Consider the following 61,544-nt stretch of genomic DNA (forward strand, 5'->3'; position numbering starts at 1 on the left):
TAAGTCCTCAATGAAATTTGATAAATTCAGGAACAACTGGTATTTACTGGAACTACTGATATATTTTTCTCATAAGAAAAGTGAATTCTTTAAAAAAAAAACTTTATCGCAGATAACAAATAGTCTACCATAGTAATTATCTTATTCATTAGCTAATAAAAATCCATATTATAGCCGTGGCTTTCCACTATGTCAATAACTGTATATAGTTCTCAGGGTTGGACTGGCTTGAAAAAACGGCCCGGGAAATTTGGTCACGGCGGCCCACTTTATTGTATGTTGCATATATTTAATATATATATATATACATATATAAATACAAAGCAATTGGTTTATAATATATATAAATATATATATATATATATATATATATATATATATAGGGGCGCTGAGAGCCTTCACGCCGCCCATACCAGCGACTATGATTAATGCCCTTATTTTTCTAAATTTACCTATATTATATTTGTAAAGGACTTTTTATTTTTAGGCGCGTTATTGTTTATTATTATTTAAAAAAATTAAAAAAAAAATTTAAACTTCCAAGCCTAAATATTGATAAAAACAAATATTTCTAAAACACTGCTGTAAGTTGGAGTCTAAAAATAGTAGACATAATTGCTACTCAATATTGACTAGTATAGTAACTTTTTCATTGTTTGACTAGTCGATGCCAAGACATCAATTATTACATCGTTATTAATTCTTGGAAGAAGGTCTTTTTTACAAGACATCAGCATGAATGACTTTAAACTTGACTGGCTCATCAAATTTTTTAATCTGTTCAAAATATATTTCAATTTCGAAAATGACCTTTCACAAGCAACTTGTGACGAGGATAATTTCAGCACAAATTTGTAAGCCAGAAACAAATTTGAATACGCAAGACTATGCAAGTTAAACTTCTGGAGGACAAAGTAACAACAAACAATATATTTTTTGCAAGTTTTGCATTTATTTCTGTGGCTGTCACTGTTTTCCACTTCTGGGATTGTAAAGACATTTTCAGATTCTTCGGATTTATATTGTTGCATGTTGTCCGAGACAGAGTCAGATACTTCCGTGTTAAATATCAAATTATATTCGTCTTCAAGAGTTATTTCGAAATTTTCCCATTTCCTTGCAAAGTCCGATAATTCCGTTTGAAGCTGATCTTTCGTTACACTAGCATCAAACTTTCTGAGAAACCCACTCAGATGCTGCAATGCGCCACTAGCCATTTTTTTCAAACTTTCTACAAAACTTCTTGGATCTAAACAAGATTAATCAGCATATAGACTGCTATGCTCTGAGAATCTCTGTTTTAAACTACTGATTACTTGATCCATTACCATGTTGTGAACACTGATACGAAATTTATCTTTTGCACTTTCAAGTAGTTGATTTGCTCTAGTTCTTTAAATTTAAAACTCAAACTTTTGTTTGACACACTTGAGTGGAGTCGAAGCTCTCTGCATTTTTACTCACAGATAAACGGTTATATGTCTTCCTAATATCTGGAATTTCTAAAGCTTCTTTTAATCTATAAATATCTACTTTTTGGAATCAAAACTCTGACTACGCTTCAGCATTATCTAGCTCATCTAATTCAAAATGTTTGTAATTTCAATAAGGGTTATAATTTTTAGATCTATTATTATCGTATAATAAATCAAATTCTACTTTATCGATAATATTTCCATAGCACACTTGCTAACGCTTGTACTAACATCGCCTAAAGATAACGCGCGCATGCTTAAACTCATTATTAATATAATACTACTTTCGATCAGCTCAAGATGGCCGCCGAAATTTATATAATTAGCCGGAAGATGGCCTTTAATTAGATGTAATTAGAGGCCAGAAAATAAGTTATTATTTTTTTAGTTAAATTTTAATTTACATTTTATTTGGAAAATAAAATGTAGCCTAACTTAAAATATAATATATTTTTTTATGCCAACCGGCCCACCGGGAATCTCCCGGTATCCCGGCGGCCCAGTCCAAGCCTGATAGTTCTGCGTGAGGGCTTAGAAATCGGAAGAGCTGATTCGGAAGGAAAGAAACATGATCGCCTACAACCCATTGAGGTCAATAAGGAAGATAGCCTAGGAACTCAATTTTTCTAAAGACACTATCAGAAAAGTTTTCAAAATTGACCTGAAGGCTATGTCAAGAGCTAGAAAAAGAAGTCAACTCTTGACAGAAAGGTTGAAGATCCTCAGACACGACAGATGCAAGAATATCGTGAGTTTTCTGAAAAAATCCAGGTCAGTTCTACTTTTATCTGATGTGAAATACTTCACAGTTAACAAGACTTTTAATCGAAGAAATGACCATTACATCTCAACTAAACCTGCTTAGGATGTCTCAGAACATATCAGCAGTGTAAGGCATTCAGAACATCCAAGTCAGATAATGGTTTCTGGACTGGTAGCACTCTGGATTTAAGCTTAACACTGTGGGATATCCTAATATATAAAAACAATTTGTACTTCCATAGGTTAAAGGCAGCTATCAAGACGCATCAGACAGTTTTTGTCCAAAATTGTGCACCTTGTCTTTCCTCAAAACGAACTCAAAACTGGCTCAGTAAGAACCTCAACTTCTGGCTCAAGGAAATGTTGCCTCCTAGCAATCAAGATTTAAATCCTATGAATTATTCACTCAGGTTTACTCATGCAACGCTTATGATAATCTGGCAAATGTTTATAAATTCAAGCTAACATGGTGCAGTAATTGCAATAACAAAATAACAAATATTAGTTTAAGTTTAGTAATGCCTTCTTTTTGGTTTGCGTATTCAGCAGGAGCATGTTTATTTATTGGTCAATTTATCTATTTTTATGTCTAAACAATCCATCTCCTTTTAAGTACTTTACTTAATTGTTGATGCACTTAATGTCAAGATTATTGCAGACTATTGCAGACATCACTTGAGGCCAAGAGTTTAAAGACTTCCAGAGCGAATGTAACTTCTTATCTTCTTCTATCTAAACAGTTATTTGTACACTACCAATACTTTGTTTTTATTTATGAAACTTTCTCAGTTTTTACAAATCGCGAAATCCATCCTGTTACTATGTATAATCGTTCAAAACTACTAAAACGTTCAATACCAATAAACTCAAGATTAATATCAATTGAGTTAGTGGCAATTTATATACACAAGTTACTGTTATTAACTTTAGATTCAATTAATTTGTTAGGTTTATATTGTTCAATCAATGAAGGCAGATAGTGGAATCTAACAGAAAATATCAATGTTCAAGTTTTTAAGTTTTTTTTCTCACTGTAGACATAATAAACTATTTTGAGGATAGTAAACTATTGTTACTAACTCAATAATAAAAAGAGGATAATAAACTAGATAAAGAGAGGATAATAAACTATTGTTGTTAACTCCAGTCTAGGAATAGTTGATTTACGGGAACCACTCCAGATTTAGAAGCAACGAGCGAGACAAAACAGTGTGATTCATTAACAATACATCTTCAGCTGTTTAACTGTTACTCTTTATACTCTTTAGCCGTTTTAAAATTTTTCGACCAGCGTATCTTGAAAGCTAGACAGACTTTCAGCTACATCTTTAAAAGAATCATAAGTGTTAATGCAGGCTTTCTAAAAAACTTTTTTTACAGAATTAATATTAGTCATGCAAACTAATGTTAGTCATGCAAAATAGACCTTCATTAGCAAGAGATTTTACACAAAAATATTCAAGTTTATACTCGATGAAATGCAATAAAGATGTTTAGATTTTAACGTGACAAAGTCACTAATAACACACGTTCAAAACTCAACAATCAAGTTCGAAAATCTCTGCGTTGGCCCCATTATAGGATTTTGAAAGTGATCCCTTTAGCTTAAAATGTTATAAATATCAAATTAACACAATACTTATCAGCTTTCAAAGTTCTTACTTTTAATAATTACAAGTTCTTGAATATATTTACACACAACACCATAAAACCGTAAATTCGGGCCTTGCTAAATACCGAATAAATTAGTTCCAGGAAGATCAAACATAAACTGAGATTAATCACTACCACATGCTAAGGAACTTAGACAAATCTTAACATCGATTAGTACATGCCACCATTACGTTAAATTACGAGAGAAGAATTACCACAAGATAAAGAATTACCACAAGATAAAGAAGGAGTAGACATGGAAAAAAGTTTCGCCAGTAAATTTATGGAAGACACTTTGGATTGTCGACTGAGAATAAAATTCCTGGTCCCTATGTGATAGGGAACCACAATCAAAACAGTTTCTTTTTTTAGACATTAAAAGTTTTAAAATCCAGGAAAAAAGTTGGGAGACCTCATAGGCCTTGAATTATTTTGCTTCAATCCTTCATCAAAAAGTTCACTCAAATGGTAAAAAACTAAACGCTGTCAATCTTTTTGCAACATTTCACGAATCATTATCTTTTCTTTTAACTTGCATAAATTAAAAACCTTACCAAAAACTCTAAAAGTGTTCAAATAGCCTTAGCTTCGTTAAAAGAATGTTTAGGCATATATAAGAGATCGTATAAGAGATCGACGTGGAACTTATTGTTTTACATCAAAGAGGCCGCAGAAATCAGCGATCCTATGGACCTGTAAGAGATGGACTTGCACGTTGCGTATTGTTACAAATCTTTTGTTTTAAACAACAAAAATTAAGTTATATTAAAGTCTGTCGGATTCGTCGAAAATTTTTGGAATCGTCTAACCAGTCATATCAACTTTTTTTTATTTATTCAAGATAACTGCAATAGAATCAGGTTTTAAGTTTAACTTTATATAGCTAGATATTCTTAATATTTTAAGAAATAAAGCTGATGATAATATAAAAATTGAGATCATTTACCTAACTACTTTAGTACATGTATAGCTAGAGATATAATAAATAATAGAAAATATCAACTAGTTTTGTAGCTACCTAGAGCATATTGGTTTCATGCCCAGGGAACTACTCCATCTACTATATTGCTGTAGACTTCTTGTTTATGAATATTATAGAATTTTTTATTTTTTTGTTTAACAACAGAAATATATACAGTTAAGGATAAATTACTTATACATAAAATGAACGTAGATATAATTAGGAAAAACATTATTTGTCACAGTTTTAAAGAATTTAGCAAAGTCAATTTATGGCAAACCGCAAGAAAAACTAAGTATTTTATTTTAACATAATTGATTTACCAGCTATATATAAACTAATTTTTATTTGACAAAAACAAACGGGTTATTATGTGCCTTTTATGACAAATTAAATAATATATGAAATATGAAAAACGAAAACAAGAAATATCTGGCCCCATTTTGCAAGATAACTATAAATTTAAATAACTTTTTAAAAGGTTTGGCTTTATTAAATGAGTTATAAAAAGCCTATTAGATAATACACCTTTAAAAAAATAATGCATAGTGGAATATATGTTATGAAGCTTATAGAGTAGTCGAGGCAAAAAATGGCGACATCGGAAAAAATACTAAAAAAATGCACAAAGTTATGCCTGGTGAATGAAGGACCAAGGAGTTGAATGAAACCAGACTTTGACAAAAAATTTTATTTAACCTTTCTTGTATATCGCTTTACTTTTTTTTAGTCATTTTAAAATTATCCTTACAGGTCTATTTTATTATTGACGGAACTTTGTTTACACGAAAAAAGTTCCCAAATTTACAAATGTTTATCTTGGAAAAATGATGAAAATCTGTTCGTGCCGACAACTAAATCCTGAACAGTCTTATCAAACAAATGCTATAAATGTTTAAACTTATAGTTTTTTTTTTAAAAGAAAATTTAGAATTTGTCGGAAACTCGCATGGCTCGCTGATTTCTGCAGCCACTTTGATATAAAACAATAGGTTGCACGTCCATCTCTTATAAGTCCATGGTTGACTTCAGGCAACATTGCGCATTAACGGAAAGTCTATTATATTAAATTAATCTAATAAACGACATCATTGTTGGTACTATTTTTTATTTACTTGGATGGATACTTATAAATTTTATGGTCAAAAACTAAAATCAGTTCTTCCTAGACCAATTTTGAATCCTGCAGTATCAGAGGAAAGTGGTTTATCTTCCGAGAGTGATGAATCAGTTGTTCTATTTGATAATAAATTAGATTGTTAACTTACTGATTCGGAACTAGAAATAAAGTTAGATGCTGATTTGGAACTAGAAACAGAGTTGGATGATTCATTTTTGGACCAACTTTTTCCAATAGCAGACACTGCTCCAATCCAAAAAACGAGTGCCATTGAAACCAAATTAAAGCCAAAAAAGTCTAAACCATTGGAATGGAAAATAAAAGAGCCGTGTAATATTTCTGTCAAAAAAATTCTTTTCACTGGGATTCCACCTCTTAGAATATTGCCTGTGCGGCAGTCAATAGAATATTTTTGAGATATTGTAAGCTACGATCTCATTACACGCATCGTAGAAGAATGTAGCATATACGCAGTCCAATTCGACACCAGTAAACCTCTTAATCTTTCATCAGAAGAGTTGGAAGTATTTATTGATATACCTTTTTAATGTCAATAGTAAAAATGCCTGGTACACGAGATTATTGGGACATATTTCTTCGATATGAGCGTATAGCAAATGTTATGAACATTTGACGATTCGAGCGTATCAAGAGGTTTTTGCACTGCAATAATAGTTTGAATATGTCAGAAAACTGTCCAGACAAACTTTTTAAAATTCGTCCTTTAATAGATGCTTAAAAGAATGTTTTAAATTATTTGTTCCAACTGAAATATTATGCATTAACGAACAAGTTGTACCTTTTAAAGGGAGATCTAGATTAAAGCAGTATAATCCTAAAAAGCCTAAAAAGTGGGGCTACAAGCTTTATATTCTGACAAATCCAGAAGGCCTTATTTATGCCTTTGAAATCCATACAGCCTCCATTTCTGCATAAACAGTTCAATCTGATCTTAAGGCCTTAGGAAATATTGTTATACAATTGCTACAAAATATTCCAAGACACAATGGACATAAATTGTTTATAGATAACTGGTGCACAGGTGTTGAATTAGCAACTGCATTATTCAACCAAGGAATTGCTTTAGTTGGGACTGTTCGCCCTAATAGGATCACTGACTGCAAAATGTCAACTGACAAAGATTTGAAAAATAAAGGAAGAGGTTCAGTTGGAATAAAAACATGCCAAAATAACGGGGTTGAGCTTCGTGCAATTAAAAGGTTTGATAATAGATCAGTTAATATACTTACTACTTATAAATCAGTAGTTACAACAACTCAAGTAAAAAGATGGGATAAAAAAGAAAAAAAAGAGGTTTTGGTTGATTGTCCCTCTGCAATCGTTACCTATAACAAATGCATGGGAAACGTCGATCTTTTAGATGGACTATTGAGCTACTATCGTATTCCTGTTCGTTCAAAAAAGTGGTATCATCAGCTAATCTGGCATTTTCTTGATGTTTCAGTAGTCCAAGCATGGATTTTGTATAGAAAAGCTTCAGCAAACGATAAAAAGAATGTCATTAAAATATTTCAAAATGTTAATTGCCGAATCATCGATTATGCAAGGGAAAAAGTCAATCAGAAAAGGACGACCTTCAACATCCGTTGATCTGAACTATAATGTGAAGAAAAAAAGAGGTCCTACAGCGCCAATTCCAAACAAACTCATTCGAAATGATGATTACGAACATTGGCCAGAGTTTATAAATAAGAAAGGAGATGTAGATATCCTGGTTGTAATGGTTTCCCTAAGATAAAGTTCTTCAAGTGTGATGTACGTCTCTGTTTTACGCCAACATTCAACTGTTTTAAAGCTTTTCATGAATCTTAAATTTTTAATGCATTTCTCTAAATAAAATGTAAAATCAGAAAGATAAAAGAAATCAGGGTTTTTCATGTAAAACACTATTATATCAGATTAAAAAAAAAAATTATTTTAGTACTTTATGCGTCCGTTGTAGCCTAAAAGCAGCAAACTCTAAATTCACCAAAAAAAAGTAAAACAGATGTTTTTTTAATTTCATCATTATACTAGGATCATAAGTAAATTAAAAAGTAAAAAAAGTATATTTTTTACACAACAAAAAATTAAAGTGGGCTAAATTTAGGAGGTTAAAATGAAAAAAAGTAGAAGGCCAGTTTGAAAATCGTATATACTGTCGGATGGACAAACTTTCTTAACATTTTTTAATTATTGCGCTATAAATTTAAGTAGTAAATCCGGCACAGGATAAATACTTTTGAGTTTTCTAAATCTTAATCTCTACTAAACCTCATATACTTGATTGTAGCTTCTTTTTATTAATAGATAGTAATTATGGTTAATAAATGCTGTGTTGTTGGTTGTGCCTCCAATTATTTAGGTGGTGAAGTAGTTTCAGTTTTTGGTTTTCCAAAAGATGATGATTTGAGAAAATTGTAAATAGAAATTTTTGGACTGTAAATAGAAATTTGTCACAAAATCATCTGTGATCTGTTTAAAACTATTTGAGAAAAAATTAATACATAAGGAGCATCAGCAAAACGATTTCGCTTGCTGTGTAACCTGAAGCTTTTTCCAACAATATACCCGGCTAGCATAGCAACTGCTTCTTTTCCAGTAATATCTGGACTAAGAAAATCACCAACTAAAAGAATATTTCAAGAAGATGAATATCAGAAATTTTTATCAAATGATATTATTGAAGATCATAATTTCCTTTCAGCAGCTGATTCACCAGCAGGATATTTATTTCCCAAATTTGATGATTGTGTCGTGTTCCATAAAATTCATCAAAATGAACTACACATACCTAAAGTTGCTGAATCTATTCGCATCAACAAATATTTACATGTCCAAACTTTTTTATAAAAATCTTCCAGTGTCCATACCACCTTGGTTCAGAGTAACCCACGAATGTATGTTAAAAAGAAGGAGTATGCTGGAAAACCTCAATTCAAATAAATTTTCTTCTATTCTTGAAGAACTCTAAAGTCACCAAATAAAAAAAAAATTAAATTTTTTCATCAAATATTCTTCAATTTGCCTTGATGTTGCAGTACAACATCACTGCAAACTTACTATTTACTGCTGAAGCAATTCCCACTGCCGTCTATATCACTTCTAGCCTTAAATCAGGTGAAATAGATTCTATGAAAGTTTTGAAGTTGTTAAATGAAAATGGGACCTAAAGATCTTATATTTTTTGATAAAACGTATTTACAAAAATGTGCTGAATATTCTGGTGGCAATGTCATTGTGATTAGTGAGGAAAATTATTCTGGTGGCAATGTTATTGTGATTAGTGAGGAAAATGAATGTTTTAAAAGCATTGTTTCTTTCATGATAGTTGGTTTGAAAGAAAATATCTCCTGTTCTGTCATAGCAATTCCAATTGTAAAATTGAACAGTGACTGGCTTAAGTCTGGAATTCTTAACCTGATTCAACTTTTAATAAAAAATTGTTTTAATGTTCGAGATGTTTGTGACAATCATGCTTCAAATGTTTCTTCTTTTACAAAATTACTTGATACAGAAGGTGAAAAAAAAGATGATAATACCGTCAAATGAGCGGTGGCAGATTCCTTGTCAGTTTGAAAGATGTTATCTACAGTGAGAGTATAATCCAAATAAAAAGTTTAATAAGAGAAGGAATTGACATTTTTGAAAATGATATCATTACTGATGAAGATATACAACATGTTAGATCCTTGATGGAGCAGATCAAAGAGATTTTGATAGTGTAACTTTATCGGATGATTCTCGTGAAGTTGCCATGGTATTGCTGGTTTTATTGCCAAAAAATTGATTAAAAAGTTTGGAGTATGCTGCAAATTGCTTTGTACTAAACATTTTCAACAGGAGCCCAGACAACTCCATCAGTACTGCTTTTAGAACATGTCTGTGACAGTTTTGCTATGCTAGATCATATTTTAGATGTTATTTATTAGTTTCAAATGCAACACCGTAAAGCAGCAAAGTTAGTTCTTAGCAGTAGAGAAAGGTATCAAATATTTTTATGTTCAAATCATCAAAATTATGGAAAAAAAATTATGCACACTGTTGTTTTAAATATTTAAAAAAAAAACAGAAAGAGAGTCAGGTATTCTATTATTGCAGATAACATTGTTGCATTTAAAAAAAGGTAGAGAAAAATGAAAATATTTTGTTTCATTTTTAATTAGTTTGTGTTGGAGTTTTTTTTATACTTTTGAAGCTTACTTTTGAGAATTTGTGTATTTTTATTTCATGCACAGTACTTGACAACTCCAAACTTTCTATTGCCAAATCTAGCCCATATCTTTCTTAAATCATTGCATTTTGGAAAACAAAAAACTGGGATTACTTCACAACAAATATAATTAGAGGTGCAACCATAGTTAAAAGCATTTAAAAACCATAATTACTGTTTTAATTTAAAAAGAAGTACAATTAAGTTGTTTAGTGAAGTTTAGCAGAGTTTAGATTTAGCAAGCCAACACAAAAACTTTTATCCTGTGCCAGATTTACTTACTTAAAATTTAAAGCGCGATAATTAAAATTATTTTCAGAAAGTTTGTCCATCCGACAGAATATACGATTTTCAAACTGACCTTTTTTTTTTTTCGATTTAAGCAGGAATAAAGGCAGTGTATTTAAATAAGCCATGTCCACTTTAACATTTTTATTTAAAAAATATATCTTAAATAATCTAAAATAATCAAAATTTCTTTGCTTTTTAAAGTTTCAGGAATGACACGACCCTTTACCAGCGTTGTTAGCCCAGCTGTATTTTAACCGATTTCTCTGAATACACATAAATCTAGGAGACAACTTAACCACCAAAGCTCCATATGCTGACATGTCAAATAAATAACATTTACAAAAGGCTTGAAAACTGTCTGGCCAGAATCTGAAGGCCATCATGTGAATTATTCACCAGAAAAGCAGCAAATTTCATCCGCGTTATTTTCAAAATAAAAGCAGTATTGATAATTCTGAAAAAACATTCCTTGGATCTCTTAGATCTGTTATTAGTAACTTTCTATATTTTCAATAACTTTCCATTTATTAAATATTCATGAAGCAATTTATGTTTTAAAAAGGATATTAGTGTCGCACCAGATAATTTCGAAGGTTCGCAATAAAACTTTACATAACATTATTGTTGTTTTCTTGATTGTTTTCTGAATGAAGATTGGAAAACAAATTGGTCTGGATGGGTTCATTTTTCTTGTGAGTGCTTGAAACGCACTGAAAAAAAAGATTTAAGTTTGAATAAATAACCTTTAAAAACGTTCAATCCTCGGCAAACGAGCCAGCCCGCTTTCCATATAAACAGGCCCTAAGTTACACTTTTCTGAAAATGTTACTAATCAGTGCGTTACTCTATTTCTTTACATGTTTATATTTAATTTACACATGAAGGAACACCGTCATTCGTGTGTAAATTAAATATAAACATATGAAGAAATACTGAAGCAAGTATATAATCAATCCTATTTTAAAAAGCGTTCAGATTTTCTTCTTTAAAGTATTGTTAAACTAGTCAATTTCGAAATGCAAAATGTCATCGAAATCTTTATTTTTAGCAAATATTTTTGCACCAAATTTTTGTGCAAAATGCTACAACTTAAGCATACAATAATGATAAAATGGTTGATAGATTTCTGAAGTTATATGTATGGTGTATTGGTTTGTTATAGCTACCGTGCACTTTGTGACGCCATTAAAAACAGCGATCGCACTTTCGCGTTTTAAAACATGATCAATTGGAAACTTTTTAAATAACGAACAAGAAACCTGTAAACAGTTGTTTTATGTCACCATTAACCATAAAAGCAAACAAAGCAAGTGAATAAATGATAACAAGAAACGAAAAAACAAATAATTATATGAAAATTGTATATTATATTGAAAAAATAAATGATAACTATTCTCATTTATGTAAATTAAAAGTTTTTATCTTTATTTGTGTGTAATTAAGCATATGACTTGGATTTGGATTGAAATATAAGGCCGGGTGAATAAAAATGAGCAATTGCTTTTACTCAGTAATTGGTCAGCTTTACGTGAATAAAAACTTCAACAACTTTTCTTAAGTTTTTATTCACGTAAAATTGAGCAATTACTGAGTAAATTGCTTACCTTTACGCGAATAAAAATATGAGAAAAACTGCTGAAGTTTTTATTCACGTAAAGCTGACCAATTACTGAGTAAAAGCAATTGCTCATTTTTATTCACCCGGCCTATATACTATAATTAAAGTTTACTTTATTTAAATGCCTGATTTTATAACATAATTGAGGTAGCAATTCATCATTAATTGGAGCATGATCTTGATGCCACATAATTAGCTGCATGATCCTTCTTTATGATCAATACGGAAGCCATCTCATTAAGCCTGGTGTTACGATAGTTGATGAACTCAAAAAAAAATTTCAAGTTTGCGGATAAGACATTGGCTGAAATCTGGTCTATTTTCTTAACCAACCAACTTCCTTTTGAATTAATAGTCCCAGAAAAAAATTGGAAACCACCTCCGACTCGTTGGAAACTAATAAGAGCTTGTGTTGAGCAGTTATAATACAATAAAGTAATCAGTAAGCAGAAGCTGTATTGGTTTCAGTTCTCCCACCGACTACTTCACGCTAAAAAAACAGTAATATTGGGATTTGAATGTGTCGCCTAGCCAAGTGAAGCAAATATTTAATTGAATGCATTTAATTCATGCAGTCAAAACTGCAGTTCTGTGCTCAGTTTTTTATATTTTTTATAGCATAAAAGCAAACCTTTTGCAAATCATCTTAACTTTACTTAACTAACTTTAGGATGACTAAACTCATTTTTTCTTTGGTATACTGTTCTTAAGCTGATCAAAACCTTTCTTGGTGGATTAAGTGTTTACCAAATCGTCATGCATACTAGATAAGTAGAGTCGAATTGATTCATGAAGTCTCTATTGATGACTTATTTGAGGATTCTATAACATGATATGATTATGAAGAATGTTTTTGCAATTGAATACTTCATTCATAATGAAACAACTTCGAATTAATTTTATTTGCAATAAAATGACTTTTTTTTTAATATTTTTTAATTTTAAGTGAAATCAACCGTTAAAAGTTCTGACTCGCGAACTTACAAAAAACAGAGGCAGGATTTATTGCACAAGTCGTTCAAAAACTTTTTGTTATTGATTTTTATGATTTTTATAAAATATTGAGGATTGTTTTGGGATTTTTTTCCGAAAAATTATTAAACTCTATTCCGAATGCTTCGAAAATTTGATAAAAGTATGAAGATTTTGTTTTACACAATTTATTTTTGTAAGTGCTGAGCTTCGGTTTCGTTATTTTGTGCTTTTTTTCGAAAAGCCATTGCATTGTGTGTCCAAAAATTTAAATTTCTTGATTTAAAAATTTAATTTAAATTAAGAAATTCAAATTAAATAGAAAACACATATGAAAAAATACTTAGCACAATAAAGTATTCATTACAGATCGATAAAAAAAAACTTAATACAGTTGTTTAAGTTAGTGCTTCTTCTTCCTCCTTGAAATTAAAAAAAAAAAATTATTTCTCTTTCATCTCTATTATAGAGCATAACACAGCAGTAGCTTTTGATAAAGATAAATGAGGATAAACTGCTGTATTGCTCTAACATTTCGTTACCTCCTTGTTAGAAAAAAAAACAAACACGGATGTTAAGAACAAATTTTCTATATTTTTAGGTTCGTCTTTACAAGAAATAGAAACTCTATTCGTAGATCGAGATTTTTTACATCTGTAATATTATCAGTATGAAAAAATAATCGTTCAGAGAATTCAAACGTTATAGGCATGCAAAAATAGATTCTTTATAATCCATAAAACAAACGATATTCCTTGGAATGATCTTTTTATCATAGTAATCATATTTAGGGACTGTGGATTTAAATACTTAACTTTAAGTGGCAGACTTGTAACAGTTCTACCTCCAAGTGCTTTAAAATGACTAAACTTGCTAATAACAACTTCAAAATGCTTAAGATGCTTTTTTGCTATTAATGATTATTTTAGTGATATCACTATCTTTTCATCTTCATTGAACTTTTCTTAACCTCATCATCAACTTCCCCTTATTTTTTAAGGCCTTCAGCAAATTTTTAACTTGCATTTATCTCTTTTTTCTTCAATTATAAAGCTTTATTGAATGATGCATAGGGCAGAGTTAGAGAACCTTAGAGCTTATAATTTCTACAGTTTTTGTGGACAACTTAATGTGTGTATTGTAAAGAAGAGCAATGCATTTTATATATTCACAGAAACAGTATCAAATTCAAGTAATGCCATATCATATCAGCACTACGCACTTTCACCATCTTTGTAGGCTCAAGCTTCAATTCCAAACTCAAATTGATATGCAAACTACACAATCAATTATATGGTCTTAAGTAATCCTGTCACAAACAAGATCCATACTGTAATTCATCATGTCCTCAATTTCGGCCCGAAGGAGAATAAGTATTTGTATCGATACAATATGATCTTGCCACAATTTCAAGTAAGTTCAAGATTTTCAACATCCAACCTTCAGTGGTTAGTGCAAAAGAAATAGTTTGTAATGTCATTCATGACTGCAAATGACTTTGAAATTATTTTTCTATTAAAGTGCAATAACATAAATTTTAGTTGGTAATTTTATACATCAAAAATCCTTTATTTTCATATTAGTTTTTACTTCAACACATGAAACATGTTCAAAAACAGAAAAAAATCGATAAGAATTAACAAAATTAATAAAATAAAATGGTCAAAAAAGTAAATATAAGAATATCATTTTTCCATAATAACAACGATAAAGAAAAATACAAATTTGGTTTTAAGTTAAAAATATCTTAGAATATTGTCCTTTAATGCATCTTTTAAATTATTCTTTTAAAAAGTTTGGTTTTAAATGGCGCCATATAACGCACGGTTATGCCTTTGGCGTTTTTAACGGCGCTGTTAAGTGCACTGTGTGATCAGGCCTCAATTCTAGAAAGATTGAGTGAATTTTGGAAATATACACTATTCGTCAATTTGAGAGTATAAATTCACACTTTTTACGAAAATATCATTATTATAAAATATTGTTATGTTTTTTTCAAATTGAGTTTTAAGCATTGTATATATTACAAAATTAATGAAGCACTGCTAAAATAAATTTTAAGAAAACTAGAGGTTTAGCCTTATATTAGGTCAAATAAGGTATTATAAAGAAAAACATCGTTTAGAAGAATGCAGTCTAATGAAAGTATAAATTAAATTTTTTCTAAGATATTTCATTAAAGGATAATATAGTGTAAAGATTGTTTTTGAATAATTTTTTTTTTTCCCTCCTTTTCAAACCTTTCGTCGAACACATTTTTAAAACTTAAGTCCGGACATATAGTGCCTCGCTAGACCCCTTTACGTTTTATACGAAACGTATGGGATATGATCTGTCTTCATCATTTTATTTAGAATTACCTAATTTTTTCATAGTTATTCTTATCCAGAAAATTATTTAGCCAGAACGTTTTTCAGCCGGTTTCACACTCACAAAGCATAAAATTTAGCACAATTTATAAATTATTACTAAATTATTTTTCATAACTTTTTGTGTTAACCCTCAACTACTCGCGTGCCGTGCAAAGAGGTGCAGTAATGAAGTACAAAAAGGCGTATGTTTTATATTTAAGTCTTCCTCTCTTCACTTCATGTTACAGCTGTACACGTGTTGTTATTGAACAATCTCAATCTATTATAACATAAAATTTAACGAATTGAATTTTGTGATATCGACAAATGCAACACAGGAAGTAAAGGCAGAAGAGTAAAGATAATTTTACATAAAATACGCTTAAATTTGTTTTGTTCTTGAATTATAACTTCACTGACGCCTGAGAGGCGCAAAGCGAGTTGTTAAAAATTAAAAAAATATACTCACTTCTCACTTATTGCTTATATTAGTTCAGGTACAATATTTTTGTATTTCGTGCTTTATATTTTAAACAGCGCCATCTAGGAGACTTCATCACTTTTTGAAATAATGTGATGCGTGAATCGATAGCCAATAAAGTTTTAGGAAACTACCTTGAAGCACGGGTTTCTAAATTGATTAGAAATATATCAAATGTATACTCAAAGTCAAAAAAAGGTCTAGCCGACGGAGGGTTAAGAATTACTTCACGAAGACATTTTGGCATGTATCGGACCAAACTTTACAAAGTTTCTGTAGGAATTTCATCCTATTGGTGTTGCATTTCAAAAATACTCAAACTTTTACGAGCAAGTTTTAGTATTTTGTTATCCAGTATTGACCGCACGATTTTAGCAACACTATCATTGAGATTTTCTTCCAAAATATTGTGCCAAAGCTGAAATTTCTAGTTTGTAAGTGACTTTGTGCTCAATCAAACGAGTTTCATGTAATTTATTACTGGCTTATGTCCTCCATCATAGAATGTTACTTGTGCCTACACATTTCATAGAGTTTTCTATCTCCTCCTCACAATGAAATAGCACACTTTTACTTACCTTTTCTTTCTTTAACTATCTTTTTAGTTTTGCAGAGATAGAAAAAAGTGTAATTGTGTATAGAAATACAAAATTTGTACTTTTATTTGATCGCTAATTTAGATAAAAGTGTTTTTATTTATGAAAAATATCTATTGGTATTTTTATCTAGCACAAATGTTGTACACAATAACTAAACAAAAGGACAGCAATATACTTTCAAAGTAAAACTTCAATAACCAATAAAACTGTAAACTTTAATATTATAAATTTATACTTTTAATTGACGAGTAGTGTATATACAGTGGTTTTTAAAAATATAGCCTCGTTAAGATTATTTCCTTTTTCTTTTCAAAACACCATAAAAGAGTAACCATATTTGATTTCATTGAATTATGCTTGAAACATTTAAAAATAGAACTGTTTGGTTTAGTATAGCATTCTGATGCAAGAGTATTTTACTAAAAAAAACATTTACATTTTAAAATGCATTTATGTAAACAATATTTCTTGAAAATAAAACTAAAGTCAGGCAAATATCTTTTACAGTTTTTTATTTTATGGTACTTTAAATAAGCTTTAAACGAAAAATCATAATTTCCTCTATCATTTTAAAAATCACTATTTATATGTAATTCTGGAAACGCATACATATTTACAGGCCAAACGCATACATATTTACGTTTTTAAAAGCCCAATAAAAGAAGTATGATAATTATAGATTTGGTGTTATAAAAGATTTCTAACAGACTTTCTAAATTATCAGAACTTACCAGCATATACTATATAGCAGGTGAAAGATATAAAAATTTTAGAAGGATGAAAAGGTAATTAACTTTTTGTCATATAGAGAATAATACTAGGCAAAGTTGTTACAGCAACTTTTAAATCTTTATTACCTGAGATTTGTAAAAAGCAGGTCTTTGCAATAGGTTTAAAGATGTTTTTTCTTCATCTAAAAAAATTTCAAAGTAAAATTAAAGATAACTTGAACTTATAAATTTGAACATAAATAATAGAAAATAAGACTAAACCTAAGGAATAATAGAATTAGAAAGCCGCACTTTTAAATCACAAAAACATAGCAAAAGTTTAGTTTTACCGCCCGATTTAAGTTCTGAAATATCCGCCCAATAATAAGGATCAATTTCCTCAAAATCAACACTTAAATTTGATTTATATGAGCTGTTGATATTGTTGAGTGGAAATCTCTAAGATAAAACCATAAAATAAATCATGTTTTGGTCTCAAAGTTTCAAAAAGTGATCAGTTTTTAAATTGAAAAAGAAGAAAATTGCTAAAGCCTACCTCATAAGTATTTCTAAAAAAAATAAAAAGAAATACAAAATATAAGAAATCTACAAAAATTAATAAAGAAATAAGATTGAATATTGTAGGAAAATTCTTGTCATTAAATAGCAGAGATACGGCCGAGGTTAAAGTTCTAAAACCTATGTCAAGGCCAAGAACTGTACTCTTAAGCCCGAAGCCAAGTCCAGCACCATATAAGACCGATGTCAAAGACTTTAGAATTTAAATTAGGACCATAACCAAGGCCAATACTCTGAGTATTATTGCTTATCTATTATTGATTGGTATATGATAACTTTATGATTGATATTTTATCACTATCATATACCCATCTTAATAATACTAAAAAGTCAAAAAAAACCTAGAAAACCCTGAAAACCTCATTTCAAAAGTGTTGTTTTTCTTGCTAACATAATGAAATTTGTTTTTAAAAAAAAAGTCTGATGTTTGTAAATCTGTAAATTAAAAAAAGATAAAATGTTCAAAACCAACATAAAATAATCTAATAATTTCACTTAAATAATGAAAAACTAAACAGAATTATGCAAATTTGTAATTGCATATTTAAGTACATGAATAATTATTTTGAACTTTAGAATGGTTAAGGTTAACACTGCAAGGCTAAGGTAGAGAATTTCACAGTGGCTAAGGGCTGAGCACTTGAGAGGATAAAGCCAGTACTTGAGGTTAAGACTAGCAAAAAATGTCAAGGTCTGCATGGTTCACATTCTTTATTTGAAAAGCTTCAGTAAAAATAAAGTAAAAATTTTCAACAAAAAACTAACCTTTTATATTGGCAAAACAAGCATACAAAGCAAAAAAGCATAAAAACAAACAACGGCACACCAACAGATAAACCAATAACAAAACTTTTAAAGTGAATCTTCACTGGTCCATATGTAATTTTATCCTAAACAGTTTAATTTGTTTATAAAGAAACTTAATTTTAATTTAAATATTGAAATGAATTTAAAACTATATTATATCAAGACAATAAACTACGTTCGAAAAATTATAAAACTTGAGAAAAATAAAAACAAATAAGTTTCAATAATTTAAGACCCAAAAGATTTTACAAAGCTTACAGCTGCAAATGAGCTGATGGAGGGGGTAGGTGTATATGGCATCAATGTTAAGGGTGGTGTATCTAAACAACAAAAAAAATGTGTGTGTATATGTGTGTGTGTGTGTGTCTAATATATATATATATATATATATATATATATATATATATATATATATATATATATATATATATATATATATATATATATATATATATATATATATAAGAGAAAATGAAAACAATGTTTAAAACAGTTTGCTACTGTGCATCAAAAAAAGTTTGTAATCATTATTATCATCTTGTTATAAATACACTAAATATGCAACACAAATACATCCAGTAATATTATATACCATTGTATTCTCCAGCCACTTTTATTGTGAGACATGATGAAACATCAGAACTGTAAGGTCTCTCACAAGTCAATGTGAACTTTATCAGCAATCCAAAATATAAGTTACTATTTGACCCTGAAAACTTTCAAATATACATATGCTATACATTATTATACAAGTAATTTTTTTTTATAAAAATGATAATTTATGTAGTTGTGCTTTTTTATTTACCCTCTTCATTGCTTACTTTCTTTGTTATCTAATTTCTTTGTTGTTTACTTTCTTCATTATCTACTTTCAATAATTTCTTCAATATCAAATTTCTTTTGACAACTTACTTTGTTAACTACTTTTAGTGGGGGATTTAACTAAGTTGTAAAAGTTCACCAGGAAAGTTGAAGAATTGTAAATTGCAGTAGGATGGGATCTAACCCTATATAATCCTATATAAAATATTACTGTTAACTGTTTTTAATACCATACAGAAACAAATTTCAAACTTTAACTATTTTACCTTTAACACAACTCCATCATCATTTAAACTCTGAGCGAAAAAGTCTCCATTTTTTCTTCCATTTGTAAATAAGTTCTTCCACAATATATTGTCCCAGTATACTGACTCATCACTTATTTTACAAGATGTAAATTTATTTCTTTCATAAGATCCATAATACATAATGTGACCAATAATATCATTATTTAGAGTATAAGCTTTCAACCCATAATAATTTGAACCTTCCATTGCCAGTGTACAATCTAAAGTACAGACTTAATTTATATACAAATGACCTCCTGTAATAAAAGGCTACCCAACATTTGCTGCTCCTCTCCTGCTAAACATACTTTGCAGATCACCCTTAAGCATTAGTGTTCTAATTATTTGGCTACCAAAAATTCTAATTATTTGACTAAAAGTCTAATAAATTTCCATTACTGATGTATAAATAAAAGAGATTGAAGTTAAGAAAGCTAATCAGAGAAACATAGAAACATAGTGAAAATAACTTGTATAGCATAATACTTTTCAATTCTACTTACTGAAATTACTGAAGTTCAAATCACCATAGCATCTATCATTAAAGAATGTTTCTTCCCAAGTACACTTACACTGATTGCAGCAACTATATTGATTGGAATATTGATTACAGTATGAAAAATGCTTAGTACAACTAGTACAATCACCAATTGAAAATTCATCACCAGAATTTGATCGCGTTACTTTTATTTTTTCTGATCCCTTCTTGATTGTAGATATAACTGCAGACACACAAAAAAATGTTACGACCTTTTGATACATCAGTGTAAATTTAGAAAGCTACTTTAGTTTGTTAAAAGGAAGAAACAATCCCATGTTAGTACACATATCTAGCTATATATATATGTAAATATATTTATAATATATATATATATATATATATATATATATATATATATATATATATATATATATATATATATATATATATATATATATATATATGTTAGGGCGACAAAAAAAAATCAAAGTGCTCGAAATTGAACTCTCAACCCTTTATTGTGTTCCTTTTAACTAAAAAATAAACTGTGCAAAATATTATTAGGATATTTTCATATCTAGGGGTTGCTCAATAAACTTGGTATTATCAAATTTAAGGGTCAACGTAAAATAAAAACGAATATACTTTTTTTTTATTATTACGAAGTTTTAATTATTTTATTCAAGTTTAGCATTATTTACATAACTTTAATCAATGTTTGATTCAGGTTGTTCACTTGTTTTTATTAATGTGTTTACAATTGTGGACTTTCGCATATCTGGAATTTGACGTTGATGTTCTTCCACAATTTGTAAAATATATTGCAATTGAGTTTCATCTTTTGTCAAGATTTTTGTGTAATCTGAAACGAGTTTCACTGCTCATTCAGCTGTGTCATTCACAACTTTCATAGAGTTAACAACTTTATGTGCATCCTGGTATTCGGTTATTGTACTCCACTTGTTTGGGCAATGTTCCTTCATAAATGTCCAATTTATTCCAAGCAATTCGAATAGATATTTTGATCTATTTGTTACAAAGTCATCTAAGTTCATGCTTACAATTTTATCCATTAATTCTTTACCTTCAAGCCTTTTTACCTGGGTTTTATTGGGTGGCTTTTCAAGCGAAATGAACATTTTTTCTTTATTTTGGTTATCAACATCGTTGCTGAAAAAAGAGAGACTCACAAGGTCTTCAGTTAAATACCAAAAATGTCCTGCAATGGCTTTTATGGCAGATTCAGCCACTTCTTTGTCAAATATTTTGAATTTATTCAATTTCCTAATCAGTGTCAGGTCATTGTGAGGAGCAGATAAAGAAATGGGAGCCCAAAGCCAATGTTCCATGTAAACCAATATTGAAAAAATTAAAAATCGTAGAAGATTCTTCTCTTCATTTTTTGTTAAATAAAATTGATGTTGAAACAAGTAGATTTTAAAAGAGTACAGTGCTTTTGCCATCCATCATGCTTGGTGCATAGCACCAGAAGAACGAAACCTTATTCCCCTTTGGCCTGGAGGAGTTTTTCCAAAAAATATGATTGCTAGTTTCAAAAATTCTTTGTAGTCATTGCGAAGTTGTTTTAATCCTTGCATCATATTCACAGCAAATTTTACAGCCGATGGTACAAGTGAACCATATACTTTGAGATCTGCATCAGTTAAGAGCCATGATTAAGAAAAATAAGTTTACTCCAGTGATCACAAAATCGTTGAAACAACTTAACCCCTGGACCAGAAGATGTTCCAAAACAAGTTTTATAAACATGGGATAAAATCACCTCATGAACATGGTGTCAACAGGCTGTGTATAATAAAGACTTTCCAATTAATTTTTCAAGCAAGGTACAAGCACCTGAATGAATACCTGTGTTGCTTGAAGTAGTATCCAAACAGAGTGCCACAATTCTGTCATATGAAATGTTCCAATCTTTTAAAACTTGTTCTGTTGCATAACTCATTTGTTCACCAGTGCCTCTATCCAGTTTTGGGACTGACAACAGTTTTTCTACATCATATCCTGTCACTAATATGGGCAGTCGATCCAATTTATTTCTGCTGTCAAATTAGATAACAATTTTCCATCCCAATGCACAGTTAATGGAACCTGTGGTTTGAACTCTAAAATAATTCTTTTTGCAACTTCTTTACGATTTTCAATACATGCACATCGAAGAGATTCATATGATGTAGAAAAATGTAAAATATTGGCACCTAACCCTTGACAAACTATAGACAAAACCAAGGAACCAGAGCGATTGGGAATTTTCAAACGATCAAGAGCTGAACAAAATGCTGGAGTAATCACTTTCTTTTTTCTGTTTTTTACTCTTTTTCAGTTTCTTTGCTGATTATCCTTTTGACCCTGAGAGGAGTCTGATTCTGTCAAAACTAGGTCTGTGACTGAACACATTCCTTCTTCTTTTCTTTTTAACTCTTTTGTTTCTTCATTTGCTTTCTTTCTGTCTAAAATACGCTGTTCTTGTTTAAATAATTCATAATCAACTGAATTCATATAGCCTTTTCTTCCTTCTCTTTGTAGTGTAAGAAAGATCTTGTCTTCTTCTATTGTCATTAGTTTTTAACCATCATGAGCAATATCAAATAGTTCTTCAATTTCTTGAGAAAAAGTTTCCACATTTCTTTGCTGAGTTTCTGTTTTTCTCCCTTTATTCTTTTTCAGCTTTCTGTATTTCTCAACAAGTTTTTCAACATGTGTTATAACATGATAACGTTGCTTTGTTGGAATTCTAGCTCTTTGCCAAAAGTCTAGAACCTGATCTGTCACAAGGCTTGCACTTTCTTTTACATTGTTATTTTTTTTTAAAGAAAAAGTAAGATTTTAAAAGTTGTCTTTTAGATGGCAACTTGTGCCCTATGATCACAGATGTAGCTTGACCAATACACCATAGTTCATTTTGACTTCTTGTCTCCATTTACAACAAATTAATTTTGAAAATATCTCTCTAATAATGTGTTTTAAAAAATTTATTTTGTATTTACAGGATGATGCAATAATTTTATCAGTAGTGTAATACTGATGCAGTAACTTAACTGGATGATGAAATAATACAGTGGGTGTTTTAAATGCCAGCCAACTTTATTTTATTTTTAACTTTTTAATTTTCTAAAAAAAAACAATGTGTATTATGCATGACTCAATAGATTAACAAATAATGAAATATTGATAGCATTCTCAACTTAATTAGTAAAATAGAAAAGATAAATGATAAATTATGAAGAATGTGGGTTCAAGTAGCCTTGCAAAATTAAAATATTGGATTGAGCAACCCATAAACATCAACAAATTGTGTCCAAAATTTCCCAGTATCATTTTTTCATTAAATGAAACCAAATAAAAGGTTGAGAGCATAAGAAAAAAAAAAATTTTTTTTCAATGGATTTATTTGTCACCCTAATGTATATATGTATGTATGTATGTATGTATATATGTATGTATGTATGTATGTATGTATGTATGTATGTATGTATGTATGTATGTATGTATGTATGTATGTATGTATGTATGTATGTATGTATGAGTGACGGAAATTTATTAACTTGTTTTTGTAGACCTATCACTGTGGACCTGAGTGACTGCCAGGTTGAGTTGTTTACCAGGTCTGATTTTTCTTTTTCAGTAGTTAGGTATACATTACTAGATATCATTCATGATACTTTAAACTTCTGAGGGGTTGGACAAAGTTTAAAAAATTTTATTATTTATCATTACTTTTTACTTAACACTTTGTTTTATTTACAAACACATTTTCTTAATTAAAAATAAGAAATTGAGAAAACTGAAAGTTTTCACAATCACCTGGAGATTGTTTTAAGTTTTTTCTAGTACATGTGTTGTTAAAAAATAAATAACACATGTATTATTACTTAAATTTAAATTTAATTGTAATGAACTTACTATATACTTATATTTAATCTTACATAGGATAAAATTTAATAAAAAATAAAAATGGACTTTACATATGAAGAATAGACTAAAAGAACATATAGGATGCTAAAATAATATCATCTATCATCAATTTTTTTTAGATTGAAAGATTTCATTTTAGAAGATCATCAAATATCAACCACATAGTAGATGAAATTGTTGCTTTAAATGATTCTACTTCTGAACATTTAAAGTCTTCCAGACTATGTTTTGCATGCTTTGGTTTTGTAGGTTAGAATTTTATTATTATCATTATTATCATTGTTTTATTTTTTCATTTTTATATTGCTTCGCAAAATAACATTGATTGAAAAAACCCAAATAATAGACATATTTTATTAATGTTTGTTGCCAGATATACTTAAGCAAAAGATGGAGGCTGAAAATATTTGTAGAGGACAGAAGTTTCAGCTGGTTCCTCAAGGTTCTCTTTCAAATACGGTGGTTGGGACTCCAGACAAGAAAAGTGACCGAATTGAGCTGAAGCAAGTGTCCTTTGGAACTGTTATGCAGTTGGTTAATTCTCTTGAGCTTTCAAAGAATCAAACCAAGAACTTTTGTTCCAAATGCAGAGCAAGTATGGGAACTTAAACCTGCATTGAAGGAAAGAAACAAATTTACATCTTGTAAAAAATTGAGGCTCCCTATACCTGTATAGATGAATTTTACACTACTAAAGAAGAAGAGTTCATGGATGGAGAATCTCTGGAAGCTTATTGTGCCTCTGAATTTACAAGAAGTAAAGTATTATATTGCATTGATCTTAAATGTGCAAATTCAGTTTTAATGAATTAGTAGTCATGCTGGGATGTACAGCTGTTTATACTGTAAGGGATCCTGCACTCTTGAGCCTGGTAACAAGAGAGCACTTAGGTCGTTGGATGAACACTGCAACAACATTACCCTTGATGGAAAGAAGTATAAAATGACACACTTCAAAAATGTTATAAATCCAAAACTTTTGTAAAAGAGGAAGATCCTGAAACTCTTCTTAAGGAGTTGGTTTCTGTTCCTGAGCTCCATGTTCTAATGGGAATAGTAAGTAAACTTGCAGTGCTTTAGCTTAGCATATGGCTTTTGTTTGAGATGTTGTTACACTCAAATTACACCATGTTTCAAGGATAACAAGGCGTAAGAATTAATGAAAACAATGCAAGTAAGTTGGTGGATGTACTTTAGAGAGATATTATAAATGATGGAAAGTATGACTTATTACCAATTGAAAACTGTCTTAGAAAGTTTAAACCCCTTCAAGCAGAACCATTTGGTATGGTAGTCGGGGGGATGACATCAAAACTGCTGTTCTGGAGTTTAAAAATTCCTATGCAGATTTGATTGAATATGTGCAGGACACAGTCGAGGGTATTGAGCTTACTGTTACATGGAAAGTTCAGATAGCAGTATGTCATATACTTCCTTTTCTCTATTCTACCAACTACGGCCAAGGAGTTAACTATGAGAAAACAGGAGAAACTATTCATCATGAGTTCAAAAAAACATGGAGTAGATACAAAAGAAGAATTAACCATAATGATTTTGCAAAGTGGCTAAAATCCAGTGTTGTTGAATTTGCATCAAAAAACATAAAATAGATCAAATATTATGATTTAATTTAATGTTTATAACTTAAAGTATATATTGTAAAGTATATTATTTTTAGCATTCAGACTCATAACATAACTAATTAAGATAAATTTTTCTTATTTTGTGCTTTAATTGTTATAGAATAAGTTATAGCTGATTTTTGAATTTTTTTGTTTTAAAAATTTTTTGAAAATTCCAACACGTCAGAAGTTCTAAATGCTATAAATGATGTCTACTAACATATACTCAACTACTGAAAAAGAAAAATTAGAGCTGGGGAACAACTCAACCTATAAATATATATATATATATATATATATATATATATATATATATATATATATATATATATATATATATATATATATATATATATATATATATATATATATATATATATATATATATATATATATATATATATATATATGTATGTATATATACATATATTTATACATATATATATATATATATATATATATATATATTTATATATATAAATATATAAATATATATATATATATATACTTGTTTTTTTATACCAATACAAATATAATATTTTATATATATATATATATATATATATATATATATATATATATATATATATATATATATATATATATATATATATATATTTGTTTTTTTATACCAATACAAGTATAATATTTGTATTATTGATTTTTCTCTGTGTTCTAATCCGAAGTAGGCAATCCAAATTATTTTATTTATATTTATACAATTGCACATACAACTTTTAAATTTTATTAGATATGAAAACAAATTAAAATACAGGCTATTTACCAGAGCAGCCGACATGGTTTTATGATTAGTGAACGTGATTGATGGACATCGAACTCTACGCCAGATCACTTTCTCTTTCATTTTTATCGCATTATTTTCGTTGACGAATTTTTAGGATCTATAAAACAAGAACCGTATTTATTTTTAATTGTATCAGCCTTCTCTATTTAAAAATCTCATCAACAAAAGTCATCAAAAAAAAAATAGTAAGTTTTACACGGAAATTACTTCGGGATTTTATGTTTGATAGAATTACCCCGAGAGATCGCAATGTGCACTTTTAAGCTTCTCCTGTGCAGCAAAAAGTTCATTTTGAATCGTTTTTTTTTTTTTTTTTTTAAAACTTCTATAGAAAACATGAACGTCCTATTTATTAAGAGCATAAAAATCCGAAAATCAAGGATATAAAAAATAGTTTTTTGTTACTTATTTTTATTACTTGTTTATTCATTATACCTGGTCAGGAGAAATTTCTAAAAAAATTTTGCGTTTTACTTTCGGTGAATACAAATGTCTCTTAACGCAAGCAAAATGCAGTTTTTTGCAATTAACTCGAAATTAGATAATAAATTTCAAAAACAAAATGATAATATTAATTTACGAAAGTTCATTTCTAATTAATCAAGGTGTTTGAGGATCTGTATGGCGCAGTTAAAATAACTAAAAGTCAATTAGAAAGGTAATTTTTTTTCTAATTTCAATTTTTTTCTGATAAAAACTCATCCAATCACAATCATCGACAGATTGTTTTAAGTTTTTTCGATCTGACTTCATTGATTTTAGTTTTACTTGTTAAAGGTTGTTTAAAATTTGAATATGCTAGTATTAAGTGTCTCTGGAGGTTGACGCTTTATCAATTTCAAAATTTAACTGCAAGCTTCATCAGTCTAATGCCTACAACTTAAAGAGGTCTATTTGAATTAATAATTGAGTAATTGTACTTTAGCATTTGATACATGGCTTACTATATAACAGGCCTTGCCAACGCGCGGTTTGCGTAAAAAACTGGAGGCAAGATTAAAAATATTACTTCGCAATAATTTACATTCTCAGTTAGGTGATTTTCGCATGAACATAATATTTGTATGATATATCTACTAAAAGTAACTTACAAAAAATGAAAAGATTAATTTATTATTATTTTTTAAATTTTGTTTATAACTAACATTGTAATATAACTAACAAATAACATTTATAACAATTTTAAATTAACTTAAATGTATCTAAAGCTAATTATGTTTAAACAATTTAGTTAGTATATATAGATTTATATTTTGCTGTAATTTAATATTAGCATTTACCACAAAATTTGTTAATGGGTTTTTTAAGTATTAAAAATAAATTTTTGAGAAAAAAGAGATAAAATCTTTAGAGAATAAAAAGTAAATACAAGCTTTTTAGATATTTTACTAAACACTATTTTACAGTTTTTGTTAAAAACATTTTACTTTGTGCTGAGTTTTATCAGCTTCTGCTTTGGCTCCTTGTGTGAACGAGGTGAATAGAGTCGACAATAATTATTAAATAAAATATTTGTCATTGTTAATCCATGATGTCTTTGCATACCTAATGAATAAAATTCTGATAGCATCATAAGGAGGTTACACAGTGATGACCAACAAGTGTCATTATATACTTCATAAAAAAGAATGTAACAGTAAGTTGCCCATTGACAAACTTTGTCACCAGGAATTGTTAAACCTCCTCGATTTAAGTCCTTTACAAAGTTTCCATACGCTTCATAGAAATAAAAGGTGTCATCTGGATTTTCATCTTCACGAATAATGTACCCTGCAATATAAACTAATGACATTTTAATATCGACGGTCAATGAATCACACAGAGCAGGTAAATTATCAATAACGTTGCAAATACCCTCGCTTGGTAAAAATTTACATTTTGGACAAGAGTGATCTGAACCTAGATTGGCTAACACATCTGAACTTTTCTCAAACTTTAATAGAAACTTTGTACGGTATATAGTTACTTTTTCAAGAACTTGTTGAACGGAAATAAAATAAGTTCCTCCTGAGCCTTGTCTTAATTTTCCAAAAAGCTTTTCTAATGGATCTGTTGTAAAGTTGCCTAATAATACATACTGATGAGTTGTATCTAAAAGATATTTTGACAACTGAACCAAACCATAACAGGTCTGAGCTAAACAACTAGCAGTGTCTCTTGTTAGTAACTTGACTCTTTTTCCTTTTTCTGTTTTTTTTATTTGTATTGCAAAATCACCCATTGCAGAAAATTGCTTAAATTGTCATCATTAGCAGAAGCAATAGCAGCTCGATTAGAATCTTTCAAACAAATGTCTGCATACGGACTGTGAACATTACAAATTTTCCAAAATTCAATGACTTTAGAGATGAAAAGAATTGTCCCTTCATTATCATGCAGGTCTGGATGACTTTTTAATGCTGACAATGTTTCATCGCAAAACACTTGCAGACAAGTGATAACTTTTTGTCTTTCAATCGGCTTTGGATAAACAGAAACTTCCGTTAATTTAGACATTTTAACAATGTTTTTTGTTTCAAGCTTGTACAAATTAATAATATCAATCCACCGTGCTACTTTTTTATTCTCCATTAATATAAAATTCAAGTTCTTTAGTTTTTTCTGTAATCCAGTTATTACGTATACTTTTTAATAAAAGAACATAATCAAATAAAAGAAAAATATTGTCTTTAGTGCACCATGCTTCTTTTTTTTCAAAAAAGTTATAAAATTTCTGATTGACTCTGTTACCATCACAGGCAATAGCAACAACATTGCCCCCATTATTTTTAATTGCATCAAGAACCAGGGTTGTCTGTTCAAAAAGAAACTCAGCATCAAGTTCTCTGACTGGTAACATTTTGTAAAGAAATTTTGGTCCATTAAACAATGTTACAACCAAAAAGCTCAGTACTGTGTTTGCTAATAGTTGAGGTTTGTTAACTGATTTACCAAATACTATGCCACCATGATACTGCAACATTGGTTTAACATAAACCTCATCAAGAAGTAAAATGCATGTTTTTTGTCTATCATCTCTGAGATTAGAGAAAATATGTCTGATGTAAGTGGTATCATCTAAAGATTTACATTTAGATGTAATTCTTCCTAAAGCGCGTAAACTTGGAAGTTCAAAATCTTCTCTGATATGATTGTAGACTGATCGTGAAAGAGAAAAATACTCAAATGCTTGCACAATTGTTTCAATTGGATACTTTTTTTCCCCAATACATGTTTTATTCATTGACAAAATTTGTTGATATACAACTTCTTTTTTGGGTGTTATTTCACAACAATTCAAAAATCTTAATGCTTCTTGGATATGAGAAAATTTGTTCATAATATAAACTCGGTTAGATGATAAAGTCATAACACTAATCTTAACTCCACAATGAAATGCTTCAAAAGTAAGATCTTTATTTATGCAAAGAAGAAATCTAGGAATAGCACTTTCCTTTAAAAAGTCTGAAGACTGAATATGTAATATATCATTGCATAAATAATTAATAATAGCAAAATTAAATTCATTAGTTTTTAACTTATCACATAAAACATTAATACTTTCTATTTTTTCTTGTGAATTAAATATTGCTAACTCATCCTCTTCTTGCCAGCGAGCACTATTAAGACTTTTTGATGTTTTTCTAAGTGGCATGGGTACAGTAGGAACTAAGCTTGGCTTTATGCAATCAAATACTGACGGAACATCACGAGGTCTCAGCTTCCCATAAACAGTAACAGTTGAATAATTTTTTGGCCAATGTCTTTCACATACTACGGTGTTATCAGTATCAGGAACATTATCTCTTGGTATTAGAGCAATCCAACGTTTTCGGAAGTCTAAATGTTTTAACTCTATTCTGAGGATTATAATTGCCATTGCAATTTGTTACACAACATTTGGAAGTTGGAAGTTAGTTAAAATAATGACGGGTGTTTGGTTACTGTTAATTTAATGCAAATATTAAATTTATGCATATATATATATATAAATATATATATATATATATATATATATATATATATATATATATATATATATATATATGTATATATATATATATATGTATATATATATATATATATATATATATATATATATATATATATATATATATATATATATATATATATATATATATTCAACTTAAATTAACTTTATCAAATAAATTTTAAATGAAAATTATTTTGTTAATTTTATAATAATTATTTATTAATGCTATATAATTATTATTGTTACAAAAAAAACACCCCCGTATTTATTTTGTAAAACTGATTTCTAGTTTTTCAAACATAAAACTATCTTGCCTCCAGTTTTTTACGCAAGCCGCTCGTTGGCAAGGCCTGTTATATAGTAAGCCATGATTTGATAACATTTTTTGTAGGCGAGCGCTTTCTATTTATTTCAATTGGAGAAAAACATTTTCTACAATAATGGCTGGCTGGTTGATACTCATGGAGCACTGCCTTTTTTTCAAATCATTTTGGCACAAATCATTTGGCACAAATTCTGGAGGTGAATTTTAAATTTGTGTTGCGTAATTAAATTTAAAAAAATAAGAAAAAGAAGAAGAAAAGATAAAATTATTTTCACTAATTAGAGAAAACAGATTACATTGGGGAATAAAAAAAACAATAGAAAATAACGTTGGTGAGTTAAAACAAATAGGAGCAATCCAATGATTGGTGCAATCTGATTGGTGATTGGTGCAATCAGTGTTTTGGTTTTGATTTTGGTCAAAAGTATTAGAAAATATTTTAACAAAATAATTATACTACTGGTAATTTTGTTTGCATTTGTCAAACTTATTGAATATATTCAGATATTAATAATAAAATTTATCTTTTGTTGTTTTTACTTTTATCATTGTTTAAATTTCGTAAACGTAATTATTCTTCAGTTACGAAATTCTATGTAATCAAATTATATGTAACGAAATTTTATTTTTTAAATTTAAATGTAAAAAAAAAAAAATTTTCAAATTAATTAAATTCCGCGAAAATGCTGCTGCTTCAACTAACCTCCTTACCAACCTTCAAACTGGTTTGCAGCAAAATTTTAGCTCCTGTCAAATTTTTTTTTCAATTATGAAAACAGTCCACAACAGTCATTTACGTAAGATGTCAACTTAAATAAAACTGTTATTGACAATCAGAAACGTAACTTTCGCCGCTGACCAAAAAAAAAACCGTTTGAATTCGCGTTGTTGACTATGGCAATCAAAAATTTTAGTTTAAAAAATAAATAAAATTTATTTAACAATATAAATAAAACTTATTTAACAATAAAGCTCTTTAGACGTTTTTATGAACTCAATAAAAAATCAAGTTATTTTAATTATGTGTATCATAAATACTCTTCAATAGTACGTAAGCTACAAGATTGGTTGGTAGAAACATTTTTCACAGTAATTACCTTAACTAAACATCAGCGTTATTTTTGGTTCGGTTCGTAACGAAAAATCTTTTTTATTCAGGAGAAAAAAACCAAATGCGTCCAACTAAGGGCCTGTTTATATGGAAAGCGGGCTGGCTCGGCAAACGAGCCAGCCCGTTTTCCGAGATATCGATGTCATCAATATTTTAACTTAATTTTATTTTGCGTTTATATGAATAAACGAGCTCGCCCGGATAGCGAGATCTCACTGTTTTTTGCCGAGATCTCGGCAAACTGGCTGGTTATTTTCTTAAAAAATTTTGTACGCATGCGTACAAATTCTTACATTTTTTTAAATTTGAAAGCTTCCGCGTAAAATAGTAAATTTAATAATAAACCTGGCAACTTCCGTGTACTTAAAATTTTAATTGTTTTGCTGTTATAATTTACCAAAGATCCAGTATCTTTTAAGTAATATAAAGTATTAGCTACTTTTTTTATCTGCTGATAGAGCTCTAGAGTTAGGCGAAAAAGGGTGTAGGAGATAAATAAGGGATTAACTCTGAAACCAAATTCATGAAAAGAAACCGTAAAAGCCTAAAATTTGTTTTCCATACATCAATGGGAGCTACACTAGTTATTATATTATGTCACCATAAATCAGTTCTGCCAGTTTTAAACCAGCAACCACGATTTTTTCTTTTAAGGCGCCTCTCTCTTGCTTGTTTCATCTTTTGTAGTGATTGTGATCGTTTTCGTAAAAGAATAATATTTAAAAAATTATAAAATGACCTCGATATCATTTTTTATTTTTTTGGCAAAAAATTCATATAAACGCAATTTTAAAACTGGCTCGTTTTCCGGGCTAGCTCGGCAAACGGGCTAGCCCTTGTCCATATAAACAGGCCCTAAGAAACTTTTTTAAAAATAATAATTGCAGGGTAATTCCGCATCAAATCACCCAAAATTTAGAAAATTTTGAACCATGGATACTCAAATTTTTTAAAAACTTCTTTGGCTGTTGCATCTTAAAAAGAAAAGTTAACACATAAAATTTCAGCTAAAAAATGTTGAACGGTTGACAACATACTGCAATTTAAATATCAACCTGGTTTCCCAAAATGACCCGGTTTTCATAACATTCTAAAAAAACATTTTTCTTAAAAAAATAAGAAATAAAAATGGAAAAAATATGAAAATAAACATATATAATGTTTTTTTGATGCTGAATTCAATAAATGTACTTAAAATGCTCAAATATAAAAGGAGCATGCTTAAAAGTTAATAAAACAACTAGTTGAAATGCAGGGTATGGAGCTAAGCATTAGTTCTGGAAGTGAACCAGAATATGAAGGAAGTTTCAGAACACCTACGCAATTTACCCAAGGAGAGCTCAACAATCAAATAAGAGACCTCAACCTCTCAAAAAGTGCATCTGAACTTTTAGCTTCAAGGCTAAGTGAAAAAAATTTTCTGACGCCTGGAACTAAAATTACATCTTACAGGACCAGAGAAGAAGCACTTCTTCAATTTTTCTGTGAAGATGACCTACTTGTATACTGTAAGGATATTCCTGGCCTGATACTGCAAATGGGTTTACAAGTATATCGTCCTGAAGACTGGAGGCTTTTCATAGATAGTTCTAAAAGGAGTTTGAAATGTGTTTTGTTGAACAATGGCAATCAGTGTGTATCTCTTCCAGTAGCTCACTCAACTAAACTTGCAGAACAATACAAAAATGTCAAAATGGTCTTGGAGAAACTATGCTACCATGAACATTCGTGGCTGATATAAGTTGATTTAAAAATGGTCAACTTTTTACTTGGACAGCAAAGTGGATACACAAATTATCCTTGCTTCATCTGCATGTGGGATAGTAGAGCAAAACATCAGCACTGAGAGAAACTGAATTGGCCTCCAAGGGACACCTTGACAGTAGGAGCATCAAACATAGTAAACGAACCTTTGGTGGGCAGGGAAAAAATCATTCTACCACCACTTCACATAAAGTTAGGATTAATGAAGCAGTTCGTAAAGGCATTAGACAAAGATGGTAATTGCTTCATGTACATCTGCAGATCTTTCCCTGGTCTTAGTAGCAAAAAATTGAAGGCAAGAATCTTTGATGGTCCTCAAATTCGGAAACTCATTAAAGATTCAATTTTTCCTAAGGAAATGAATGGCATTGAAGCTGCTGCATGGTGTAGTTTTGTGTTGGTAGTGAAGAACTTCTTGGGAAATAAAAAGGCAGACAATTATGAAGAACTGGTACAAAACATGCTATTGAGATTTAGAAATCTGGGTGTACACATGAGCATTAAATTGCATTATCTTCACAGTCACTTGGACAGATTTCCAGAAAACCTTGGAGATTTTAGCGAAGAACAAGGGGAGAAATTTCATCAGGATATTATGGTGATGGAGGAAAAGTACCAAGGCAGATGGGACAGACATATGATGGCTGATTACTGCTGGAATCTACAGCGTGACTGCCCGAATAGCTCACATAGAAGAAAATCATATAAAAAGCGCTTTTCCAGCGATTAAATGTCTCCTATCTTTCATGTCATGTTCATTTTTGAAGATTACTTTCTAAAACTAGTTAAAATAAACTAAAATCAACATTTACTTTGTTAAATTTATTGTATTCATGACAATATCAATAAAGTTAATGCGCGTGTAGCAAATTACGTCTTTTTTTTTACACATTTCACGAAAAATCTCAAAAACTTGAGCCAATCTGGCAAAACTGATGACATATTCAGAATCAGCACCCCAAAGTTACCCTAAATTCTTTGAAATATCTTTGGCCCCAAAAATGCTGTTGACCTGTGTTATTATTATTATTATCATTTATTATTATTATTATTATTATTATTATTATTATTATTATTATTATTATTATTATTATTATTATTATTATTATTATTATTATTATTATTATTATTATTATTATTATTATTATTATTATTATTATTATTATTATTATTATTATTATTATTATTATTATTATTATTATTATTATTATTATTATTATTATTATTATTATTATTATTATTGTTATTATTATTATTAATGATAATAATAATAATAGTAAAAATGATAATAATAATAATAATCATAAAGTAATCATAATATTATGATTTATGATATTATGACTTATGATATTATGACTTATGATATTATGATTTATGATATAATATTAATAACGATAATACAAACATTAGTAAAACTTTTATGATAGTATTAATAACGATTATAATTTTAATGATGATAATGATAAATGTGATAATTTCTTAAGTTATCCTTTTTCTATCAGAATTCGCCCTCCAGAGGGAACAAGGAAAAAAACTGTTTTGCTAAATTAAAAAGTTTTTTTGAAGAATTTTGAAGAAAATTTTAAAGAATTTTTCAAATAAAAAGTTCTTCGATATCGATAAATTGGACAAATGAATTACATCGATTACAGAAATGGTTTTTTCGAGTGATGGTGATTAATTAGAAAACTTGCCGAAATTTTGCTCGTTATTAATCAATTTTAACTAACGCCTAATAGAAAGAATTTTCAGTTAGGAAATTTTATGTCAATTTTAGCAAGACAGGATCATAATAAACTAACTGATGAGTCTCTTAATTTTTAACGAAATTTTGAGCAAATTAGTTAATTTACGTTAGTTGTGAACAGTTATTTGTCTTTTATTGACCGACGGTACTCGCCAGTCACAACTAAAAAGCTGGACAAACTTTGCACCATTAACATATTTGTTAAAATTTTATAATCCATCTATATTTTATATCCTATCGTACCTATGTTCGAAATTTAATCTTCTACAATAAACCAGAGTCTTTATTTTTTCAGAACTTGGCTTAACGTGTTTTGCAGACCAATCATTTTGCAGTTTGTTAAAGAATGTAAGAATTCGTTCTGAGAACAAAAACAGAAGTAGAAGAGGAAATGGCAGAATAAATACCAGTGAAAATATATCTGTCTAATGGTAAATTTGTTTTAGTTTACTTTAAACCTCATTATGTCAATTATTGATGAAAAAAATTTTGGTTTATATGATAGGTAAATCTTCCATATATGGCTGCCCAATCTTTGGTGCCTCTCTCAAAGAAACGAGTGACAGAACGAGAACGAGACAAACGAGAGACAGTTTGAAAAAAGTTACAACTCAACAAAAGATTATCAGTCTGCGTTTCGAAATTTCACCTTTGCATTCGTGGATGAGATTTTTTGAATGTCTTTTGCACATTTCATATTGGCTGCAGCTTAAAATATGGATGATTCAAAAACATCAACGACAGAAGTACGATGAAAAGATGAAATTGATTTAAGATAGGATGAAACAGGAGTTCGGAGTGATAGTAGAAAACAGGTAGATGAGGTACTTCTACAACCGGTAATGTTTGCCGAACTGCATTAATTCAAAAAAACATTTCCATCTTAGGTAGAATTTTCTCAATTTCATGGCTTAAAAATTTTTATTTAATGAACAAAACGTTGAAATCATTTCAATCAATCAACTAAGAAATTAATTTTTTTTGTTTAAAAAGAAGACCTCATTTTTCGTCATACCGCACAAAAAAAAACATTTTTAAAATTAAGATAATATGAGGACCTAATGGTAATAACAAAATGGAGTCTAGCAAAGGTCGTGTGGTCAAGAAAAGCGTTCAACAATCTTCTTTCTCACAAAGTATAGCTGTTATAAAGAGCCTTTACACTAATCCAACAAGATGGTAAATTTAAAGTATATTTTTAAAATATAAGAATTTTTCGTATATATATATATATATATATATATATATATATATATATATATATATATATATATATATATATATATATATATATATATATATATATATATATATATATATATATATATATATATATATATATAATTTTAGGCAACTGGTTAAACATACTTCAATATTTTTTTTTGCGGTTTACTTGGCACATGAATTCTCTGACATAGATCTTATGTCCACACCACCTATGTAGGAAAAATGCAAATTTTGTAAAGAATTTAAGGTAAATTTTTTCAGTTAATAGATGAAATATGTGAATAGTTATTGTAGATATCTAATAGACTTTAAATAAAGCTATTTAAATATTTTATTAAATCAGTGTAAATGAAACAAGTATGATAAGTTCTAAAATCTTTTCTCGATGTTAAACTATCTTTATTTGAAAGTTAAAAATTAAACTTTAATAAAACTTTGAGATATCTGTTGAAAGTTCTCTGAAAATCAATAAAAATTTAAGATAAAACTTGATTGTACTCAAACCGAATACTTTTTTTGGGTGTTAATTTTAACTTTACTTCTTTATAAATTGTTTAAAAGTTTTAACTTAATTTAAACAAATTCGGAAATGGTTTCTTTTTAAAATAAAGTTATTGAACACTTTAACAGAGCGCATAGAAAAAATATGATACAGAACAATTTTTTATAAGACCAGAGCACTAATTTTTTTCTATAATAGATTTAACAATAAAATTTTTTGTTTATATTTTTGTTTATAAAATAACCAAATCCATCTTCTGCATGAGATTCCCTTGTTTCTTGATTTAATGTGATGACAGTTTAAGTAACTAGCTAGATATACAGGTATAAGAACTTTTGTACTGCTATGTTTTTGCTAGTAGTCAAGTGTTAGTTAGAGAATATTTGTTCCTCTTTCAATCTTTTTAAAATTTTTTTTTTCAAAATGCTTTGTAAAAATTTTTACATTCTTATAAAAAGGCAAAAAGTCTTGCTCTTCTTTTGACTGTTTTATTCAAGTTATTCCTGAAAGTTTCTGTAAAGAAATGAAATCTGGCTTTTAGATTGAGAACTTTTTCATTAAAGAACCAATATGTTGCTCTTATAACTAAAATAGCATTATGTATACAAAAGTACCTGAATAATGAGATTCTATGAGAACGAAACAATTTCATCCCTTTTTTCAATTTCAATTTGTAATATATCAGTAGATTAAAACTAGCATGAATTTGGCAATTCAGATCTGTCAAACACATTAGCTTTTACTTTATTACTGTCTTTATAAAATGATCAAGTATACACAGTAAAGTATGAATGACCTATAGAAAAACTTAACCAAAAGATGGAACAATTTGGCTATAAGGAATTATAAGTCAATTAGGCTAGATATTTTAAAAATTAAGCATAACTCCAGCTTACTAGTACCTTACACTGTTTGGGAGATTTTCTAATCTTGTTGGAGATCTTTTATTAACTGCCATTCACTATTGGTTTGAAGATATTGAACTCAGCCTAAGTTCAGTTGCTCAATTAACTGTGCTAGTGATTATAGTACTGCAAAGATGAATGACAGAAATTGTATTCTTTAAAATTTTGCCTTCTAGTTTTAACAAGGTGAAACAGATCAATGTGATAGCATGTCAAAATGTCTATTCAATAATGTCCAAATGTTTATTCATTTCCATTTTGTTTTGGGGCTAAAAGGGGTTATTCTCCAACAATTGCTTTGAACTCAATTAGTTTTGTTTTCTTAACTTGAAGCTGGATAGTTCAATGGTAGCAAGTTTTAATGGATCTGATCTGGATATTGGCTTTCAAGTCTAATACATTTCTTGATTTGATGTATTGAACTGTTCTTTTTACATCTGAGTGATATCAATTCAATCATGGGTCATGGGCACTATTTTTCATTTACTTTTTTACTAAATTGGCCCACTTCAATTTCAACCTTTGCTCATTTTCAAGCAAGAGATTTATAGTAAAATTATTCCAACTTAATTTAGGCTTCTCCGGCTTTTCTCCTAACATTTTGAGCTTCATATGATTTTAAGTTGACTTTCGATCTGCACTCCACAAAATCTTTTTCCAGAAACTTAATTGCATGTTTTTGTACTTCTTAACAAACTCCAATCTTCTTATCATGTGTTTCTTACTCAAGAATGGTTTATTACACACAAACTTATTGAAAATATTTAAATCTTTTAATCATAAAACATTTTTTGCATGCATGTAAATTTACAAATATTTTTTTTTTGTGTGTATTTATAAAAAAATATAACTATGACAAATGCAGTTTCAATTTGATTTTTAGGTGTTGCTGTTTTCTTGAGAGTTCAAATATATTGGATTACAAATTTGTATTGTTTTGCTGAATATAAGTCATTTTATAAATGCGTTTTTTTTTTTTGTTTTTTTTTTTTTGTTTTTAATCTCTTTTTTAATTATAGTACAAGAGACAGGTCATTGACACTTTAATCTAATACTATAAAAATTTTCAAATTTTCTGTACCGAATGTAACGCTGTAAGTTGCTGAAAAAAGTAACAGTTCAATTTGTTTGTTAAAAACAATTTTCATATATAATACAGCATATATAAATTGAGAGATTAAGATCTGACAAGCAACAATAAAGTCAAGATTAACGAACAATTATTGAAACTGTTCATTTTGAAAACAGAGTTTATTTGCACAACATTCACAAAATGTTTATTTTGCTCCGAAAATATTTAGTCTACTAAAAAAATATTTAGCTGAGTTGTTTTTTAAGTTGTGTAAATGTAGATTTTTCAGGAGAATTTATCAAATTAAATTACAAAATTCTCATTCTACTACTTTAAAAATGGTTAGAGATTTGAGCTTAGTAAAATTTCTGGATCTTCCAGAAAAGACACCTAAGATTAGTGCTGAGTAAACTCAAGGCAACAAATTGTTTTCTTGTATTATGTTCTCTTAAACTTATTGGCTCTTTTTGAGTTTATTTTTTCATTAATTATTGCAGCATATATATATATTAGATTCTGTCAAAAACAAAAATCATATTTGAACATACCATGGTCTCTTTTATTTGGAATTTGTGTGTTAGTATGACCCCTGAAAAATTTCAGGCTAAGGTATAATGCTAAGCCTTACACTTTAGGTTTGAAAGCCACTTTTTTATAAAATAAGTTTTTGTGGTGATCAGGGACCAGAAAGAAAAATCTGAAAACTTTTGCAAAAATCTGTGGCATCGTCCTACCTAGTTTGTATGAATATGGTATCACTGGCCTGAAGCTTTATAAAGCTGAAAAGCAACAGTTTGTTGAACATCTTCCAGTAAGTCATCACTAATGAGACATAGAACACCAAATTTTTCAGCTATATACCAGAAATGATTTTGTATTGAGGTATACTTTAGCAGAATTAGGGGTTCTATTTTAGTACTGAATCATATCATCAATGGTTTGTAGGTTCTGAGAAGAAGCAGCCCCTGCCAAAGGGGACTTAAACAAACCTGGTTGTATAGAATAGTGAAATGAACTCACCTATTTGTTTAACAACAACTGACTCCATAGCAGACACCAAGTCAGGTGCAAGGATTGGAATTTGTAGAAGTAGAAGTTCAAAGTGTTAAATAATAATTACCTTTGGCCATAAACTGGGTATAATGACAAGCCATAGGCATATAAAACTTAAAGTTGTTTACTGATCCCCCAGCAAAACAATGCTTAAGTTGAACAAGGTATTTATAATTTCCTAGAAGAAAGAAATAGTCATCAACGCTAGTTTGGAGAAATGACTGAACTTTAGAAGCCCTTCTTTAAAGATTTAGTTTTATAATAATATATAACTAAACAATCATGGCATCATTTACCTTGATTGACAAAGAAGTCCCTGATTCTTCTTTATATCTTTTAAGATCTGTGTAATTTATGCCCTTCCTCAATATTTCATTTCAACACTGTCTCAGTTTCTCAAACAGTGGCTCAGTCAGACCAGATGTTTTTGTCTCTTTAGTAATAGAATTGCAAAAATGTTGAAAAAGATTTAAAATAAACTTGACAAGTCTTTAATTTTAATATTTTTTAATAATAATTTGCCTCTTGCATAAGATAACAATAAAAATAAATTTTATTTGATACCTTAATGTTAAACTCATACATTTGATGCCTGCATGCTAACCATCCCATAGCATGTTTAATTTAAAATACCATTATATAGCACCATATCAAAATCTACCAACTTCCCCTGTACTTTTCTAGTGGTGTCCAAACACCATTTAACCATCAAGTGTTTTTGGCAGTTGAATCAAACAACAGAAGTTCAACCAATCAAATAGTTCCCATTCTTCAAGAATTTCTTGCTTTGCTTTTGATTATGTGCTTGGTTTACAATAGCCAACAGGAGCAATTCCAATAAGTTGAGCATCAGGAATGTCTGGGCAATGATAAAAACCACTCAATTTTTTTTTTTGCCTTGACCTAAAACTAAGTCATCATATTTGAATCAAAAATGTCGAGTAAGACATTTATTTTCAGCAAGACTATCAAACTTTTTTTTTTTTTGAGCTTTTTCATTAACTAAACAAAGTGTTTTTTTTTTTTTTTGACAAACTCATATATATATAATGGTTCGTCAAAAAATATATATGCTATATATATATATATATATATATATATATATATATATATATATATATATATATATATATATATATATATATATATATATATATATATATATATATATGATATATAGATATATATATAGATATATATATAGATATATATATAGATATATATAGAATATTTATATATTTAATATTTTTGATCTGAAAATGGTTAATCAAAGAAGAAATAGTGATTCTGATTCAAATGAAGATACATCTTTTTTAAAGGAGGCAAGTTTAATCTGATTTTGCATTAAAATTTGATTTTAATGGTTTCAGCTGTCTTACTAAAACAAATGCATATTTACTTTAGAATGAAATGATTGTCATTGGGGAAAAAACAAAAAAACAAAATTACAAGTATATGCGCTGTTCATCATATTTTATAATTACAGTTTTAACTATCCTTTGTGCTGCATTGACTGTTGGTTTATTATTGATGATTTTGGTCCCTAAGAAATGCCATGTTGTATCAAGCAGTTCTAAAAGGAGTACTGTTGATTCAATTACATTTTTTTTGCTCAGTGATATCCATTTAGATATATACTACAATAGATCTCTAACAACACACACTTTATGCAGAAATTTAAAAACAAAAAATAATTCAATCCACCCAACAGTTTCGCCATATGAAGAATTGTATGGCAGGTCTGGTTGTGATGCATCAAGTGAGTTACTAAAAGCTACAGCTGATGAAATACAAAAGTTGAATGAAAAACTTGATAAATCTGTTGATTTTGTTATGATAACTGGTAAGTATTAGGGATATTAATAGATTTATGGCTAAACCAAAATAGTCAAAAAATTATAAAAATGTTTTTCTTGTGATTTTTTTTTTTTTTGTTGTTGTTACTATGAAGATGGTAAATTAGATCTAAACATCACTTTCTTTAAAGCAAGTCCTCAACTTTTTACATTATAACACAATCATAGCTTTAATTTTTAAGAGCTTTTAAATGAGGTTTCATATCTTGAATCCTTAACTATTTTTCACTTATGAGGTTGATTGTCCTAGATGGCGACAGACAGAATTGACATGAAGCAAGGCTGATATGATTGTTTGGTTTAAAAATCTTAAACTGAAATAATAGTTTTTAAACTTTATCTTTCATATGAATATATTACAAATGCCTTGGAGTATACTAATTATCAGTAAAATTACAATTATTTATTCAAGTTTTGTTAAATTCTAGGTGATCAAGCAGCTCATCATTATGATGAATTTGAAGTGGATGTTCAAGAAAGCGTCTTGTTGTCAGCAAAAAAAATACTAGAGGTGCTGTCTAGTGCCTTACCCTATACACCAATATTTTTAGTGATGGGTAAGTTTTATGATTTGTGGCTTAAAAAGTTTAACTAACGATAGTTAAGTTTGTTGTTCAGTTGTAAGATAATTTCAACATTTTTTGTAGAAACTACAAATTTAGATTTCAGATGACAGCTTTTCTCATATTAAATTTAGATCTACACCAATGATGATCTTCCATTTATTGACCTCCTTTTTTTTGGACCTACTCTAAATTCATTCACCAAGATCATTATTTAACAATTAGTTAAAAAGTTGTTGAAGTTAAAATTGTTTGTTGAAGTGAAAGTTTGATGGAACAGGTGTAAATCAAAAAAAATAAATGAAGTAGATTAAAACACTATAGGTTTAGTTTATATTATTGCAATTGTAATCTATATTTTTGCAATATAGATTTAGTTTAAAAAGATATTGATTTAATTGTGATCCTTTTTTTATTAATGCTGCGTCTGGCATAATTTTAGTAAGAATACTTCAAAATACAATATTGTGAACATGTTTCTACACTAATGCATATTATAAAATACCTTAAACTACTTACGTAATAATTCATTCTGCCATTTGTATGTATACTATGCTGTAAAAAATTTATTGATTTTTTGTAATATACTCTTTATAATGTTTTTAACATTTTTAGTTCACCATTTATATTCATTGATTTAATTTTTTAGGAAATAACGACATGGTACATGATTATCAGCCCCCTGTTAATTGGAACGATTCCTTTTATGAAAGTTATGCCAAAATAATGATGAATTATATGTTTATAAATGATGATATAATTGATCATAATGCAAGAAAAGATTTCATAGATACATTTAATGTTGGTGGATTTTATAAAATTTATTTGAAAGGTATTTACTTCTCTAAATACCACAGGGCAAAGTTTGTTACTTTTACAACAAAATTCTTTTGAAAACTGAATTAGTTAAAAAATGTTTTGAGAACTATATGAACTTTATGTCAAGTTATTCTTTAACTATTAAGAATATTCCTGATAAATTAAAGTGGTATTTGTTTATTTATTTATTTTTTTTTTTTTTTTTTTTTTTTTTTAGTGCTTTGAATTAAATTTAAGATATTTTTAACCTGTAAATTTAGGAAGCTCTTTATTATTTCTCATTCTTAACACAAATTACTGGATCACTGATGCATATCAAAGAAATCCTGAAGTTGTTAATATTGGGAACATTCAAATGAATTGGTTGGTTAAGCAGTTGGAAAGGGCTGAAATACAAAATATGAAAGTTATAATTGCTGGCCACATTCCCCCTGGGTAATTCTTGTTTTATTTCTAACTATGTTAAAAGAAATGAGATTATTTTTGATAACTGTTTTTAAGAATGCTTTTTCAGTTTTTGTTCTTTTCTCAAATTACTTTTTAAAACTGTTCTTATGTTTAGGTGTTCATCATATAACCAATATTGCGACAATTGGTTAGGCAATTATACAGAAATCTATCTAAATCTTACTACAAGATTATATAAAGATGTTATTGCAGGTATTTATTGTACTAAATTTTTTTATGAGATATTTTAATGCAATTACATAGCTTATATGAGGATTCAAAATATCATTTTCTTATTAAATGTTGAGTAGACTTAATATAATCTTGGTGGTAGCTCTATTTTGGGTGAGTAATTTTGACTACTGTATAATGCTAAGAGAAATTATGATTACTGAGTTTTAAAAAACAACATTTTGAAAGTCATTTAAATAATTAGGGTAGTTATTTATATTCTTAAATTTTTGTTAGTTATTTATATTTGTAATGTTATGTTATTTATTTTTATAACTGAAATTATAGCTATATATTGCAGTAAAAGCAGAAATATTTACATGTAGGATGCATTTGCATCATGAGTGTGATATAATATTATTTATTGATACTTTTTTTATAGTTCAGTTTTATGGGCACACACATCAAGATAAAATAAAACTGTTATACTATAATCAAGACTTTCCAATAGTACAAGGAGAAATTATGAAGTCATATATGATTCTGACTCCAAGTATAACACCAATTTATGGAAATAATCCAGCATTTAGATTTGTAACTTTTAATATGGGGAAGAAAAATATTGCTGATTATGATCAATTTTATTTTGATTTGGTGCTCTCTAATGGTAAGTATTTTAAATTGATAAAAGTCGGTAGACTTTGATATGGTGCTATATAATGGTGAGTTTTTTAAAATAAACATGAAAGTTGTTATATGAATGAAAAAATTTTTAAATTTAGTTTTTTTATTAACTCTTTTTATTTAGTTCTTAAAAAACCTGTCTGGTACAAAGAGTATTCTTTCTGTAACACTTACAATACATCGTCCATTAATATTGAAGATGTAGAAATCCTTATTCATTCCCTTGCCTCTCAAGCCCCAACTTGGCTTGATTATTCCAAACATATGCTTGCATCGTATAGTAGTAAAAGTTCTTCGCAACGATTCGTCGAATATTGTTCTTCATTGTATTTGACTTCAAACGCCTTTGATAAGTGCATGAAAATTTATAAAAATAGTTTGGCTTAAAAAGTCAAAATAAATAATTTGAAAACTTTGTTTAAAAAAGTATATTTATTGTAAAGTTTTTGTAAAATTAATGGTTTTTACACCGCTGCATGTAGAGTCGTTTTAAAAATTATTAAGCATCTATAGTTTTTGAATATATTTAACTTAATATTATATATATGAGTGTGTTTTTTTTGCTTTTTCTCAGCTTATTTTTAAAGCTTAAACTTAATTTTTTTTTAAATAAATTTTTACCACCATGGTAACAGTTACCATTAACGTCAGTTAATGTTTGTAATGTTGTAGTGCGTATTATGAAAATTGATAGGTAAATATATATGTAAAAAATTAATCTTATTAAATTTAGACTTAATTTGCAAGATATATATATAATCGGTATAATAATATATTTTTAAACTTTCTTTTTTTTTTCATTCGCGTTAGTTTGTAAACATGATCGAAAGTGATGAGGAAGCCCCTGATCTTGTTGAAGTAAACAAACGCATTCCTGTCACGATTATAACTGGTTTCTTAGGAGCAGGAAAAACAACTCTTCTCAACCACATTCTAAATAATAACCACGATAAAAAGATCGCTGTAATTTTAAATGAATTTGGCGAAGGTTAAAAATATTTTTTTTACAAATAATTTTTCTTTAGTTCTTCTATAAAAGTTTTTGTTTATGACTTCAAAATACTCTTCAAAATACTCTAAGTTCTTGTTTTCGTTTTTTTCCTTTTTTTTTCTATGAAATTGTGAACACGAGGTAGCATCAGGGTTTTAAATAAAACTTACTTATAAGGGTCTGCGTTAGAGAAGTCCTTGTCTATTGGAGAAAAAGGAAACCTGTACGAAGAGTGGATGGAGCTGCGCAACGGATGTCTTTGTTGCTCAGTTAAAGATGTTGGAGTGAAAGCCATCGAAAATCTAATGAAAAAGCGTGGGAAGTTTGATTACATTTTACTAGAAACAACTGGACTGGCTGATCCAGGTAATATTTAAAATAACTAACTTTTCTTTACTTCTTAAAATTCTTAAAGTCAACCTTGATTAAGTTCCTTTTTTTGTTAGGTCCAGTAGCTGCTATGTTTTGGCTTGATGATGCCTTATGCAGTGATTTGTACTTAGATGGTGTAGTTACTTTGGTAGACGCTAAGTACAGTATAAAGCATTTTGAGAACGAAGATGTAGACAATCCGACTCATAACGATTATTTGCGTCAAATTGCCCTTGCGGATGTCATTCTTTTAAACAAAATTGACTTAGTTGAAGGCGATGGCTTAAAAAATTGTCAAGAAGCCATAGAAAGTATAAATAGTTCATGTCAAATTCTGCAAACGCTGCGTGGAGTTGTTGATTTAAATAATGTTCTAGATCTTCATTGTTACGATTCTGCTAATGTACACTTCAAGTTCGTCGATAATCCAAGAAATACTGGCATTGACAGAAATATATGTACAGTTACCATGGAGTTCGATGGTGTTTTGAGAGAACGTGATTTAGATACTTGCTTAGGAGAGTTACTCTGGTCATCCGAAAACTTTAATTCTACCGTGATTTTGCGATTAAAAGGGCTTGTTAACTTGTATGAAGATTCATCAAACACTTATCTGTTGCAGGCAGTCTACGATACGTATGACAAGTTTAAACTAATTTATCGCTACCCAAAAAATAGATTAATATTCATTGGCAAAAACTTAGATAAAGATAAGCTTGAAAAATTGTTTACGCGGAGCTTGTTAAATTTGACATGACTTATAATTTACAAATTTCGTTTACAAATTAACGACGCAATATATTTTTGTTAACGTGTAAATCGTGCATTATTTAACAATGTAATTATTACGTTATATATAAATATTCATTAAATATATCTTTATACATAAATTTGAATTGCATTAATCGAAAATTTTTTCTCATTGATAATTTTTATAAATCGAGCATATCGATTTTCTTCAGCAAAGGAAATGAGTTGATATGTCTCATTGTTCAATGTATCAACTAACTTGTAATTGTTGCTATCGACAGTGTTAGAAAGAACTTCGCAGTTGGAAATTGGATCAGAGCTTTTGCCTTGACTAATGGACATTTCCTTCAATCGGAACACATTAATTAAATCGATTTTCAGCCAGTAAGAATCAGAACTTTTGTGGAATTCAAAATCTTTGCCGTCTTTAGCATTAAGTAGGTTTAACAATGATGACGATGATGACGATGATGATGATGCTGCTATATCAGGAATACCACTAATTTCCAGACTCTCTGCAAGATAAAAATTTAAACTTACGTATTTACACGTTATTATACATTTACACCAGTGAAGATCTAGATCGGTATTTTTGACTCACTAGTTAATATGTAAATGTGGCTCATACTATTTATATATAATAAGTGATGTGGGCCTTTATACTAGGGTAATAAGTCCGTAGCGCTTTTATATTTTATTTTTAAAATATTTTTTTGCTGTTTGACAAAGTGCATAATATTCATTCTATACACTTTCTGCTACACAAAAATCGTGCTAATCGTCTTTTTGAGTAATTTAATTTTTTACTACTTTTTAGGTTAGAAATGGAATATCCAGAAGGTAAAAGGCAACACTTCCGACACCTGCTTTTCTTTGCTTTTCACCAAAGCCAAAAAGCTGCTGATGCAGCCTGGGAATCATAGACGACTCTACAGCACAAAAATGGTTTGCAAAGTTCAAAAATGGCGACTTTGACATCGACGACACGCTCCACAGCGAAATACCTTCTGAATTCGACGAAAGTGTCTTAATGAACTTTTGAAGGAGGTTGATCACCAAACAAGTTGTGAACTGGCCACAAAAATTAACTGCGATCAAAAAATGATTCATTCAATGGGATTTGCCAAAAAATTAAGAACCTGAGTGCCTCACGAACTTAATGAAAACAACAAAAAAATGGCCTACAAATTGTTTCTCAACATCTCGCCCGCCACTTGCAACACGCGTTCATAAACAGCGCTTTATGTAACCAAACTTAAAAACTGATTCAACAACTTCTTTAATACGAGACCGGTCGATTTTTGGCGGAACGTTATCCACAAATTGGTCGAAAGGTGGGAGAAGGCCGTAAATAGCAACGACGAATACATAATTGATTAATTTATTGCTACAGCTATTGATTTTTGTTTAAATAAAAGTCTTTGATAAATACGTTACGAACTTCTCTCTAACTTATCCCCAACCTAATAGTTACATAAGGGTTGAAAGAAAGTTCTTTCGCAATTTTATAAAATAGTTTAATTAATTACAATCCTCTGGAGTCACAAACAATCTATAATGTAATCGTCATTATCATCAACAAAAACTCTCCATTTATTAGCAAGAAATAAATCAGCCGGGTAGCTTCTACAAGGGATGGCCTTTGTAGAAGATACCTGGCTGCGCCTTGAAGAAATAACGAATGTCGGCTTCGAATAGGCAAACAACATCGATGCTCTTATAAGGCATGTCTTATTGCAGGGCACGGAAAAGTTGATAGCCGCTTGAAATAAATACTGGAGAAAATTGGGGGGTAGGGCAAGATCTCCCATCCTATTTTTGTAAGTTTAAGACAAGTCGATTTTGTCGTGTGTGGGCGCGCATTGTTGTGCAGAAAATAAATTTTTGGTGTTGTGGCCGCGTTTAAATAACTTTTTGTTTGAGTTTTTCCTGTTGTTGACAATAGCAGTCAGCCATTATAATGGTGCTGGAAGGAAAAAGATCAAAATCCATGATGCTATATACATCCCACCACACTGACATAATGACCTTCTTTTGGTGAGGATCTGCTTTAGACTCTAGTTCTGCTCCCACTTCAGCGTTAACCAAATTTAACAAGTACGTTTAGTAATACTGCCTTGGCCTAGGGCTTGGTATTTGTTATATTTGGCGTCAACGATGAATTACCAAGCTGGAACTCATATAAAATGGAATGTCGAGTATGGGATTTTTGATCTGATATTTAATGTCAAGTGAATTACCTGGAATGGCATATATAGTTTCGCGGAAGTTTGTAGAAAACAATCTATTGTTGATGTTTTAAAACAAAGTGCTATAACATTCTAGAAAATGATTGAACTTCCCCTGTTCTAATGAGGTATTGAATATTTTGAGTCCTCCGGCCGATGCCTTGCAGACTTACCCGAACCTCTCTAGGGAAGACTCAGAAGCACGTCGACCCTGAGTTTGCCTCCCCTTTGAGGAACGGACGGAAAAAAAAGAAAAGTATCAGTTTAATACAAGTACACCGGCCTAGCCAGCTCGCAATCAATCCAAGTGATACTACACTTGATCTTAGCCAATAGGCCGAGAAGCGATGTTCTAATGATATCAATTTGTAATGGCGGAAGTGAGAAAAAACTTTCTTTCCAACCCAATAAATAAGTAAGGTGGGTCATTATGCTTATGGTTTATTTTTTCAAATTATAAACCAACAGGTAACAAAAAATACTGACTCTGCGGACCGTATTGCAGTTATTCCTGTTTTAGCATATTTAAAATAAGAGAAAGTTTTAGCAGATGGATAGCTTAAATTAAAATAGCTTTTTCTTCTCTTTTTCGTTTCTATTATGAAGTTTGTAATAAACCTACCTAAGCACTTAAAATCATGTTCGAAATAGATTTGGTTGTCAGTAACCGGTTTGCAAATATCTCGACAATACTTTGAGTCTGCACAAGGTTCGCTTTCTTCACATTGAGGTCCAATCTAGTAAAAAAAAAAACATTTTTTATTTTTTACTCAAACGGACAACCCTTCTACATAAGGATACCATTTACATGAAAATGAGAGTGTTCTAAGACCCTTCTATGAGAATTTTAAGAATTTTAGTTTTTACTATGAGAAGTTTGAGCACTATGAAAAAGTGATTAAATCACGAGTAAAAAAATTTACATTTCTCGAGTTGTTGTTAATGGTCAATGAAGTCCAATTTTCTTGTTCAAAGCTTGTATTTTCATCACTTGATATTAATTGACATAGTTTTTCGTCTTCTTTGTAATTAGCAAGTTTACAAGCAGGGTTTGTCAGGCACAAAGTAGCACAGTCATCTCTTTCGAGTGATTTTAAAGTTTGGTTGATTGTCCCATCATAAAAAGTGTTATTATTAATATAGAATTCAGCAAAGTATACGCATGGTAGCCTTGTAATATTACCTCTAATCAGATATATTACACATACCACATAAGCGGCGAAACTAAGTAACAAAATGTGAACGTTATTACAGAAGATTGCGTAAAAATTACACTAATTTCAGCCTCAAGTAAGTAAAAAAAGAAAAAAATTAAGTACAAATTCAAAACTTTAGATTTTCTTTTAAACCCTTTTAATTTATTTTAAATAATTTCAGAATTTTCATTAAAGTTTAGGCAAGCAGCAGACAATGCTGCCTAAGCATCTTTATTATAGTATTGCTACTTGTTGCAAATATAACATGTAAATGATATTGTAGCAAACGTCATCGCATCAACCTTAAACAAAAAATAGTTAAAAATACAAAGAAGATGAAAGAAAAACGTTAAAAATTAACATACATTTGAAATTTCAGTGCATGCATTTGCAATCAGTAAAAATAATATAACTTTAATTTTAGAGAAAAAAAAAAGAAAGCTTTAAGTTTCTTAAAGTTTCGATGAAACTTAACAATCCAATTAACGGTATTCTTGATGTTGTCAAGGTAGCATATTCAACACGATAATGTTGAAGCGATTTGAATCGAATCAGATGATTACAAGAGATGATTTAAACCCGATGATTGCAAGATTGTTTTTAAGTTAAAAAACCATTCTTTCGTGTTTTCGTTATTAATTTAGGAAGATTACAGAAATGGGATTCGGCAAAATATTGTAAGTAATTTTGAAGTAAAAACAAAATAAATTCGAAAACTAAAAGATAAAACCGAAAATATCTACAAACAAAAATTACTAGTATTCGAACATACATTGTAAATATTCGAACATAAATTCTCAGTGGTAAAAAATATTGCTAAAAAAAAAAAATTCAACTTTACAAAGCTTTAAGCATATTCATATTTATTTTTTCAATTCATATTTATTAAACATATTTAGGTATTTTTCTAAATCGTTTTTCTGACGCAGAGAACTTAAAAACAACTAATTTACCTCCACAAATTTCAAGTAAAATATGAAAAACTTTTACTAAAAGATATCTAAAGAGTTAATTAAAATTTTTATTTGAGAAAAAATCGTACATCGTTGGTCAAAATGTTTGTGGGTTAGGGGAGACCAAGGCTAGTTGTAAGATTTTTTTCATCATTTACTGTAGAATGACTGTGTTATGTCCAAACAATTTTTTTAAACATAAACTAGACTACGGGCATAGTTAGCAAAAAAATTAAACAAATTGTAAGTTAACAAACTATCAGTTAAAGACAATTAAGCCTGCTTCATGTGCTAAGTTGTCATATATCCATAATTCATTGGGTAAACTATTAACACAAATTATTTTTCGTATTTCCTTAGAGAATACTCCTTTTGTTTATACAAACCAAAAATCAGTCTCTGATTTAGTCTTGCAAACAGTTTTTGGCTAAATATTTTTTTAAGCTTGAACATAAATTAAAAATACATATCGTTAGTACAAAAAAGATTATTTTCTACAATTAGCCTAAAAGAATTTTAATCTTGTCCATAGCAATTTTATAATAGCCGCCTGATGCTTGACAACTTGGCCCATCTAGATCGCGAAAGTATATATACCCCCGTCGTAGGACGTTCACATATCTAATTTTTACTAAGGTAAGTAATAAGCTATACATAGAAATTATGAAACTCTTGCATACTAAAAAGACTGCACTAATTCTTAGTCTTAAGTAAATCTCTCATACAACTTTTACTTCTTCATAAACACGAAAAGAAAACCTTAAAATAAATTTAAAATTAGTTCAAATATTGTTTTAGTCATTTTAATAGCGAATTGTTATACATTTTAGTAATATTAAAGAGGTGAATGCCCTCCAAGCCTTGTGACAGGCCCCGGTTTCCCCTAAATAAAATTATCAAACATTTTTTACAATAGAAAAAGAAATAACTCAATTTTAATGTCCTCTCTGGTATCAAAAGTTAATCGTTAGTGAGATGAGTTTGTAGCTCACTTTCATAAAAATAGTGTTAGAACAACTTTAAAAAATTTTTTAAGGTAAATTTAATTACAACTTGTGTGTAATCTTTCTACCTTGGATATCCCTTTGCTACTTAAACGGATTTGTCAGTACCTAAATGTTTTTTGAACTTGGATATCTGGTGTTGGCTTCAACAAAATTTTTCTTTTAAGATAAACAGTAATTGTCTTCCTGTTTAAATCTATTTGAGTAAAAAATCATTTGTTGTTCCTATAAAAAAAATATTGGTTGTTCCTATATTGACTTGTGACCTTGGAATCCTGCCAATTTTTATAAAATGTTTAGCGCTAAAAATATACAACATAACTTTAATTTAGTTTTTCTTTAAATTGATGTTTTTTCTTCTTAGTTTTATTATGCACATCAGTTTTAATTTGATTTATGTGGGAGCATTCGTGACCAGACTTCCATGCGTTTACTATGGTGAATTTTCGGTGACAGAAAATTGCTATATTAGCGGAACAATAAACCAAACTATGTCGTCAATAAAACGAGAAGAGTGTGCCACATTATGCAGTACAAATCCGTCGTGCAATTTCGCAAATTTTAATAAAGACGGCGGTATTTGCGAGCTAATTTCTTCAGAAAAAGGTATTCCGATTGAAAAAAGCAATTGGATATCATTGACTGTTAATTATGATTACAAAAACGTAAGTCAAAGCGTTTTAAGAGAAGAAAATAATATTTCGTTCACAGAATCATTTGTCTGGCATAACATTAAGAATTTTTGACGCAATAATGTATTTTTGACGCAATAATAATGACTTGAAAGTTAGTTGCTATTAAACAGTGAGTAACGTGAACATATTTTGGGGAAAAAAAAAGCTAAGAGATAATTTTTTTAAAAAAAAAACCCAATATCGTTCTTTTTAACGAAAGAAATTTTTTAAAAACAAATATAAAAATTACGAAAAAGCTGTGCTATCAAACATGACAACGAAAAAAGGTTTATTTGTTTTTTTAAAATATCAGGCTCTTCAGTGCTTCCCGGATTGATTCAGCTGATTTTCTTCCTCCTCCTGATTTTTCTTTGTAAGAATATTTCTATAGTTTGTGGACATGATTTATAAATTTTGGCAAGTCTAAACTTGTGCTCTATACGTTTTTAGCGGATTTTTTTTTTATTTTTAAAAATCAGTTGCAAACGTTGTATAACAATTGTAATACATACAGATAAGAAATATTAGGAAACAAATATTAAATGAAAAAATCTATATTATAAATGCATTTACCATAAAACGATAAGGACACCATTCATTAATTAAATTATTTGACAAAAGCAAATTCAGTTTCCGTTCTTACTTCTTCTGTATTCTTTTTATTCTCTCACTTTTTTCTTTTTTTTTTTCTTTTGCAATCTAAAATAAGACCAAATACCATTTTAGTTCTTTTATTTACGCATATGAATTTTTACTATTAGTAATATTAAATAATATTAAGGAGGTGAGTGACTTGAAAATAGTATTCACATAATTCCTTATATTCTCACTAACTTTGATGTGGACTAATCGAGTCCGTTTAGTCAATAACTTTCCATTTTAAATTTGAAAATGCACATACAAGCATATGCTTATATATGACGAATAGCATAAATCATATTTACTAATGTATAATCATAAAGAAAAATCAAGAGTGTGAAGCAGTTGATAGGTCAATCTCGAGACAATGTCTTTAAATAGAATAAAAGGGGATTAAATCAACATAAACTCATTTTTTATTTTTATATTTGCGTCATAAACATAACACAAATTGACAAAAACATAACACAAACTGACACAAACATAACACAAACTGACACAAACTTTGACAAAATCTTTGTGTTCTACATTTTTTCGATGTTTTTAACTGTAATTTTATCAATATATAAAAACTAAAATTTAGATTGGGCCTCAATGTCAACAGATTCAGCCATGTGCAGCTGACGAATTCTGCAGAGATATTTGTGATCCAGTAAATGGACCGATCTTTTACTTTCATAGATATATTTGTTTGAGTAAGTAAGTATATTTTAATCAGAAAATAGGCGAGTTATTAGTTCAAATATTACTTTCATAGATATATTTGTTTGAGTAAGTAAGTATATTTTAATCAGAAAATAGGCGAGTTATTAGTTCAAATATTACTTTCATAGATATATTTGTTTGAGTAAGTATATTTTAATCAGAAAATAGGCAAGTTATTAGTTCAAATATTAAGCGTACTAGTGTAAATGATTTGGGATATACTCAAACTAAAAAAACAAGCTAAAGAAAATGAAGAAAATTTAAAAAAAGATGGAGAAAATTTAATGCAATATTTTCATTAATGTTTCTTGTTCTTTATTTTGTAGAAAGCACAGTGGTATCAGAAGGGGCTAAAGTTTCATCATCGGACAATAAATCTTTTCCAGAAAACGTCATTTATAATGATAATCGAATGTTTTCGTTAAACGCAGATTCTACTGATTTTCAATGGCTCTTAATTGATCTTTTAAAAGTATTTCGATTAAGTAAATTGCAAATTATCAACAACAAAATTTCCGCAAATGCAACACAAAGCGTTGTTAATTGCAAAGTTCTATCGAGTTTAATAGATAACTACGATAGTTATAAATTTGTCGCCATTTTGGTTGATGACGTTGATCAGCTCATTTTCTTCATCGAAGAAAATCGTTACGCAAGATTTGTTAAGATATTGAAAAAAGAAAAATTTTCTTTTGACGCGGTGTTTGTTTACACTTGAAATTACATATATGTAAGGAAACTTTAACTACAACGTTCTTTCTCTAAACTTTGAATTCAACGAAGGGTAAAATTTGAGATCAAAAAATACTCCCCTTCCCCAATACCCACCCTTTCATGTAGTTCCTTCCCTCTCCTGACTGAATTCAAGATTGCTTTTAAATAATGAAGACATTAAAATTAAATTATAATTCATTTTTCCAGATTAATTTTTTGAACATTAGTTTAAAATTGATTAATATTGCTAATTCATGTACTATTTATACTAATATTATCTGTACTTTTTATTAAGTTTTTACTTATCAATATAAAATGTTGTTGAGTGTTTATTATTATTTACTATGACATCTTCACAAAATAAAATTATGCTAGGAAGAAATTGTGTATTTCGAGGATGTGGAGTAACCTTCTCTTCAAAGTATCAAGGAATTGGAGTGTTTCAAATCCCAATTAGAAATGACTCACTCATTTTAGGTGGAGGAAAGAAATTGTTAACGTACCAAGAAAAGTTTTCGTGTAACATTTTTAAATATTAAGATAAAAAAAGTGATAAATATCTTAAAAAGCAAATTTCTCTCAGACAGAATAAAAAGATTTTGAAAACTTGTATACTCTATTACGTGTATGAATAAAACCCATAAAGGGTTTTCTTGGGAGAAGTAGAAAACATTTAGCTTAACTTTTACTGAGCGTTTTTAAGGTGAAAAATACTTTTATCTTAATTCTGGTTAGTTAAAAATTCACAATATCATTTTTAAGACAAAATGCTGATTGGAGCATTTTCAAAATTTAAATTGTGAGTATTACGTCACAATATTTAAACCATTAATGATAATATTTAAGCATTTCATGATAATACGAGCAATGATATATATATTAACTAGATGTCTTACTTCACAAAAATTCCGTAAGAAAAAGTGAAGCAGGTTTTTTCGACGTTTGGTTTTTTCGGTTTTTAACCAATACCATGTGATATTTTGGTTCCAACCCTTCAAGACATAAAGCAGAATTGCTGCTCGTTTAAAACCGATTTAATTCAATTAAAGCAAATTTTAACAAACAATTTTACGTATGAATATCAACATGTTACCCCAAAAACCTGGCTGCTTTAAACCCGCAAAGAAATTGTTTTAATAAAGTTCAAAAAGTTTGATTTATCTTAAAAGATTGATATAGAAATTTATGCTTTATTCATTGTTACTATTTTAAAAACGAAAAACCAAAACCCGATGCTTACTCAAGTCTCAACTACAAAGAATAGCAAGTATCGTTAAACAAAAAAATTTTCACTGCAGCGATCAATGAAAGAGACCGTCTTAACGTAATTGTCGCAAGAAAGAGCAACCAAGCTGATTAGGGAGAAAAATTCATTTAAACCCAGCTTGGATCCATGTGATTATGGACTAGTTAGAAGCATTTTTAATATAGTTAAGAGTCATTGATTAATGAATGTTATTTGTTGAAAGAGTCTTCATTCGACATGGCAGGAAGTATAGCGCGCAAATAGAATTAAATTAGTGCCACTATTACGCAGAATGTTAAGGCATCCCCACATCCTAACACACCCAATCCTCTTAATCATCGAACCTCTAACACTCTATTCCATGACAAAAAAATATATGAAAAAGGAATAAGAAATACCGTAAAATGGCCCGCCGGAATATTTTTTAAAAAAATTTGAACTTGTTTATTTACTCTTTTTTTCAGTGTCAAAGAGAAAAAAGTAGGCGCGGTTACATAGGCGCTATTGGGAAATAAAAGATGCAAGGGGAATTAGAAAACGAAAAAAACAGGAGAGAGAGTGCTTCTAACTAGCCCGTGATTTGTCAAACTGCAATTCACCAGTTTTACCGTAGCCTGCAAAAGTAGCGTTTAGCCCAAGTTCTAGCACATTAAATTTCGTAACTTTCGTTCAGATTCAAAAAAAAAAAAAAAAAAAAAAAAAAAAAAAAAAAAAAAAAAAAAAAAAAAATCTAAATCAAAAAGACGCGGCAGCCTATTCTTACAAAAAAGAAATAGTGGCAGTTATAATTTCACTTAAACAGTTTTTCACTTGGTGCTGACTTTGCTTGATTTTAAAAAGTAAATCTGACGAGTAAAAAATCATGACAAGCCTTGCTAACTAGGATCATAAAACATCAGTAATACAAAGCAATAGAGAAATTAAACTGTTTCAGAGTTATAATTCTAGACAATAAGTTGTTATTGATGTAAAACCTAGTACATATACACATTTTTAGACAGTAAAATTGCTTTTAAAAAAATTCAGCCAGATCCTAATTGTTAGTTTTTATTCTGAAGCAGAGAATTGATATCCGAGATATTTTGCTTGGACAATATCAAAACCAGACAGCACACCAGCACCTGCAACACCACGAAGAATATTTGCACCAGCGCCTTTCATCAAGGACATGAATCCTTCTTTTTTCATGATTTGTACAGTACAATCAATGGATCCCTTATATTTAACTGCTTGTCCTGAGGTCATCATCATACGTCTTCTAATTGTGTCAATAGGGTAGGAGATCAGTCCAGATGTAACAGTTACACCTAAAATATTCATTTAGTTTAGATACTAATATCTCTAAAAACAAAACAAAAAAACAAAAAAACAAAAAAAAAACAAAAAAAGGAAAATAATTAAATTTAGATTACTGACCATAGCCTAAACCAAAGGATAAAATAAAGGAGTTGTTGTCACCCATCAACAAAGGTTTTAATGTATCATAGAATCCAAAATAGCATCCTCTGTATACAATGATACCAACGCATGAAATAACAAATCCTCTGTATAACCCAACAATTCCATCAGACTTTAGAGTCTTGACATATACATCGACAAGTCCTTTATATTCTCTTTCACCACCTATAAATACATAAATATATATAAATATTAATATATATATATAAATACATAAAAATTGAGAATCTTACTTTGGGTTAGACTAACAATTACAAGATTATGTAAATACTAATACAGGCAATAGTGATAGAAATATATGGTTACCTTTTTTTGCTGATTTTGTATCATTAGCTAATTTGGTTCGAGCAAAGTCAAGTGAATAAACAAAACACAGAGAGAGAGCACCAGCAACTCCACCCGATGCAATATTTTTTGCAAAATTTATACCATAACCGTCAGCTTTATTTTGCTTAAACAATGCCTTAATTTTATCCTTGAATGCAAAATTTAAAGCCTGTGTAGGGAAGTATCGAATACAATTTGCCACATTTCCTCTCCAGAATGGAAATAAACCTAACCAAATCAAGAATAACTTATCAGTAAAATAACTAGAAAGCAGCAGTAACTATAAAAAGCAATTGAAATGTGATTAAATATTGGAATGGAGGACAAGAAAAAAATAAATAGAATTAAATAAAAACCTTCTGATTTAAATGTTCTAACAGTACAGTCAACAACTCCCTTGTAAGGCTCAGATAGTTTTCCTTGTTTAATCATCTCATCTTGATTTTGAACCAAAAGTTTGATTCTCTCAATTGGGGCAGCACCTGTTTTGGAAACAACTGCAGCTGCTCCACTTAGGACAAAGTTTTCAACAAATGTCAGTTTCTTTGCTTCAGGCATCTGCAAACCAAATTGAACAATTAGTAAATTAATTTTCAAAAACACGTTTTTAAAGTGACTTTAGACATTTTAATTAACGAAAACTATAAGTAAGTTTAAACTAAATGTTTTATCTCAAACAACTTAGAAAACTTAAACGACACACAAACAATAAGTGGGACAGACTGTCTGTAGCTATTACTAGCACTGCACAATGACGGTTTTGATGGGTTTCACTAATCAAGGTTTGTGATCTCGTTTATACATATTTAGTATTAAAACAAATTTCTTCTCATTTAACTTGGCTTAAAATGATAATTTTATATGTAAAATAACATTATTAAACTTACTATTTAAGAGTGACAAGTCCGATAGCTAATGAAAAGAGTAAGTAAAGATCGTCGCAAACAACGACCGAAATTGCCCAGAGCTTCTCTGTAAAGGGGCTGGAGAAATTGCTGATCATCTTAAGAACAATTGTCACGTGAATATTCGCCCCAATCTTCTCTAAACAAGTTTCAAAACACATCTAACTCTCTGTATCAGAGACTTTTCATTTTAGATTGATCCAAACATCAATGTTAAAAAGAAACACTGTGGTGGTAAAAACAGTTTAGAATGTTGTATTCAATCGCATCTGCATAAACTTTATTTAGAGACTTAAGTCATGGGCTGTAAGCATGATGCATTCAAACCATCACTGAAACTTGTTTAACAAGATTGAGTTATAATTTGAAGTATAAAACTACGCGATATATATATATATATATATATATATATATATATATTCATGCTTTTTTTCTTGAAAACTCATTAATAATGTCATTAAAATCGATGTTGAGAAGAACATCAGATTATTGACATTTTAAGGTCAGATCTTTCTTTTAACTTGCTAGAGCGGAACACATTTTCGAAAAGCTTCAGTTTTTAAAATGACCGCTTGCCTGTGCAATTTAAGTACATCGTTAAAAAAAAAAAACCTAAAGGATATTCCAAAGAAAAATCTATATTTGGAAAAGTTGAAGAGGACTCTATTTAATGTCGAATAAAATCTAGCAAATGAATCTTCATTCAAAAATTTACTCAATAAAAAAAATATTTTCGAGTCTTTTTGTAAATTTGTGCTAATGTGAACAAAGATTTTTTATTTCAACAATCGCTATTGTTTGAATATTCACTAGAAATCGAAAATTGTCATTAATCTTCTCATATTATTAAAGAAGATCAATGATATCTTGGAGGCCCTAGTTTGCAACCTGCGTTGTCTATTTATTAAGGTGATATTGTAATTTTGCTCAATTCACTGATCTGGAAATGTTATTTACTAGTGGTGACATTCTTGTTTTGGTCCCATTACAAGTTTTTTTATTTTATACTTATCTAATAACTTTTAATCTTTAATTTCTTATTATCTCTCCTTTACATGCGGATGTTAATTAAAAGTTTATACAACAATTTGAGCTTCTTTTTTTTACATTTAATTTAAAAATCTAACTTTTCCAAAAAAGTTAAAGGCACTGCCCATTAGGACATCCCATACTTTTCAAAAATCATTAACCGTTTACCATAAACACTAGGGGCCAAGTATTTTTTTTGCTTGAAGGTATGTAAATGTTGGATCTGTTAAAAAAAAAAAAAAAAAAAATTGATATTATAAAGTCTACATTTGCGAAAATGGACTTGATTGTTTCATTTTCTAGACAAAAAGTAAGCTTTTGGCGAAAGTAAAGTTGTTGCGACCGCAATAAAAAACCCATAACACTTCTTGATAAAATTAAACTTTTTAATAAACGCAAAACAAAGTTTTAGAGAGAGTACTTAAAATTATTTTAATATAATGTCTTGACTTCATATTTATGTATTTTTCCTATTTCAATTTTTTTATAAATATTTTTTTAACCCACAAATATATTGGCAAAGTAAAAGATATTTGACAATGAGTATAAAACAGAATGAAAACACTAATGGTTTAAAAACAATAAAAAAGGCAATCATGTTGGCGCTACTGCAGTTTTTTTTTATGATTGATTATGATAAAGAATTTTATGCTAATTCAGAAAAATATAAAAACATAGACCTGAAAATTAACGGAAAGTGCTCTAATTCGAAGTCAAAGTTGTAAAAATCCCACTAAAAACCCTAATATTCGCCATTTTTTTCAAAACGCTTTCATTTTTAACGAAAATTAATTACCGCTACATTGCGCAACAAACAGACCTGGTTTCCATCAGCCTTTGAATTATTTTAAAGTATTACAACGAAAGTGTTATAACAAAATGAAATTAATGGAAGATTTCAAATAAAGGTTGAACCAGAATGTAGAAAAATTGACGAATAATTATTATTGTATTGTACTCTGGTTTTTTTTAATTAAAAAAAACAGTATGAAGATTACATTTTCTAAATTTTACATGTGATAAAACAACCATGAACTAAGTTTCAAAAGTTCTTCTTTTAGGAAAAAAAACTGTTGAGTTCTTTTTTAAAATTTATTACAAAAGTACATTACTTGCTATATAGTTTATTCTTTATAGAAAAAAACGGCTATTTTTATTGCCACAAAAAATTGCGCAAGACAAACATACTTTAACGACTTTTTAAACGTAAAAACCATGCTATTAATGTATTGCTTTTGTCAGCAAAAAGATCATTAACTTATTATTTTCAAAATGGCGAATATTAGGGTTTTTAGTGGGATTTTTTACAACTTTGACTTCAAATTAAAGCACTTTCCGTTAATTTTCAGGTCTATGTTTTTATATTTTTCTGAATCAGCATAAAATTCTCTATCATAATCAATCATAAAATAGATTGGGGGGGGGGGGGGGGGAAGAAACTGCAGTAGCGCCAGCATGTTTGGTTTAATTGGTAATATTCAATTTTTTAAAATAAATGTATTTTAATGTTATCTTAACATTATAGTTAATGTTTTCTTCTAAAATTTATTAATAATATTATTAGTAATATTGATTAATAATATAATGATACC

The 61,544-nt window shown here is 29.1% G+C and overlaps 7 protein-coding genes, 1 long non-coding RNA gene and 3 pseudogenes across 21 annotated transcripts; 6 read left to right on the top strand and 5 right to left on the bottom strand.

Moving 5' to 3' along the window:
- Nucleotides 1–7,716: 7,716 nt before the first annotated feature.
- Nucleotides 7,717–26,641, bottom strand: LOC145195096 (uncharacterized). Of its 13 annotated transcripts, none has more exons than XM_090095716.1 (10): nucleotides 26,522–26,634; nucleotides 20,205–20,287; nucleotides 19,681–19,922; nucleotides 19,185–19,308; nucleotides 18,851–18,912; nucleotides 18,551–18,675; nucleotides 17,763–17,775; nucleotides 17,557–17,665; nucleotides 17,354–17,409; nucleotides 10,602–11,185 (listed from the first exon to the last, which is right to left on the bottom strand). In XM_090095716.1, the coding sequence occupies exons 3-10, from the start codon at nucleotides 19,906–19,908 to the stop codon at nucleotides 11,084–11,086; spliced, it is 819 nt and encodes a 272-aa protein (XP_089951842.1). In that variant the 5' UTR covers nucleotides 19,909–19,922; nucleotides 20,205–20,287; nucleotides 26,522–26,634; the 3' UTR covers nucleotides 10,602–11,083. The 13 variants fall into 13 exon arrangements, 9 of the variants coding, with proteins under 9 accessions (XP_089951838.1, XP_089951842.1, XP_089951834.1 ...); XM_090095708.1 differs by having other exon boundaries at nucleotides 20,205–20,484; nucleotides 26,522–26,585; XR_016454930.1 differs by lacking the exons at nucleotides 10,602–11,185; nucleotides 17,763–17,775 and adding exons at nucleotides 15,280–15,696; nucleotides 15,886–16,047 and having other exon boundaries at nucleotides 18,547–18,675; nucleotides 20,205–20,423; nucleotides 26,522–26,641.
- On the top strand, nucleotides 23,428–24,928 carry LOC149885332 (uncharacterized; annotated as a pseudogene).
- On the top strand, nucleotides 25,059–25,725 carry LOC149885333 (uncharacterized; annotated as a pseudogene).
- Nucleotides 26,642–27,908: 1,267 nt separating the features above from the next.
- Nucleotides 27,909–30,461, bottom strand: LOC149885334 (uncharacterized). The gene has a single exon (XM_090095707.1). It carries the CDS (start codon nucleotides 30,399–30,401, stop codon nucleotides 29,103–29,105), a length of 1,299 nt encoding a protein of 432 aa, XP_089951833.1. The 5' UTR covers nucleotides 30,402–30,461; the 3' UTR covers nucleotides 27,909–29,102.
- Nucleotides 30,462–36,509: 6,048 nt separating this feature from the next.
- LOC149885335 (uncharacterized) lies at nucleotides 36,510–39,059 on the top strand. Its single transcript, XR_016454931.1, has 3 exons — nucleotides 36,510–36,641; nucleotides 36,813–36,936; nucleotides 38,980–39,059. It is a non-coding gene; the product is annotated as an uncharacterized LOC149885335 (long non-coding RNA).
- Nucleotides 39,060–41,395: 2,336 nt separating this feature from the next.
- On the top strand, nucleotides 41,396–45,303 carry LOC145195346 (sphingomyelinase phosphodiesterase C-like). The gene is made up of 8 exons (XM_090095703.1): nucleotides 41,396–41,543; nucleotides 41,626–42,064; nucleotides 42,506–42,634; nucleotides 43,290–43,472; nucleotides 43,720–43,894; nucleotides 44,022–44,119; nucleotides 44,520–44,744; nucleotides 44,886–45,303. Exons 1-8 carry the CDS (start codon nucleotides 41,481–41,483, stop codon nucleotides 45,146–45,148), a joined length of 1,575 nt encoding a protein of 524 aa, XP_089951829.1. The 5' UTR covers nucleotides 41,396–41,480; the 3' UTR covers nucleotides 45,149–45,303.
- A 147-nt stretch (nucleotides 45,304–45,450) lies between these two features.
- LOC145194967 (zinc-regulated GTPase metalloprotein activator 1A-like) lies at nucleotides 45,451–47,006 on the top strand. The gene is made up of 3 exons (XM_080072722.2): nucleotides 45,451–45,749; nucleotides 45,930–46,118; nucleotides 46,199–47,006. Exons 1-3 carry the CDS (start codon nucleotides 45,581–45,583, stop codon nucleotides 46,879–46,881), a joined length of 1,041 nt encoding a protein of 346 aa, XP_079928848.2. The 5' UTR covers nucleotides 45,451–45,580; the 3' UTR covers nucleotides 46,882–47,006.
- On the bottom strand, nucleotides 46,872–50,746 carry LOC145194735 (uncharacterized). Its single transcript, XM_090095719.1, has 4 exons — nucleotides 50,664–50,746; nucleotides 50,026–50,326; nucleotides 49,725–49,839; nucleotides 46,872–47,389 (listed from the first exon to the last, which is right to left on the bottom strand). Exons 1-4 carry the CDS (start codon nucleotides 50,684–50,686, stop codon nucleotides 47,004–47,006), a joined length of 825 nt encoding a protein of 274 aa, XP_089951845.1. The 5' UTR covers nucleotides 50,687–50,746; the 3' UTR covers nucleotides 46,872–47,003.
- LOC149885336 (U2 spliceosomal RNA) lies at nucleotides 49,281–49,451 on the bottom strand (annotated as a pseudogene).
- Nucleotides 50,747–50,849: 103 nt separating the features above from the next.
- Nucleotides 50,850–55,150, top strand: LOC145195148 (uncharacterized). Of its 2 annotated transcripts, none has more exons than XM_090095720.1 (4): nucleotides 50,850–50,975; nucleotides 52,620–52,920; nucleotides 54,152–54,263; nucleotides 54,600–55,150. In XM_090095720.1, the coding sequence occupies exons 1-4, from the start codon at nucleotides 50,956–50,958 to the stop codon at nucleotides 54,989–54,991; spliced, it is 825 nt and encodes a 274-aa protein (XP_089951846.1). In that variant the 5' UTR covers nucleotides 50,850–50,955; the 3' UTR covers nucleotides 54,992–55,150. The 2 variants fall into 2 exon arrangements, with proteins under 2 accessions (XP_089951846.1, XP_089951847.1); XM_090095721.1 differs by having other exon boundaries at nucleotides 54,152–54,267; nucleotides 54,600–54,757.
- A 1,953-nt stretch (nucleotides 55,151–57,103) lies between these two features.
- On the bottom strand, nucleotides 57,104–59,045 carry LOC145194625 (uncharacterized). Its single transcript, XM_080072291.2, has 5 exons — nucleotides 58,906–59,045; nucleotides 58,375–58,576; nucleotides 57,998–58,246; nucleotides 57,650–57,856; nucleotides 57,104–57,540 (listed from the first exon to the last, which is right to left on the bottom strand). The coding sequence occupies exons 2-5, from the start codon at nucleotides 58,574–58,576 to the stop codon at nucleotides 57,281–57,283; spliced, it is 918 nt and encodes a 305-aa protein (XP_079928417.2). The 5' UTR covers nucleotides 58,906–59,045; the 3' UTR covers nucleotides 57,104–57,280.
- Between the last annotated feature and the right edge of the window lie 2,499 nt (nucleotides 59,046–61,544).

The sequence above is a fragment of the Hydra viridissima genome, unplaced genomic scaffold (assembly GCF_058129835.1).
Source record: "Hydra viridissima isolate aposymbiotic clone 2 unplaced genomic scaffold, HvirCarnegie_v1 scaffold_8, whole genome shotgun sequence".
NCBI classification, from domain to species: domain Eukaryota; kingdom Metazoa; phylum Cnidaria; class Hydrozoa; order Anthoathecata; family Hydridae; genus Hydra; species Hydra viridissima.

What these genes read in the sequence shown, in the direction of transcription:
- LOC145195148 (XM_090095720.1), top strand. Translation starts at nt 50,956, where the DNA reads ATGGGATTCGGCAAAATATT. An exon ending in ATGGGATTCGGCAAAATATT is followed by an intron (nt 50,976 to 52,619) that starts GTAAGTAATTTT and finishes TTTTCTTCTTAG; the next exon opens with TTTTATTATGCACATCAGTT. An exon ending in TTAATTATGATTACAAAAAC is followed by an intron (nt 52,921 to 54,151) that starts GTAAGTCAAAGC and finishes ACTAAAATTTAG; the next exon opens with ATTGGGCCTCAATGTCAACA.
- LOC145195096 (XM_090095708.1), bottom strand. Translation starts at nt 20,463, where the DNA reads ATGTATCAAAAGGTCGTAACATTTTTTTGTGTGTCTGCAGTTATATCT. An exon ending in TTTGAACTTCAGTAATTTCA is followed by an intron (nt 19,923 to 20,204) that starts GTAAGTAGAATT and finishes TCTGTACTTTAG; the next exon opens with ATTGTACACTGGCAATGGAA. An exon ending in CCATCAGCTCATTTGCAGCT is followed by an intron (nt 18,676 to 18,850) that starts GTAAGCTTTGTA and finishes TAAACTGTTTAG; the next exon opens with GATAAAATTACATATGGACC.
- LOC149885334 (XM_090095707.1), bottom strand. Translation starts at nt 30,401, where the DNA reads ATGGCAATTATAATCCTCAGAATAGAGTTAAAACATTTAGACTTCCGA.
- LOC145194735 (XM_090095719.1), bottom strand. Translation starts at nt 50,686, where the DNA reads ATGCATGCACTGAAATTTCAAAT. An exon ending in TTAACAACAACTCGAGAAAT is followed by an intron (nt 49,840 to 50,025) that starts GTAAATTTTTTT and finishes TTTTTTTACTAG; the next exon opens with ATTGGACCTCAATGTGAAGA. An exon ending in ACATGATTTTAAGTGCTTAG is followed by an intron (nt 47,390 to 49,724) that starts GTAGGTTTATTA and finishes TTTATCTTGCAG; the next exon opens with AGAGTCTGGAAATTAGTGGT.
- LOC145194625 (XM_080072291.2), bottom strand. Translation starts at nt 58,576, where the DNA reads ATGCCTGAAGCAAAGAAACTGACATTTGTTGAAAACTTTGTCCTAAGT. An exon ending in TAGAACATTTAAATCAGAAG is followed by an intron (nt 58,247 to 58,374) that starts GTTTTTATTTAA and finishes TGATTTGGTTAG; the next exon opens with GTTTATTTCCATTCTGGAGA. An exon ending in ATCCTTTGGTTTAGGCTATG is followed by an intron (nt 57,541 to 57,649) that starts GTCAGTAATCTA and finishes TGAATATTTTAG; the next exon opens with GTGTAACTGTTACATCTGGA.
- LOC145195346 (XM_090095703.1), top strand. Translation starts at nt 41,481, where the DNA reads ATGGTTAATCAAAGAAGAAATAGTGATTCTGATTCAAATGAAGATACA. An exon ending in ACCAATATTTTTAGTGATGG is followed by an intron (nt 42,635 to 43,289) that starts GTAAGTTTTATG and finishes TTAATTTTTTAG; the next exon opens with GAAATAACGACATGGTACAT. An exon ending in TGATTTGGTGCTCTCTAATG is followed by an intron (nt 44,745 to 44,885) that starts GTAAGTATTTTA and finishes CTTTTTATTTAG; the next exon opens with TTCTTAAAAAACCTGTCTGG.
- LOC145194967 (XM_080072722.2), top strand. Translation starts at nt 45,581, where the DNA reads ATGATCGAAAGTGATGAGGAAGCCCCTGATCTTGTTGAAGTAAACAAA. An exon ending in TTTAAATGAATTTGGCGAAG is followed by an intron (nt 45,750 to 45,929) that starts GTTAAAAATATT and finishes CTTACTTATAAG; the next exon opens with GGTCTGCGTTAGAGAAGTCC. An exon ending in AACTGGACTGGCTGATCCAG is followed by an intron (nt 46,119 to 46,198) that starts GTAATATTTAAA and finishes TTTTTTTGTTAG; the next exon opens with GTCCAGTAGCTGCTATGTTT.